The following is a 70,778-nucleotide window of genomic DNA, read 5'->3' as shown; positions in this document are numbered from 1 at the left end:
TGACGGAGGTATGTCTTGTGTTCTTGAGTATGAGAAAGTTATAAAATAATGCTAAGAACTTTTTTGCCATTTATACATATAATAAAAGCACAGTTAAAAGCAAAAGCAGTTTGGTACCCCTCTTTTCATCATCATCATCATCATCATCATCCATTGCAGCCAAAGACTTTGATCCAGTGCAGAGCACTCCAATTACACGGGACAGATAAGTATTCTAATCTACGTTACCTTGTTTGTTTGTTTGTTGACACTGTTTAACTTGTTAAACCACTTTCTCTTGACCTAGTAACCTCATAAAATCGTCTTATGTAGTAGGCTAATGCTATTTGCAGCGCTTTTATTATGAAGGTCAAAATGGCGCATTACACTTGTGTTGAAGCCCTGACACGTAAAAAAAAGTTTTTAATGCTGCTCTTTGCACTTCACGTACGATAATCAGACTGAATAAGCATGTCAAAGTGGTCAAGTTTGGCTGTGTGTGATTATTCACAGCCTCAAAACCACTTGTCTCCATCATCACCCAAAATCTGCCATAATCCTTCAGCTGCATTCACTAAGCCTGTCTGTTTCAGCACTCGCCGGGTCTCCAGTGGCCTGTTGCTTCTATCATTAAACGGCAGAACCAATTGTAGTTTTAACTCCTCTCCCTGGGCTATCCGGTGACAGGCTTTGGATCGGCCCGCTGTGTATGACCGATTGATGCGTTTCCAGACAAGCCCAAGGGTTCTCCAGAGAACCTGGCAGAGAGGGGGGGCCTCATCTCTTCCATTACCCACCTTGTTCCCACTCCAGATGGGTCTCTTCCGTAGCATTCCCTCCTCCCAGACCACAGGGTGAGGATTTCCATATGTCTGGGAAAGGGAGAACATCTGCAGATAAGGGAAGAGCTTTTTATATGAAGGAAATATAAAGGCCCACTTTCCAAAAGGTAGAGTATGTGTTTAACAGAGACTCACTGGAGAGAAATGGGAGAAAAATGCTTAATAGCACAATAAATAGGTGTTTATTCATTTATTTATTTATTTGACCTGTATATGGATAAAAGGCTAATAAAAAGAGTCTTTTTGCATGTGTGAATGAAACAGCATACTGTTTTACAATATAATATACTACAAGATCTAACCTATACTACCTAAAGATCTAAAAATCCTAAAGAAATGCTTACATTTTATCATCATTTTGATCTGCATACTATTGTCACCTCAACACTTCAGGCCAAAAAACTAGGCCGTTATCACACAACAACCCAATATAGACTGTTCACATTCATGCATCTCAAATTCAGTGTTGATTAGATTACACTAATTGACTCCTATTCCAAAATCACCACACAAATAGATGCATGCTGTCGTGATTCATGTGCTTCAATAACCCGTGATATTTGTGATATGTGTTTGGATACCTATGACCATGCATGCTCGATTGTTTACATCCACAGAAATGCACTTACAGATCTTACCATAAAACAGCGTTACTCCTCTGGCTTCCACATGTCAGTCTTCCAGCAGAATCAATAAGAAAAATAATTTACTCTGATGAGTGTGAGTCAATATAGCATTGATCTCCATTTTGCGGGAAGGAATTATTGCCTGCTTAGAATTTGAGCCTCTCTTTGTTCACTCCGGGGTGACTTACATGGTTTGATGAATGTAAGACAATAGTGTTTTCGAAGGTTTAAAAGGATTGTGACGCAGTAGAGATTTAGACAGTTGTGGTGATCTGTTTTTGTCTGAGAAGCTTTTTTTATCTGTCTCTTTTCCTATCCATCCCCCATCCTTCTAACTTCCCTTTAAGTTTGTTATCAATCTGACACAGATATTACAGTATGCATGGGTATTATTAGTTGCATTTTGAAATAACTGAATTTTGACTATAGGTTTGAAATTGATTACTGGGTTTTGACTAGTTTGTACATGCCTATGATGCCCAAAAAGGTAGGTGACTCACTATTGACTATAGGTTTGAATGTATATGATGCCAAAAATGCAAAAGAGGAGTCTCTTTAGGATTTGACTAGGTTTTTAACATGCCTTTTATTCCCAAAAATGCAGTCTAGGTAGGTGATTCACTATTTGAATGTGTATATAATGCCCAAAATGCTGTCTAGATAAGACTGTCTACAGGTTTTGACTAGGTTTGAATGTGTTTTTGATGCCCCAAAAATGCTGTATAAGTTAGGTAGTCAAAAGAGTTTTGATTGTGCCTATAATAGCCAAAAATGCTGTCTAGGTTTTGGTCTACCAGGGCCAGATTTATGCTTGTACGTTCAGGGGGGACCAATTACAATGAGGAGAAATAATATATATTTTAAAAATGTTTATTATTATTGATATTATTTCACTTTAAAGCTAAGACACTGTAAGACAATATAATTATATAAATCAAAACAATTTAAAATATCGTTGCTGTCAGCCGGAAAACTTGTGTCTCCATATATTTTTTTCTTTTCAAAAATCATTAGGTCTACTATGGTCACCTTTTATGTCTGTCTGTGGGTTTTGTATTTATTTATTTGTATTTACATATTTAACCAATGAAAAGTATTAAAACAGCTTGCGACTAAAACTCTTAACTCCATTGGATCCTCAAACTGTCAGTCAACCCTCTTAACTCCACCCAAGGGTAGGTTTTAGGTGGGTTTCAGTATGTAGGTTCCAGATTAAAAGGGTTTTTTCAGGCGTAAGGGTAGGTTTTGGAGGGGGTTTTAGTGTGGTCTGTCATAAAAAGAGAAATAAGAAGTAAATGAAAAAGAATTAGGTGTGAGTGTTAAGTCTTCTCGGTGCTTCTTGCTATTTCAAGCGTGGAAGGAACTGTGATTTCCCCCCCCCCAAACCACTTCAGCAGAAATCCCTTCCTGCAGTAAACTTCATTGGTTAAGGTTACAGTGACAGGTTTAGGGATCAGGGTTTGGTGTAGGCAGTCATTCAGTACTGTGATTGACATGATCAAATCTTAAGAATCGGCTGCAGGGCGAACATGGGCGTGGCTTCTGACGTCACACTTGGATGTGGGCCGGGTTGGATGTCCACCGCAGGCTGCAGAGAGACACTTCTCACTGCGAGTGGCACTTCATTTACACCTAAAAAAAACCCTTTTAATCTGGAACTGAAACCCACCTAAAACCTACCCTTACGCCTAAAAAAAAAACCTTCCTACCCTTACGCCTAAAAAAAACCTTTTAATCTGGAACCTACATACTGAAACCCACCTAAAACCTACCCTTACACCCGAAACACACACAAAACCTACCCTTACGCCTAAAAAAACCACTTTAATCTGAAACCTACATACTGAAACCAACCTAAAACCTACCCTTACACCTGAAACACACTCAAAACCTACCCTTATGCCTAAAAAAATCCCTTCCTACCCTTACGCCTAAAAAAACCCTTTTAATCTGGAACCTACATACTGAAACCCACCTAAAACCTACCCTTACACCTGAAACACACTCAAAACCTACCCTTACGCCTAAAAAAAACCCTTCCTACCCTTACGCCTAAAAACCCCCTTTTAATCTGGAACCTACATACTGAAACCCACCTAAAACCTACCCTTACACCTGAAACACACTCAAAACCTACCCTTACGCCTAAAAAAAACCCTTCCTACCCTTACGCCTAAAAAAACCCTTTTAATCTGAAACCTACATACTGAAACCGACCTAAAACCTACCCTTACACCTGAAACACACTCAAAACCTACCCTTACGCCTAAAAAAACCCCTTCCTACCCTTACGCCTAAAAACCCCCTTTTAATCTGGAACCTACATACTGAAACCCACCTAAAACCTACCCTTACACCTGAAACACACTCAAAACCTACCCTTACGCCTAAAAAAAACCCTTCCTACCCTTACGCCTAAAAACCCCCTTTTAATCTGGAACCTACATACTGAAACCCACCTAAAACCTACCCTTACACCCGAAACACACTCAAAACCTACCCTTAAGCCTAAAAAAACCCTTTTAATCTGAAACCTACATACTGAAACCGATCTAAAACCTACCCGAAACACACTCAAACCCTACCCTTACGCCTAAAAACCAATCCAATACATCACCTTGTGACTCTCCATCCCTGTTCCGCCCCGGAAACCCAATTTGTTGGATGTAGGTTTCCGGGGCTGAACGGGGATGTATTTGAAGTATTGGACACGGGTGTGGCTTATGACCTCACACTTGGATGTGGGCGGGGTTTGATGTCCACCTCAGGATGCAGTGAGCCCTATACTTGCACGCAGTTTGGACCGTAGTAACGGAAGTAACATATTTTCTTTACCCAAGAAACAGGCTAATGTTTTATCTAACTAGGTCTTGATTAGCTTCAGATGTGCAGTAGGTAGCCCACTAGATTTTCACTAGTTTTGATCATGCCTATAATAGCCGAAAATGCTGTCTAGGCATCTCACTTGGTTTCAAATAGGTTTGCATTCCTATGCTGCCCCAAAATGCCATCTAGGTCTTTGGTTTTGACTGGTTTGAACATGTCTATAATGCCCAAAAATGCAGTGTGGATAGGTGACTCGCGAGTATTAACGATGTTTCAGTGTTCTCTTCATAGGCATCTCACTACAAAGGTGACTATGATGCCCAAAAATTATGTCTAGAAAGGGATCTAGGTCTTGATTAGGTTCAAATGTGTCTGGTGTTCAAAAATGCTGTCTACAAAAGGTATATGGCTAGTTTTGATCAATCCTATAATATCCAAAAATGCTGTCTAGTTAAGCAGCTCACTATGATTGAACATGCATATAATGCTCAAAAATGCTGTCTGGTATTTCATGAGTTCACACTTACATATATTCAGATATAGTATAAAATGTGTGTATTTGGCGTGCTGTCAAGGAGAGGGCTCAGAGTTGAATTTGGCCCAAATCCAGAGCACTAAGCATAATTTCTTGCTGTTTAGCTCACTAGCTCACTCACTAGACGCAGCAGCAGATCATACCAGGACATAACCAACAACACTGAATTAAACAACAAATACTCTTCCCCTAAGACATAGGATGTATTTACTTTACAAGCAATGTAGTGAAGTTAAAACAGTGCACTTAGATAATCTGAGCCACTGTTACCACGCTGAGCAGTCAAGTGTGTTCTCCATTGAACAAAGCTCAATCTTTGTTTCTAACTGGGTGCTTCAATGAGCTGTGACGGAAAATGATGACTAGAGAATGAGTGTGAGTGACAAAAGGCCCGTGGAGACAGACAAAATTCGCATGACCAAAGTCATTATGTTTAAACAAGATAGTGACAAACAAGGGAATTATCGCACAGAACGAGGAAACATAGCATGAATTAAAGTACATAGTTAGCAGTTGTTCAAGAACCAGCATGAATACTGAACTAAAACCCCATTATTAATAATTGATTACCCGGATGCCTTTGTGTTGTGTGAGATGGACATATCTCCCAGTCTTGAGTAATAACTCGACTGCTGGTCATATCTTCATTTGTCTCACTTTGCTACAGCTCCTGTGGGCTCGTCTTTGTGTTTGCTTCAAAAGAAGACGTTCTGCCTCCCTATCTCAACTCTAGACAAGAACCTCTGGAGGCTTGGAAACAGAATAGCTATTTTTAAAGCATTTCTTCTGACATTTTCTACATCATCTACGGCTGTGCACATTAAAGAATCCCTGCCTGTCACGAGACATGTAAATTAAGATTTTGAGATTGTGTTCATATGTGTTTTTACCTTGGTTTATTTTATTACTCCACTATATTAATATTCCAAACTCTTCCTTTGCCTAATTTGACTAACCAGTGTAGACTATGCATAATTTGAAAGATTAATGAGAGGTTGTATCAGCATGAGATTAAACAGACAAATCAAAGAAACTAAACTAAAATAAAAAAAGACCTAAAACAACCCCAGAAACATCCACTATGGTCAATTAGTGTATGAATGTGTTCATAGTGTATAATGGTCTGATTTAACCTCAGTAATGTGAACCCCTTGCATGACTGGCAGGCGAAATTGTTGCTAATTCTCTTAATTTTGCAATGAGCGACTTTGCATTGGAGCCCTCTCTTTATCACTTTTAATGCAAACGCTTTATCATTTCAAAGTAATTACCACTCACAGCAAATGCTTTCACGTTGCCAGCCAGTGCAATGTGTAATCATTCCTGACCCACTCGGTGATCTGCTCCTATTAAGTATCTGAACTGCATAATGTGAGGCCCTGGCCGCTAAATAATTAATGAGAATAAATTGCACCAAATGCAACCTCCATTTATCTGAGCGGAGCGCTATAATAACTTAGATTTTAACCGCCTGGCTCTAATGTCACGGCTGGGCAGTAAGAGTAAGTCCAAAGCAAACACAAACACTCGTATACCACATATATTATAGTTTCTCTTTTCACTGAATGAACAGATAATGCGATTTATTGCTGGATGTAGCCAAATTAGTCAATTTTACATATGCATTGCCCTGGGAGTATTTATGCAGTTTCCATAGTTGTTACTGTAACCATATTTTTAGAATGTTGAAAAAACTTGATAGATGTGCATCAAACATCAATATAATCAATGTGTAATGCTTCATTTCTTTTTTTTCTTTTTTTATTCTACATAATCACACAATTATACATTCAATTTCCAGGAAATTGTGTGATTTGTTTATGAAAATTTCAGGAATTCTAAAAAAAAAGTATATGTATATGTTAAAGTATGTGACACAGGTAAGCCTACTGGTGAACCCCATTTTACTAATTTGTATTACTTACAAAATATCTTTAAATTATGTAAATGTAAGAATAACATGTATTATTTTATGTATGTATTGCAATAATAAAATATTTTTTGCATTACACATTTAAATTATTTAAATGATCAAATCATGCCACTAAGTTCTGTGAGTAAGTTTTTTTTTTTCTTGTTAATTTTACAAGAAAAAAATTGCTATTTGTGTCAGAGGCACACCATTTCCTAAGAATGAGCCAAAAACCTTTTTATTCCTCCTTATTCATGTGGTCTTTCTCTGCATCATTAACATTGCTCTCTGTTGGAGAAAACAGTGCAATGGTTGAATCAGGACTGTACGGGCAGTAATCGACCATTATTCACACTGCATCGCAGGCCATAGGAACAGGCAGAGCAGCCTGGCTGCCTACACTATATAAGTTTCCATATGAGTCATTTCCAAACTAAACTTCTCCGAACCTCAGCCAAGAAGGTCCCATGAGTTAGGAAAGGAGGTGGAGGCAAAGAGGACGAGGCAAGGCAACATAAACTCATTCACTCCTTCCTCATGAGATGGGGGTTGTTTGTGCAGCGGTCGGCTCCTATGAGGGTGGCCTGGGCATGTCATCTTCAAACATTTCCAACAAGCCATGAAGATGTTATCTTTTTTAAGCCTTGTTATAAGATGAAGAAGAAGATAAGAAAAGCTGCTTCATAATACATGTTTTCACAGACTTTACATGCAGCACCACAGAAGACAATCAGCAAGTAATGCTTGTACTAATTGCTTAGTTTAAAAGTTTTAAAATACCAGGAAACGATGTGTCTGACTGGCACAATAGGTTAAGGTCACAAACGTTTTCATGGTAGGGCGCCTTCTGGCCCATATCTATCTGCGTCTCATATTGACGCTAAAGGGTGCCGTGTGTTGGATGTAGACGAAATGTCAAAAGCGTCAGTATATGACGCCTTGGGATGAGATCGGGCTGGATTGGTCTACCTCTTATAGCGGGTATCGGAAACGTAATGGCCGTTACCATATCTGAATTTCAGCTGTGAACATTTACATTTACGTTTACATTTATTCATTTAGCAGACGCTTATCTAAAATGACTTACAAATGAGAACAAAAGAAGCAGTTAAACTAACAATAGGACAACGATATGCAAGTGCTATGACCCTTCCCAGTTTAATCTAACGCAATTGAACAGTAACAATGGTGTCGTTGTTCACGGGCAAAGACGACCATAGGCTGGCATTATGCAAATTTGTAACAAATCTATATTATGTTTGTGCAGGAAGTAAAACTGGAATTACTGACGACTCGTTTGAGTCGGTTCAGAATCGATCCTTTTATCCTGCGCTTTGATGAAACTTTGCAGACCTTTTACATTCACAAACAGCTATTACACATACACGAAAGGTAGCTATGAATGAATAGCTAATGAAACACCACCATTCTCAAATTTTGTGCAATACACTTTTTTGCCACAGATGCATTCATCTGATGTTTTACAATGTATAGATTGTAGTATATGATAGGTTAAATTCCATTTAATATTTATATGGTAGCATATTGATTAGCCTGAATCATGACTACAAAAACAATCATTTTGATTTCATAGAAATCTTTAAGCACCATGTTGGAAATTTTCAGATGGCCTTCACCTGTTTCTTCTTTCTCCTCCATAATTTGTATCTATTTTCTTTGATGATACAGTCTTAACTTTTCCCTGACCGAGACTCTCTGCAAGCTATCAGGAATATGATAATGCAATGTGATGTGATTTTGCCCAGCTCTGACCTTTGATGGGAATGGATCTTATCATCTCCAGGCGCCACCTCTCTTGGGAGCCTTTAGGATTTCACAGGCATACCAATCATCTGCTGTCCAAGGGAGGGAAGCTTTAGGAGACATTTATGCTTACAATATTGGTGAAGAGTTATAGCACTACTTTTGTATTTCGGCTCTGAGTCACATATCTTTTATATCACAGCTTTATGTTTGGTGCTTTTTTTCCCCCCTCACTGGTTGGAGAGTCACTGTTTATAGTTTAAAACCCACTTTTATCCTCTTCAAATAGCAAAGTAAACACTTTGAAAATGACAGGTAAATGTGTCCTGTACCTGACTGCCTATTGATTACCATATAGAATAACTGTCTGTCAGATTATAAAAACCCAAATAACCAGCATGCAGATCTCATAGAATTTGCTATTAGAATTTGCATGTATTTCTTTCTCTCAATTTCTCCCTCTCGTTGTCCTTGTTATGCTCTGAATTGATATCTGCTCATTTCGAGCTACAGCGTTATGGTTCTCTAAGCTGAGAGGGGCCTTTACGGGGTCAGTTTGGAATGATACGGTCGTTTTGAGCTCTGTTGAGGTCTGCAGGGCCCCTGAATAGTTTGCGTGAGGATTTGCAGGAACTGTTGGCATGGAAGATGGCTGTCTAAAATACCAGTACCTTCAATGTGTTATGTGTCATGCCAACCTGCCAGCTGGCTTGCCTTCTGTAGTAGTACAGTAAGTCTACAGAGTAAAAGGTTCACTACCATAACGTCCAGATGGTTGAAAAAGGATCGCATATGAATATTAGCTTTCTGCAACAGTGTAATTGCATTTGATGTCAGAGAAAGCTTATATTTTCACTTACAGGTTTACACAGTCGCTGATCACAGTCGTACAATTCTATACAACAGCACTCTTCCGTGTGATTTTTCATGCACATTATTATTTTTTAAAAATGCATGTGCCATCATAACCTTTAATCAAAATAACTTTCCCTCCCTCTTGCATGGAATGACATCTCTTCTATTCTCTGATGACTTGGCGTGAGGGCAGGACAACCTGTGACTCACATAAAATCACAGCAATAGCAAACCACAACAATTCCCGATGGACAAAACCAAGTCCAAGCCTACTTTTTTTTCTGAGAAGCTGTTTCACTCGGATGGAGGACAGTTCTCGGAAGATAACACTATTGCAGCTTCCATTTCATGCCCACTTTAATAGAGAAAAAAAAATATATATTTTTTTCCAATTGTCAAAAAATGCCTTTACTGGACTTTGAAAGTCAATTAGTGTTACATTGACTGGTGATACTTCAGGTTAGAATAGTGTTTGCACTGTGGAGTTGCTTGAATAAAAAAATAATAATTCCACTTCACTTATTGTTTTTTTTTCTTCCACCATCTATTTCAATATCTTGGAGAATGTCATTATTCCATAAAAGAGCCGATGGAAGGCAGAGAAATGACCCACCTCAGGCAGAGTCTTTTCTTTCTCACTCTCTGCTGATCATGATGCATAAGTCCTCAGTGTAGGGGTGGAAAAAAATCATCCGCATTCCCCTCCCCAAAACAGCATTAAGTGAATGAGATGTCTGTTGGCTTTCAGATAGAAATTGGCAGGGCTTCTGGCATATATTTCATCAGTGGTCCAGCCTCGCCTCCATCCCAGGGAATTAATGGCAAGGATTTTCATGAATGTGAAAGCAGCAAAGCTTGGCAACCCCGCACAATCACTGAAGATGCGTGAGCACACTTTCTGAGTATGTATATGCTACTGCTTTGCTGGGTGTGTAATTCTTGTGAGTGTGTGTGTGTGTGTTTGTGCTTAAAGATGAGAGAAAGTGAAGGCAATGGTGCGAGGTATCCCCATTATAAACGAAATTTGGTCATATTCCGACATGTTAACCCGATTATCATCTAGCAATCCAATAAACCAGCTATAGCATTTGTCATATTAATCAGAATTTTTGTCATGTAAACATTTTAGATTATTAATTAGTTATTTATAGCTGCACATTTTCAAATGGAAGAAGTAAGAAATGTTAGGCTATCATTTTCAGATAACTATACTATAAAAAATAAATTAACAAATAAATATACAAATGGGTGAATGCACAGTCTTGATTTTGCAATGTGTTGTGCTTGTGTGTGCTGTTGTCAAGGAGAATTGGTGACTTGATTAAATTATTGTGCTGGATTATTACAAATACAAACTGAAATAAATGGCGAGCATCAGTATACTTAAGAGAAACGAATATGCAAAATACTGACTTTGTTACAATATGGGCTTTATTTGGAAAATAATGTGCATGCAAATATGTTCACTGTCAGAATTAATGTTAAGGAATCAAGCTGAACTATATGTGGTAAAGATTTGTTTTTTGTAAAAACTGTCTAAGAAATGGGCCTAACACTTGCTTCTGTGACAGGTCAAAGCTCCAAGCCTCCAAGTTTCTGCCCGCGAGTGTTAGCCAATCAGAAAACTCGAAAGCGGATGTAAGCCAATGGCGTGAGTCCTTTGAAAGAGCTAGATGTGAACAGTAGCCTACAGTCACTGTAGACGAGAGGAGTGAATGTGAATTGGGAAATCTGTTTGAAAACGGTTTGATGGCACAGAAATCGTGTACAGCAGCTGTAACGTTAAATTAGACCAGTAGCCTACGTTAACCGTCTTTTGAAGGAGTAGGCTGACTCAATACAAAGTAAATGCAATTCTCCAACTTTCGACTGTAAGTGACTGATAATGACATTAAATATTTGGATTTGATTGTATCTTTAAAGGTTTGACTCTACATTTAAACCGTTAAGGACACTCCCGTTGCTTTCGTCGGTAAAACTCGTTAAAACAAGGTAATACATGGCATTATTGCAGTTTTTTGGATAAAACGGATTGTATTGTTTTATCAGTTGCTTGTTTTTACTGTATTTTGGTAATATATTTACTGTAATTACAAAATTTTATATTTTGACATTTCTAAATTGTATGTTTTTTCGTATTATATCATTCTTTTAACTTTTATCCCAGAAAGAGTTTCAGAAGACATTTACAGGCCACCTGGGTGGTTTTTCAATGGTATTTCTCTGCCATCTAGTGGTCACAATTCTTACATCTGATTTCATTTTTTTCTCTGTGTGGTTTTGTGGGTCAGGTTTTGCCCTACTTTAGGGACCAAATGTCCCAACATGAAAAAGAAGACCTTAATTAACCTCTTTGTGGCCAACGGTTCCCACAGGGAAATCATCTATTATGTAGCCTAGCCTACTAAATAATGTTGTAATGAAAATAATAGAAATTCAAAAAGGATTGTGTGATGAGTATAAAACCTCCCGAAAATCCTGACCATGATTGAATAACAAAATGTGTATGTTATCTTGTGAAAAGTGAGACAATATAGCCACAATCACACTTCAGTAACTCATTCATTGAAGAATATCGTGAGGTGATGTGATTGCTTGTGACACTAGTGTTGGTGTGCCAAATTGTGACACGTATAGCTCAGTTTCATTCATTTTCATCCTCATCATCATAGTTGACAGTCCTCTGTGTAGCTACTACATTTGAGATGCGCAGACTGCTTTTCTCTGTCACTCTTCGCCCGCTCTCAGCCATGAAAGCCAAAGTGTGTCTATCCTCACTGGAGCTCACATTTACATATTTATTTTCTAAACAGACTCCATCATGCTAAGGAGATTATATATACTTTGAGGCTTAGCTGGAAAGATGTTGCACTCAGGAGATCATTAGGAGCATGGCAGATGTCTTACCACATGTTAATTAATTCCCCTTATTAAAGCGGCCAGAAACTGTCAGTGATTAGTGATTAGTTTTTGCTACTGTAGAATATAGCTGCCATTGACTTTACAGTATGTATGTCAGTGTCAGTCATATGCACATAAATGCAGGACAGTGTTCTGAAAATAGCTCTAATTGTGGCAAGTCTGTAGGTGGCGGCACAAACAAATGCTTTCTTTTTTCCCTAGAATGCAAAGAGAATTTTACTTCTAATTCCAGACTCATATTTACAATACACCTTCTAATTATTTTTATTTATTTTTTTTACTTTGAAGCCTTTAAATCTATCCATATAATTAAAAAAAATGAAGATTTATTCTTATGGTGTTTCAAACTCATGATTTTCTTTCTTCCATGAGCACAAAAGGAGACATTTTATGGAATGTCCGGGTTTCTCTTTTTTTTCTTTTTTTTTTTACATACAATGAAAGTATCTCCAAAAAAAGGTAATATACTGTAAAAGTAGTCATTAAAGACCCATGAGCTATATATAAAATTTCTTTTTTATTCGCTTATAATCTTTCACAGTAGCACAGTAGCTCTCAAATCTTATTTGCACATATTAACACTTTTGACCTCAAGGCCCGCCACACACATTAAAATGCGATAAGTTTGTGTTAAATTGTCATTAATTCTAAGCATCATTTGATTTCACAGATATCCGAAGATCTCCTTTTGTGTTCAATGAAAAAAGGAAATCATACCGGTTGGACTGACATCAGGGTGAGTACATATTTCCACATAAAATACCATTCAAAAAATTTGGGGTCGGTAAGAATTTTTTTATGCTCACCACGGCTGCATTAGTCTGATCAAAATTACAGTATTTACAGTAATACTGAAATATTATGACAATTTTAAGATGAACTGTTTTCTATTTTAATGTTTTAAGATGTAATTTATTCTTGTGATGGCAAAGCTGAATTTTCTGCAGCCATTATTCAGAAATCATTCTAATATCAAGAATTTTTTTCTTATTATTATCAATGTTGAATACAGTCGTGGTTCATATATTATCGTCTTAATATATGTGAAACCGTGATGCATGTTTTTCAGGATTCTTTGATCAGAATTCTTTGAGTTTTTGTGGACTATGTTAGGACTATGTTTGCTACATCAAACTGCGGTGCTTCACCAGGATATTTCATTAAAAGAGAATGGTATTTATAGGCTATCTGTCTGAATAATTTATCTGAAAGTTAAAAAGGCTCAGGCCGAGAGCTAGCTAGGACCGCGCAAAGCCTGTGAACAGCAGGCCTGCAGACGAAGTTATTAGAGCAGAAGCTGTCTTCAAAGGGGAAGCAGAAACCAACGTATTTTATAGTAGGAAAATTCCAGAGAGGCTTGTCTCGTTCATTTCATCCTCTTGATTACTTTTAGTGAATGCTTATTTAAGATTTTTTAGTGCTTTAAGTTTGTCCCATGCAGATTTCTAAGATGATATTGGTTATTTTTGTTAAAGGTGGTTGTTCAGGTTTGTGCGCTTGATCTGATTTCACCATGCATTTGTAGATTTTATAATGTAAGTGGTGTTACCCTGATAAAAAAAAAACAGGGTGTTTCTTGGTGGTTTCTTACGGTCCCATCTCAAGACTATAAGATATAGATCCCAGTAACACTTTATTTTGATGGTCCACTTTAGACATTCTAACTATAAGTAACTTTGCAACTACAGTACTGTAAAATGAAGATTTCCCCCCCCCCAAAAAATGGTTTTAAGTCAGTTATTTATATCTTTTGCTGTAGTGTGTCAGTAGGAAATATCAGTTTACATTTCCAAACAATGTTTTTGCCATTAATTGTAATAATCCAGCGAGATTTCTGTATGCACAAGGAGTCTGACAACAGCCGGGATGATCTGATCTCACCATCATCGAGTCCGTCTGTGATTACATAAAGAAACAGAAAAAACTGAGACAAACTAAATCCAGAAGAACTGTGGGAACGTCTCCAAGATGCTTGAAGAAACCTAGGGGGGTAGAGTATTAGTAGACACTTTATATTGATGGTCTAGCTAGTATAAGTAATTTAAGTAACTACATGTCAACTTATTCTACTAACCTGAACCCTAACCTAACAGTCCACCACAGTCTGCGAATACTCTAATGAGAGTTGACATGTAGTTGCAAATTTACTTATAGTTAGTAGATTCTCTAAAGTGGACCATCGAAATTAAAGCGTTACCTACTGTAGATCCCTTATTACAAAATAGAAGTCACGCATCTAAATTGTGTTATTTAATTGTCAGCAAACTTTCTCTAGAAGCTGTGAAACGCGGTCATGGTTTTGCCATGATATTTTGTTAAACATATTATATTCCCATCAAACCAGATGGTAATCAAGCTTGTGAAATAGGTCTCCATTGCATTTGACTGTGATAAGCACCACGCAATTGAAATATCATGAAATGTCACATAAATATTCAGCCTGCTCCTCTGCTGGGCTACGCCAGGGCTGGACAACAACAGATGTGCTCTTACAACTTAATTCGGATCCAACCACATCACCATAATTATGTAAATATGTAAATTGGGCATCTGTTGCCTGGAGTCATCTCTTGCTCTGACAGCTTCTCACATTTCCTTTCTCTATCTCTGTGGTATCTCTCTTGGGTCTGCGATCTGCCCGTTAAACTCAACATATGGCTCTTAGATGAAAGAACACAGAGATGAGTTTCAGAAATGATCATGATTCATAAATGAAGATGTATAGCTTGAAGTGATTGTGAATCATCTGGTTCGTGATTTGGTTCATTTAGAGGTGAAGTGTAAGGGTTTTTTGGGGATGAGAACTATTATAGAACTATTATAGTGCTGCTTTTAAAGCTGGGATAATTATCTAGCTGAATTTCTTACTGTAGTGTTTAAAAAACAGTTTGTGTTGTAAGGGGAGGCAGGAAGGTTGATATCAGGTGAGCTTTCGAGGGGAATATCCTCCTGTGGCACTTTGTGATAAATCTTTAAATCCCTTTTAAGCTAGTCAGAGTCCCATCTCTCTCTTTGTAAAGCTTCTCATCTCTCTCTTATGGGAGAGCCATCAGCCTCCAGGCAAACTGTCTGTCTGATCTCCTCCTCTGCTGGTCTAGTAATGAAAATGAAGTCAGTAAAAGCCACACTGCATCTTCTATAGTTGAAATGATCATTAATGTTCTTTCCATTGATTCTAATTTTGGTGACTCATGTAACATGTTACTGATTCAAAAAGGAAAAATGGTGCATGTGTGTATATTATATTATATTATATTATTCAAATTACAGTTTTCCACAATTGCTTAGACACTAAAGCCCATTCTCTGATTCTCAAAGTCCTAAAACCATTTGTCGAATAAATCACTCTTTCTGCAAAACCGTAATCAAGTTAATTTGCAAATCTCATGCACTCTTTTTGCGAAAGTCCAAAAACACATTCTCCCTCACTAAAACACATTTTGCATTGGGATGCATTTGTGTTGCAAATCCGTAAACGCAAGTGTTAAACACAACTGCAACACAGTTGTCATCGTTTTCACACACCGGCACAAAATTGTTCACACTTGTTTCTAATGATGTGATCAAACCAACTGTACAAACTATAAACCTACAAACACAGGTTGGCACCGGTGCACTGAATGTTGACATGAACAATGGATGGAAAAAATCTGAGAGGGAGAGGAGGAAGAGGATGAGGATGAGGTAGAGTAAGAGCAAGGTGTGAGTGTTGTCAAGACCCGGCACACCCGAGTTTTTTTTTCTCCTTTGCCTGGCAAGAGACAACATTGTCTGTGATGTGGACAAAGTAGACTGGACCCAACACAAAGACGTGATGCTGAGGCAGAATGAATCTCTCATTGACTTTGATTTTGCAGTTGCACAACTCTTGTGTGTACTGTAAAATGCTATTCATTAAGAGTTTTCTTTGGCCTTTTGTGCTCTTGCATTTTGGCTTCTGCATTTTCACAGTATGCAAGTGCTGAATATACAGACATTCAATACTATACAATATTCAATGCTATACTTGCAGTATACATACAGTGTACAATATATTCACCTTACTACAGTAAGTTGCGATTACTATACTCTATGCAAATAATGCAAAATTTGTTTAGTGTACACATTTTTTTTTTTCTGTAACTACATGTTCTGGATGCAGTGTTCTCCATTTGTGTATGTAGTGTCTAAATAATGATCTGTAGTGTTTATATAATGACTGTTGTGTGTATGATCTGAAAGCATTGTTTGATTATGAGTACAGGTGAAATGGTTTTGAGCCGATTCTTTGATTTTGTCAGAAGAGTCAGTTTGTTTTTTAATGCAATTTGAAGATTTAGTTTTGTGTTTAATGTTGTGAGAAAAAGGTTTCAAGAAATGTGTCTTAGTGCTATTTATTTAATAATAATTACAGTTTTTCACAGCTGCTGTCTAGCTAGGTTACATTGTTCTCTTGTACATCAAGAATTTGTTGTAATTGTGAAAGTTGTGATTTGTGATATTCTTGTATCATCAGTTAGAATGGGTTAGAATATCATAAATGTATCATATTATATTTAAAAAAAATGTTTGACATGTTTATGAGTGTATAGCTGTTATGAAGGGACTGGATGTCATAACTGAAAACCTTCCTAAAAATTAAGAAATTGTTATATATATAAAATAAATATTTTGTTAGAAATAAAATGTTGATCTGTGAAAAGGGCAAGTGTAAATCTGAGCAGCTAATGCAAGTTGGCCAGCTGATAAAATCTGTGAAAAAGACAACATGCTGTATGATCATGCCTTGATCTACAACATTTGTAACAGAATATATTCTCACCCCTCTCATTAGTAGTTGGTGCTTGAGCTGCTGTGATGTGCACGCTCATTCAAGTGAAAAGCTTTCATTAACGCCTCGTGAGGAGGAATTCTCCACTCAATTAGTGTGAGCACCAGTAGCTTCAGCTAGACGTCATGCAGACGTGCGCGGTTAATGACTGTGTCCCGCTGCCCACGTGCAGGTGTGGGCAACAGCGATAGAGCAGGGTAAGGATCAAAGATTCCTCCATGGTGGAGAAGGATAGGCTGCCTTTGAAATGTGCAAAAGGGTTCCTATGGAGCTTGTGTCCTCAAAAAGAGCAAGTTTGAAGCTATTTATTTCTCTAAATTGTTGGGGAAACCAGGGCTTGTGCTCCAGCACATTTCTCAGCAAATATTTGGGAGTCAATTTCTGTATATGTTGTTATTGAATATGAAAACAGATTCAGTTCACTTAAGAAACAGGTGGACATGTCACACTGAATGGGGTGAGATATAATGAAGTGAACATGTTTATTATTGACAGTTATTTGAGAAGAATACTTGGTAACGCTTTACTTAAAGGGGTCATGACATGAGAAATACAATTTTCTTTGATCGTTTGACATATAAGAGGTCTTTGAACCATTAAAACATCCTGCAAGTTTTAGAGCTGAAAACATCCTCCTCATTATAAACAATGTATTTAATCATGAAATAGAACCCATAATAATCACTGAAGAATCTACACTAAAAATACAGTATACAGATGTGCGTTCACTTTAGTCCACGCACTTGAGTCTGCCGACAAGGGGACAAATGGAAGGGTTTGTTCGGTTTAAACAGCTAATTTGCTCATTTCTGTAGAGACTTCAAAAGGATGCCAGTGTCAGGAACAAGTTGATGTTTTTTTTTAATGGCGTCCTGGATCACGCTGGTGGATTTTATGTGTGTTCAGAGAAATTGACTGCAGATTGTTTTGTAAATAAGGCACAGTATAATGTTCGTTTGTTGAAAGATAAAGCAGTAAACTGCATAGGATCTGACAGCAGCTATATTGCAAAGCGCAAATAAATGATTTCATAAGCTTTTTCTTTTGTCTGTAAATTATGGTTTTATATGGATACTGTTTTCATAATACTTACTCACGTGCAATAGCGAGTGGGCATTGATACGGTTTCCTATGCAATAACATTAGTCAATCATGACAGTGGCCGTTTATTGACAATCCTTAAAGGAGCCACCCCTTAAAAACAGACCATTTCAGACAGAGGGTCAGTTGAATGAGGGTTGAAAATAATTGTTTTTCCACATGTAAATTTGTTTTAGTTTCTTTTTTGTGCAAAAAAACTTATTAACAAAGTTATTAACAACACTTTATTAACCTCAAGGAACATTCAAATAATAAAAAATATCCATGTCATGATCACTTTAAAACCTGTATATATATAATGCAGTATAAAAGTATTTTTAATGCATTAATTATACCTTGTAATACTTCTAATGCATTGTATGTTCTCATGAATAATTGTAACCACATTTATAATACATTTGAATACTTATCTATTCATTATTACACCTTTAGAAAGTATAAAGCATTAAAACGCTAATTTCAGATGTAACAAGGAATCTGCAAGTAATATTATAATGTATTTAACTTTGGTTACAATTATTTATGAAAAAATATAATTTATAATAATTTATAATGTATATTATGATATCTTTATAATGCATTTTACATAAAGGCTTTAATTGTTTTTTGACATTTCGTTCCTCCAAGAAACTTTGTTTGCTTGCAGAAGCATTGAAATATAGTTTTCCTATATTACTTCAATCACCAGTTTGGGTGCTTACTCGTGAATTTTTACAAATAGATGCTAAGCTTCTCAGGGGGAAGGCAAAACGTGTCTTATTGCAACCCAGTTAAATTGTGGTCACGTATTTACCCAAGAGCTTTTACAACCATAAAGTAGGTGATTAAAACCAATATAAACCCACTGAACCACTGAAAACAACATTTTACTCTAAAGCCTATGAGATAAAGCCCTTGTGCCATGGACATTTTAAATAACAATTAATTAAAATCAGTTAAAATGCCACTTGCTTATACTGTAGATGTAGAGCCAGTGTTTGTAACTATACTGTGCTATTGTGAGTTTTATAATAGGCTATTTTAAATGACAAAAAAGTAGAGTGAACTGTGAACTACTAGGCCGGTAAACATCATTAGCATTTGCTGTTAAAAATAAAACATAATAGCATCGGTTTTTCAACACAGAGGACTCGTATGGTTTCAAGTTGTATCATATATCTTCAACAAGGCAGCTTGAGCAGCACATCACAAAACATAACATCATATAATATTCATATCCCCAACTGCACAGCTATTCAAGTGCTTCCGAGGGCTTCTGATTGTCATCAAACCGTGTTATCACACAACAACAACACGACTGCTCTGTCTGTACTGTTCACACACCTCTAACCCACAAACACTATGATTCAGATCAAGATGTGCTCATTTGAATTTTAATGACGTGAGACATTGGACATCTGTTTGAGAGATGCACGGTAAACAGAAGTATTTGGTGCCACTCACAAAATATTAGCATGCCGAGAAATCATACAGCCGTCTTAAATTTAGGTTGAGTGTAAATCCATGTGGTGAATTCTTGAAAATTTAAGGCTTGTAGAACTGAGAATAGTGCTGACTATTCACTTGAGCAAAGAGCACTGATAAAATATTTATATGTGTGCTTTTGGTTCCGAAGGCAATGGGAAATGTAACTGTGAAAGCTTAACTCTGTCTGAAAAAAGAAAAGAAAATGATAAATGACTCAAAAAACATTGGTTCTTGCATCTCTTGTAACTCAGCAAGTTTGAATATGTGCAAGTGAAAGACTGAGATTTGAAAGCTAAAGTGAATGGAAACATTTTACAATCGAATAATTTTGTTTGGGGTCAATAAGATTTTTTTTTTTTTTTAATAATGCTATTCTTTAGCAAGGATGAATTAAATCAAAAGTGCAAGTAAAGACTTATGATAACACACAAAAAAAATCTAATAAATGCTGAACTTTCTGTTCATTAAAGAATCCTGGGAAAAATATCATTTAAATTCAAATATTAAAGTGCAATGGTTTTCAGTTGTGATAATAATAATAGTAAATGTTTCTTGAGCACCAAATCAGCATATCAGAATGATTTCTGAAGGATCATGTGACACTGAAGACTGGAGGAATGGCTGCTTCATCATCCTGTTTTATGGCTTCAGACTTCAAATATAGTGCACAAGATGTATTGACTATGTTTATGGTACTTTTTCACCCATTTTGCAGCTTGCAGCACCTGGTCAACGTATTTGGAAAAGAGCAGAACATTCCCATATGAGTTCCACAGGAGAAAGAAAGTCATACAGGTTTAGAACCACATGAAGGGGAGTAAATGATGACAGTGAAGTATTGAATAAAATCAAAGGAAAAGGGGGAAATTGCTTTTTTCTGGTTTTCTGGGTCATTGCCTGTGTACTCGATTGATTGATATGATTACTCAACCTTACAATGGCAAAATTGTGCTACTGCACAGCTTGTCCTCCTCATTCATTCAAAGAACACCCTGCATGTGTTTAACTGATAGGCCAGAGCCTTACATTAAACACTGGATACCAGCTCCTCTCTCCCAAGTGATGTTGGCTATTTAAACATTAAAATGCAGAGAGCAAATCTAACCGAAGTGCTCTTGTGTGAGGAGCCATTCACACAGGACACATTCTTGCATTTAAAAAAAATCCTGACACAGGGCAGAGGAATGAAGCAGGGAATCAGGGATCCCAAGGCACATTTTAAGTTAAACTTTTTGACAAGGGACTTTAAAACTCTGCATTCATGTTTCAATAAACTGCCATAAAAAAGGCCATCTAATGCAACAAATAATGCATTTGTGAGAATAGCCTCTAACAGTAATTGATTTGTAGTCATCTGAAGACATGTTTCAAATGCCAAAGTTTGTAGCCTTTCACATTGTAATAAAAATACTTAAAATAGTATATAATTCCTTATATCAACGATTGTTTTTAATGTTTTTGAAAGTCTCTTATGTTCATCAAGGATCCATATTTGATAAAAAAAATTAAGCAAAACAGTAATATTGTTAAATATGATCACAATTTAAAACTTTTCTTTTTTAATTTATTTAAAAATATAATTTATTTCTGTAATGGCAAAGCTGACTTTCCAGCAGTCTTCTCTTCAGTGTCACATGATCAGAAATCATGCTAATATGCTGATTTGGTGCTCAAAAAACATGTTTCATTATCATTGTATCACAGGTATTTAGGTATAACAAAGGTACTGTTAAACCTGTACATTTCAAATGTATGGTACAGTTTTGCAATGCATGCATGTATGTGTACATACATACATGCATACATACACACACATGTATATATATATATATATATATATATATATATATATATATATATATATATATATATATATATATATAAACTCAATTTATTTGACTGCTGGTTGTTTCTTTACGTCTTTGCAATATATTTTCCATGTGACATTTTTCTTCTGGATTTACCTAGCCAAAAAGAAGAAAGCACTATAAAAGAAGTAGTTTTGGTAGATGTGCATTCTGTCGCCTCAGGCTGTCAGCTGGGCCTCTATTTTTAACACAACGCCTTTGCAATTTAGTTGAACAGTGTGCACAAATGTACTCCGTGTTTCTATGGGCTTTGGGAGCGTGGTCCACGAGTTTGACTTCAGGCCTCACATGTGTTCACGAGTGTGTTTTTTGCGCTATATTTAAAGAACATGTCCATTAGGACCACTCTAACTACCTCTTTCATATCTTCTATTCTCTGCTGTCCTGACTTTACACAACAGGAAATCCTGCTGCACTTCATAAATCCTCCAGAAAGAATACAAAGGCATTTAATAATAGCTACACGTTTTTCCTTCCATTTTCTCTCCCGTTTTTTCTCTCTCTTGTCACTGAAAGGCGAGTTGAGGTGACAAGACTCTCTGTCCGTCTCGCTTCCACTTTATTTAACAGCATTAATAACCGAGCGTCCTTGGGAGGTTAATTAGAGGGAACTTCTTCTGGCATCCATATTTCAACAGATGCATGTGTAATTATCTTTTTAATTAGTACCCCATTACAAATCATCAGCCTTCACCTTGTGTTTAAAGACTTCTTTGTGGTTTGTGTAATGTCTTAATTAAGTGTCACATATAAGAAGTGGATGAGATAAATGTGTTTACTTCATTCTACATGGCATTGTTTAAGATCAACTGTTGTTTTGGTCATATTTTAAGGGGTTTGTTTACATAATTAGGTGGTCAGAAAGACTATCAATTCAATAACTAAAATGTATAATGCCATGTTATGATGCCACATTGTAAGTAAATCCACCATATAGCACAAGGCAGGGAAATGTTAAAGAGCCATTTATGCAGCCATTTTTACTGTAAAAGACGGATTGGAGATATTTCTCCAGATGCCCACAAAGGCCAGTAGACTCAAGGGGAAAAGTCTACATTGACAAATGAGATGAAACCCAATAGGGTGACATTGACTAAGAACCAGGAAGTGAGGTTATCAGCTACAGAACAGGAAAGCTATCAGAGGTAATAAAGAAGCCATGCCTCTGGCAGGTGAAATATCACTAAGGGACAAGGATGAAAAACTATTCTTTCCAGGAGGCTGATGTGTGTGTGTGCATGTGCGTCTCTGCGAGTATGTGTATAGGTGTTTGAGATCGAGCGTGGGGCTCCGTTCTTTCCTTTACCAGAGGTGTTTAGCCTTCCAGGAGAATAGATTGTGTTATGCTTCATTGCTTGGCTCAAGCAAACATCCATCATTACTGCCCCGCACAAGCACCCACGGGTTTCCCTGTTAATATATAGGTCACACACTGTGGGCTGTGACAATTCAGGCCAAATATTTCCCACATCTGTCATATGTTCATAAATGATCACCCATGTAGCAATAGACATTGATTCAGAATTGAGTCAATCAATGTCTGGCATTGAAACAACCTTGATTTTTGATTAAATTGAAATGACAATCTTGAAATGGAACTGAAATCAACTCTTCAGTTATGGGCAAGAACTCCCTGCGCATCCATGCAGCCTAGCATGGATAAGAGCAGGGAGAGCAGCAATAACCCCCCTTAGGGTAAACAGAACAGAACCAACATGAATGTATTGCAGATATCATTAATTCAAGATTTTAAAGTACAACATAATCCGAGAATTTATTCTGATTCAAGGGGAATCAGAATGCCAAATCCTGACTAACAAGAGGAGGAGCTGGGGATGGAGGAGGGTAATTAGCTCCTGAGAAACGCGATAGCTGCTGATAATACTGAAGGAGTTTATATATGTATACAGTGATAGACGTTGTATTCCTATAGTTAGACGTGGATCAGCTGAATGTCAGCTGATGCGAGCTTGACTAACGTGACCTGCCAGAACTGACGCTACGTTTAATAATTAAACTTTGGCAAAAAAGTGTGTTATTTGGTACCAAGTGTGTTATTTGTGTTGGAATCAGAAATGTATGAAAAAATGTATGAGCTGGACATGTTTGAAGTCGATAGAGTCAGCAAAGTCAATTTTGAGAAAAATCGAATTAAAGTTTTCTGAAGGTTTCAAAACAAAATCACCTAGCAACCATACCTTAAAATCCCTGGTAATAACACCAAATTTGGCACACACCAAGTCAAAACCAAATATTTTCTATATATCTTTAAGAAAAATATATATTTAACCACAAATGTTTGATTAACATTAATGAAACGGACAGCCTATATTAAGAGCTACTGTACCACACAGATCTAAAATAATGTTACACATCAGGTGTTTTTCCCCAACAGGTAACCAAACATTCACATAAGACAACAGAAAATGTTTGCGTGAATACTCACCTAGACAGATATTTTGAAATACTGTAATTCTGTATATGTGTGTAATGATATCAGGGTCGCTGTTTGAGGCGTCTTTGTGCACACGCATCAGATCTGTCAGTCAGCACGAGTAAGATCATTTTTCATGGACAAAGGAAAGGTACTCCTCTCAGAAAACGTACAAATAAAGATACTTTTAGATGTTTAATTGATATTTGGAGCATAGGGATCACTAGACAAGAGCTTAATGAACAAATTTTTGCGAAAACCCCCAAATCATCATACATTTTTCACTTGGTTTGCCTATATAAAATTCACTTACCCTCATGTCATTTCAAATCTGTATGACTGAAGATATTTTGAAGAATGTTGGTAACCAAGCCGTTTTTATGGCTATTGACTCCCATTGCATAAAAACACTAGTTTTCAAAGTATCTTTTTATGTTCCACAGAAGAAAGAAATTTATACTATTTTTGGGGTGAACTATCCCTTTAACAGCAAAGATGTCAGATGTAAAGGTTTCAAATGCTAAGCGAATACTCTTAAAACAGATGCATGCTGTGACGGTTCTATGAGTTCTTCTAAACTGTCTCCATTTCTGGCTTGGCAGCCTGGGATGTGTCATGAAAAGACAATGATTTATTCCCATAAATCTCAGCTCCCATTGCACCGAGTTAACTTCTCTCTCTTTCTCTCTTCCTCATGCTTTCTCTCACTCTTTCTCTCCCTCAGTATGGCGTTATTCTGCATCAGCTGTCAGGGGTGGGAGAGGGGGAGATGGATAGAGAGAGAGAGAGAGAAAGAGAGAGAGCTCCATCTTGCCTGGCTCAAAAGGAGTAGAAAAGTAAGTGCAGTTTTACCTTCCAACTCCAGATATAATGCAAGTTTATCAGAATTCCTGCTTTAGCAGCATTTTCTAAATTAGAGAAAAGAGCAGTAGCCTCCCCCAAAGACTGAGGTAATTTAATAATGTAACATGGAATACATTATTCTTTCGCATTACTGCATCCATGTTAAGTCATTATTGTCATAAGTAATGGCATTGTGAAATATGGCATAGGCCTATGTGAAATAATTTCTTTATTTAGCCTCAAAATTAGACTTCGCATGGTCTATTTTTAGGTTCACTATCTGTGAGAATGATTTTAAAAAGTAGGTGACCAGATGCCACCGGGATTCAAATGAATGTAGATGCCCTGGAGCGTAATGTATATGTTTAACCTAGTAAACAGCATAAAAGCACAGATGGCCTTCCTCCAACTTGAGGCTTTTATTACAGTTCTGCTGTAATATTATGATTATGATCATTTATCATGCTCTAGGGATCACATTTCTACTCAACACAAAAAGATCTGGAGATGTTAGACTTACATTTAGCTATTCTGATCTATATATGATGATTATTTTCATGTTTCATGATGTCTTTTTAAGAAAGTTTTTTTTAAAGTTTTGACACTTTCAATGAAAAAGTTGGTTAAAAGATTAAATATTAAAAAAGCAAAAATTTCTGGAATAGTTCCTGGAAGAGCTTTACTGAATTTCAATAATTTTGGCAGCTTCAGAATCGATGCAATCAGGTACTGTATGTCACGTGTATAATCACAAAAAAAGTGATTTCTTAGACTATATCTGAAGATGCTCATATTCTCTTCAAAAACATTTTCCCATAATAGGAAATGAATCAGTGCGTGTATGTGCATATCTGGATGTTTGGGGGACAGTAATGTCATAATGCCTCCAGCGAACCTCTTTAATGAGGGATGCTCCTTATTACTGTGTATGCTGCAGAAAATTTTGGACTAAACCGCTCAATTCATATGGATTAGTTTTACAATCTCTTTATGGGTTTGGCTTTATCTCTTACGGGTTTGGAACGACATGAGGGTGTTAACACAAGACTGCCTACATTAGGGTGACTAGATGTTGTGATAAAACCATCACAGTATCAAGCCATGCCACTGATGACATATTTATTAAATGCTGTTTGTACTCTAACTGTTGACTTGCTATTAGCAGTATGTACTCTGTGCACAGTTTGAAAATTCAGCATTGCATAATACATTTGCAAAATGTGCAGTAGACAATATTGGGGCAATCTACCATCTTTTTCTTGACTCTGTCTATTTGTTTGGTCCAAATGATTGTTATTTTAACTGTAAAGACTGTTAAAATGCTACGATAAAAACTGTTAATTGGTTAATAGTAAGTTCCCTTACTATATACAGGGAAAACTGTAATCGGTCTAACTTTCCATTCATGTAATATTACAGTAAAATACTGTTACTGTACTGTACTGTAAACATTTATTTATTTATAAAACAGTAACATAGGCCCTATACTGTGTAGTGTGTTGTAATATTCCATTATGTCTCAGTATCTGCACTCTAAGCACATTTGAAATGCATCAGGGGATTCTTCCAGAATCTACCTTAAGGTTACATTGTACCTAAACATTATACATTCATCCTGAATTGAACAGGAGATGGTCAGTGTGAAGGTGTAGGCACAACAGCAAATGTAATCATTAGTGACTCTGGCTCAGGCTGTCACATGATCACCACCATGTGACCGCCGCGGGTCCTGCTGGCCTTCCTTGTCAGCCCAATTTACTGTCATGCCAGCACACTCTTGGCCCATGACAGAAGTGTAAGTATAAATATATGTTTCAGCGCCAAGGTGCTGTTTACAGGAGGAGGTCAAAAGACAGAAAACTTTCATAGCAGACTGTCAGAGTCTAAAGGCAATATGTTTTGATCCTATTACAGTGTGAGCAGATACATTTTCCAAAAGGTTTGGAAAATATTGATAAAATAGGCTATAAAAAATCCCATAGATATAGAACCATATAGAGACCAGAATATCATAGAGACTTTGGGAAGGCCTCTTTTGGGCCATGAAGCAATCAAAAAAGATTTGAAAGCTACAGCGGCTGTGAAGATTTTTGATTACTTATTGTTTCAAAAAGTTTTCATACAGCTTTAGAAGACGTAGAATACAGCACATAAACCATGTAAGACAACTTATGATTCTTTTATATGTCTTCCACAGAAAAAGAAGAAATTCATAGAGGTCTAGACCAATATGAGGGTGAGTAAATGATGACCGAATATTCATTTTGGGGAACTAACCTAGTAATTTTTTTATTTTATTTTTTACCTACAAACTTTGTTACCAGCCCTAATCTTTAACCGCTATCTTTAACACACCTCCCTATTGACAAAAGGATAAAGGTTAGATCAAATTTTATTGATATTTGAGTGGTCTTGCCACGAAAACTCAGCATGAGTTTGTCGCTTCATTTATTATTTAAGACATGTTGGTCATTGTGAATACATTCGGAAACCAGTTGAATTTTTGGTTGCTCTTTAAATTCAGCGAGTCTCTGATTTGCAGATTGCATTGCAATTGGTTTTTGGGGACAGATGCTTCAGTGCAGTCAAGGTCTTTCTGTTTATCAAAATTGACCTTGTGGGGGTGTTGAAGACATTAGCATCGTATTGACTCTCTCGACAGCAAAAGGATAAACGTGAAATATCTCAAGGGCAAATTTATTTAATTTTTTTCTGTTCCAGATTCTTGCATGTTTGTTTAAAGGACTTTTTAAATTTTGAAAGACTGCTACAAGCCAGCCTGAGATTATTTCACCGATGATAAAGCATGTTGCTTCACGTTCATAATCATGTTCTTATAACATCAAGAGCAGCACATTTGACCTCCAGATTAAAGTCTCAATCATTTTATTTAGAATACAGAGCATAAAGGATGCATTTTAATTATTAAGATCTAATTATCTAAATCAAGGATTCTGTCGAAGTGCATTTGACTAACCTCAGCCTCTCATTTTCATCTTTTGACAGTGATTAATGATTCGTCGCCTGTTTCAGTTCAAGAGAAAAGTGTGGCATTAGTGATTGGGTGCATGACGTACCTTTCTGTCCACTAAAAATCTGATGTTGCAGCTGTTTGGGAGACCTTCATGATGTACATATTGTTCCTCTGTTATGGCAGCGGGAGCCAAGGCTGTCAAAATCTCAGCCAGGAGGACATGAGCTGCTAGAACCGAACATTATTTCCATGGTAAGCCCTTCATATTTATAGTCTGTTCAGGACCATGGCATGTTCTTGAATGTAAGTTATTGTCTAAATCGCATTATTTCCCAACCTGGAAATATTTGTTTATTTTCAGTCTCATAAAAGACATAACATTCAACCAAAACACAATTGTATGTTTTGGGAGGTAAATTAAATTACAATTAAATATACACTCTGGAACGCACGGTTGCATAAATGCATACGAAAAGATTATTATATGCCATTATTAAGTAATGAGAAGCTAATTTCTCCCATCCCGATTGGGTCTTCAACCCTTCTTTTAATTTATTTCTCTCTAGAACAAAACTTGCTGCCCAACTTACACAAAAGAGTTTGTTGAAATATACTTTATTTATACTGAATATAACACACAATATTTTCAAGGTGTAAGGATGAGATAGAAGGTTCCACTTTCTTTTAGCAGAAGTGTAAAATCAAGCCTATATAGAGTGGTACAGGGATGAGATATTTTTGAAACCTGAAAACAAGTTGGCAATTTAGCACTTCTTGTTCCATTGTCCTGAAGTCAATGGGTTTTTGGTTAAATACTTGAAATAAGGTCAGTGGTGAACAAAAGTTTCATGTTTCACAATATAAAATACATCAATAATACCCTCTTGTGAATTTATTTAATTTATTTTTTATTTTTTACTTGTAAAAGGCAGTTACTGACAAGTGGCTAAATGGGACTACAGAAGTTGTTGGGGACATTAAACATCATCATGCCGAATAGGAAAAGTATTCACTAGTCCACTTTCACAGCCTCATTGTGTTTATAATGGCACTCTTGCAAACTATTATACCTTGAACTTTCAGGTAAAATGTATTTAAATAAAGACTGAAAGAGTTGTCACAAGCTTGATGGTGACACTGAAGTCATGTGACTGTGGTGTAGTTCGTTTATAGCCTATGTTTTAGGTTTTGACTTCTGCCGATTGTATCTACACTTCAAAATTAAATCATAAAAGTTGTTCATTTGTGAAGATTATCACAATGAACAAAACGTGTAAGAAGCATAAGAATTTGTTTGTCACAGACCTTATTTTCTGCAATAATACAAAAGCCAATGGAAAAATGCTGTTGGGTTTTTGTCAAGGGAACCAGGGTGATGCCAACGTCCGGGTTGGCCTACACTTTAAGTTATTAATGATGATATTACTGGGGATACGTGTGTAAATAATTGATATTAATAGTAATATATTAATTATTATTAATATAAATATATTAGTATTTACTCTTGCAATAAAGAATATTCAACCCTGCTGACCTGCAATTATTTTTGTGAATAAAATTGTATGAAAACACTTCAACTAAGGCATCAGTAAACCATCATAGAAAGTTTACGCATTCAAGTGATTCTGAGAACGTAAAGTTGAGTTACTGAGTTCAAATGAAAAAAGAAATCAAATCGGCTCTGAACATCTATGTACAAAATTCATATACATTTTATCCTTATATTGCTTGTGCACTGAAATGGTATGTATATTTGACCTGATTGCAAATTATTTAAGGGATTGTTCACCCTAAAATGAAAATTAAGTAATTATTTACTCACCCTGGTGTTTTTTAAATGTCCCACTCACGCTTGTCCATATAATGGCAGTAAGTAGCGACCAGCATCAAGTTTTTTTTTAAAGACGCAAAAGCATATCAGAATGATCCCATGCAACACGTGTCGTATATTTCAACTGTTCTGGGGGTATACAATATGAAAGTTAATGCATTATTTAATGAAAATTCTGACCTTGGCCATTGGTATTCAGTGCAGGGCAGCACAACGTGCACATTCTTGTGACTCTGTTAGCGCTGCAGTTCACTCTGTCTCGCCCCATTTGTGAGAAATCAACATTAACAAACACGCGACATGAAATAAAATCCATGTACCCTCTTCTCTGAGGTGAATATATACGTTGTGTTTGTTATCACAACATTATTTTGTTATTAAAAAAACATTTTTCACTTGGCTAGTAAAAGGTTGAGTAATATCTATTTAGTTGAAGTTTCCTTTGCAATACATTTCACTCACTCAGCCAATATAACATTGAATAAAACCACACTTTTAAAGTATATGCTTTACTTGGAAACATCTAAGTAATTAACACAATAGTTATTCTAGATATAAATAATTACAAGTAATGTGAACGCAGAAACCACAATACTTGGTAGACAATACACAATGACGGTAACATTGGATGGATCGTTTTTGTTTGAATGTGTCATTTTGAGTGGAAAATAAACTCCAAATGTCACAAAATGGCAAGTTACTAATCCTAAAGACAAAAGCAATGATGAAACAGTGTAAATACACCTCATTAATTATTCAAGGCCCAGTGCATGATGGGAACACAAGTATCAGAAAAGTTTATCAGTAAATCAGTAAGTAATTTTACTTAATTGTATAACGTTGATATTTACACTTTCATTTCTACACGCTTGAATTGAGTACTAATATAGAATTTACTTAGTTTTTTAAATTCTTGCCTGAACTAACTTTTTCATGTGAATTACATTGTTTTTTTTTCTGTAGTATTTACTTCACCACAAAATCATTTTTGGGCATGGATCAAATATTAGTTTAAATATCCATAGCATTTTACAATGATTTTAATCAGAGCAATACTAATTGCACTAATGTGTTCTGCCAAAGCACAGTCCCAGGCTCACAGCTGTGGCAAAACCCAGTTCATTGGTTATGGCCTGATTGAAACTTCAGCCCAAATTAATCAAATAGATTGAAGTTGCAGTCCAAACAAAGCAAAAACAATCAATGACACTCTGAAATAAATGGGCGATGAAACATTCTAAAATGAGCAGAGTCTCAGAGGCAAGCTAAAATTTAATTAAAGTCAGACATTCATTTAGGTTATTGGAACTTTAACTAAATTACAAGAATAATAAATTACTGAACCTCAGAACCATTTTTAGAATGAAGAAACTGCAGAAAATATGATGCCGGCCCACGATCCAAACGTAGAACTTGAGATGGGGAGAAATAATTAGCCTTGGTTGCCAGGCAGCCGGAGAGCATGTGGATGCATGTGCTATTTGAAATAAGCTGAAAATGAAATATTTTTTGTTGTTGTTGTTGGCTAATGCCCTAAATACCATTCAGTTCAGAGTTTGGGCATTTCAGCCATGAACTCGTTTGCATGCACCATGACCATGCACACCTCCAACGCTTTAAAAATTCATCAACACTTCAAAATGTGTAAGCTTACATTTTCTGATTTATTTATTTATTTTATTTTTTTCTTATTGTCAAAAAAATAAAAAATTAACAAATATGATAAGCTGTGCAATTTTAATTAAATTGTGCTCTGGAAATGAGAGAAAACTAATAATTATATTTCAGTATGTCTGCTATTTCGTTTTTTTGTATTTGTAATATTTGTAATATTCATCATGAATGGTTTGAATATTCATTTCCTGCATTTAGAGGCTAAGCTTACAATGCCTATTGGTTATGCCAATGGCACTGCTTACCCCTATGCATTTGACACACTTTACCCCAAAGCTACCATTTTGGGTAAAATGCTTTATTCAATAATTCATAGCTAAATATGAATAATTCTGTAGGCCAAATCATTTACATAGTTTTATACATTCACAATTCACCAACATATAATGCATGTTATACATTATACATACAGTTAAACCTGAATTAATTTGCTTTTGACATAACATTGTTTATTTGCCATGTAGAACATTTTGTCTGACATGCAAAGCGTAAAAAAATAGTTACAAGGACATGAGAGGGCAAAAGCTGCCATACAAATGAAAACACTAAGGAGTGGGTGGAATAATTGGTGTTGGGTGTAAACACATGCCTGCTGGTCTTCATTGTATCAGACATTTCTGTATTCATGAGGTTTCACATGCTATGAGACACTCGGCAATCCGTTATGACACCAAAAGACACTTCTACACTTTCTCTGCATCATCCTAACTGCCAAACACCCACACAAAACCCTCCTGATAGCACGGGGAACACAGCAAGAAATAATTGATGTGCTCTGTGTGCTTGTTTTTTTCACCCTCAGTTTGACACCTACCGAGGGTGCCAGTACCAGAACGTGATGGCACTATCCAGCTGCATCCAGACAAAGATGTTTCCTTCAGCGAGTAAAGGTTATTTCACTAGAATTTTCTATTTTAATTTCTGAAAAATAAATCTGTTTTTCTGTCAGTCTGTTTTTGAATTACAGTAAGTCAACTGAATATATTAAGGAAACTGGAAAAAAAAAATCTAATATATGCAAGCTTAAATGGAGAGTGAAATGTTTATTCTGTAGCTCTGCTTCAATACCTAGTGTGTTTGTCTGAATCGTTCCCATCCCCTATATTATCTCAGTTTGTCTTAGTCTTGTTTGAGTCACTATTTCAGTTCTCCCTTAACAGTCTGTCAGTTGCTCTGCCAGTTTCTATATTCAGAATTCTAATCATTGTCTTCATAGTTTGTGACATATATAGTGCCACTCACCATGTAGAAATAAGTAATTGTGTGAACAAGTGACCGATTTCAGCCGCAGCTTCAGCGTCTATTTATAATGTTGGGGGCGGGACGCTTTCTTAGAGAGCACAAGTGAGAGACTGCTTATATCTTCTAAATGCGGATTTTATCAGTGTTTTGGAGCAATCTAGCTTATAGATGACAGTAAGGCTGACATATTAATACTAAAAGCCCAAAAAGTTTGTATTTCATGGGGACTTTAAACGCAATCTGATACATGACACACACATAACACACATTTTTGATGCAATTTTAAAAAGGTTTAAAGGGATATTTCACCGCTGGAAAGATGAATGTGTATTTATATTGGGTCATTTATGTAGTAGAAATGTGAAATTATTTTAGAAGTTGGTGCCTTCTAGACTGAGAAAAGCCAGAAAATGTATTTTTGGCTCATGTGGATGAAAGACAACAACTCCCAGAATGCACTTGCCTTCGCTGCCCTACGAGGCCACTCCCAAGCCACGCCTACCAGTTACAGAGGGCAGTATCAGAAGAAATGATACAACTAGGCTACTAGTTGACTCGAAACTGAAAAGACGCCATTTTATCGTCTCCGTGACGAGTTAGTTGATCAATTTAAATACTAGCGTTTTTTTCCATCGAAATGGTGCTAAATTGCTTTGTACAGGGATGTACAGCCAAAACCAGGAAAGGACAAGCAGTAAGTTTCCATTATTTGCCGGTTAAACATTTGGAGTGGTGCAAACAGTGGCTGCGGGCTATCAACCACCCGAAGTTTGGAGAGGACACCGATATGGAGGGAGGCTGGTTGGAGTGAGATCCCACCCCCTATGGGCGGGTTGAAAATATGCGGAACTAGCTCCTACTACTGGCTGTAGTCTCTAGCTTCTGGCCAAAAAAGCCTACGATTACGCTAAATGATGATTTTTGCGTCATCAGAGTTTTTTTTTCCAGACACACAATACAGAAATCTGTCTCAGGGGGACATGAGGGAGGGAAGCACAGTCATTTAAAAATACTACCGGGTTTCTACTGATAGAAAGCTTAATGCTAATCGGTGAAGTATCCCTTTAATTCAATACAAAGAGCTAATGATGCAATACTCACATACATTTGAAAAAATGCATCAAACACAAATATTACACAATGTGTGTTATTATTAGTTATCAGTGATAATTTTTATTAGTTTTATAAATTGTTGAACTAATTAATAGTATATTTTTGTGTATTTTCTTTTAATATTATTTTCTATTCTGCGAGTATGTTTGTATATGGGCTTGCAGTGCATTCTGGGATTGCAATGCTGTCTTAAGACGGCTGCACACTTTGCGATTTTGGCCACGATTTGACCGTATGAGACGATTTTTGCAAATCCTAAAAGAATCCTCTGATCCTAGGCTAAAATCTGAAGTCTTTGATCGTTAGTTTGACATGTTCACAGACAGCCGATTAATGACCATTGAGATCAAATTTGACCTCAGACGAAATTCTGGCAGTGTCAGAAGATTTGACCCACAGTCCTGCAGTTTGACTTCTCCGACGACGACCGTCAAATTGTCTTCGTTTTTCAAGACAAGCCATGACCAAAATAAACGTTAGAGATTTCTTTGTAGTCCCCATTTCAATCCCGCGTGTAATGCAGCTCACATCACCGAACGCGTCATTGATTGATGATGTAAAACTCGTGCATGCGTGCGTTTTTAACGCGTCTTGACTGTCGTACAGTCTGACATTAATGACAACTGAGATCTTACAGTGTGACATGGCTTACAGCGAGGATCATGTTCGTACAGTCTGACAAGCAACAATCGTAAAGGACTATTATAAATCGCACAGAGTGCACCTGTCTATAGCTATGTTTCCGTCCACCAATTTATATGTGAATTTTGGGGTTAAAGATGTGCATAAATTCTAAAAATGTGCATAAAAAAACGTATGTGATCAATGAAGGTGCATCATTTTTTTATTTAATAAGAAGACATGCGCATAAATTATGATGGAAACACATGGATGTGGACAGAGGATGTGATTGGATAACTGGACTAACCAGTGGACTATTTGCATTGCACTGCATCTCAAATGTTGGTTTGATCATTCTGAAATGTCTGAGCCAAAGTCTATCATCAAAATTGTTGGGTTTAATTACCTCCCAGAACCGTCTCAAAGACTGCCTTCCCAAGCAGCAAATCAGTCTGAAATATAGTGCTTGAGTCAAACGAACATGTCCTTATTTCTCATTAGAGACCTTGGCCAATCTGTTTTAAGTTAGGTTTCTGTTTTGCATTAAACATTTATGCTCCCCACTAATTCTTTGTAAGTCCTTCATAGGCTACAAAAGAGCTGCTATGTAATCATCTCTACTGCAAGTTTGCTTAAATCCTGTCTCTAAACCATCTGCTCCATTTACTCAAGCATAATAAAGGATTATGGCACTGGATTATGGGGGTCTTGTTAACAAACCATGATACTACAGAGAAGGCTTAGATAAATACGTATCGCTGAATTTTACGATACAAGACTGCAGTTCTACTGGATTTCTGCTCATATGGTCCTCTTTAGCCATTCACATCACTCTTGGTCTGAAGTCAAAAAATGTCAGCACTAATAACTCTGAGATGATGCAGGAGAAGAAGCGGTGTGGGGGAAGGAGGCCAAACACCTGGCACACTGAGAGAAATAGAAAGAGAGAGAGGCACTAATGGGATATTAATAAGCCCTTTATGAGGCTGAAACTACATTACTGTGCTGGCAACAATGTCCACTATTACGAAAGCAGTACAATGCTTGAGCTGTGTTTAAATTGACTTTTGTTTATAAATGCTTATAAAAATGTTCTTTAAATTATGTGCTTATGGTGGTCATGGTGGAAAAGATCGTATTTATGAGTCGAACTCACATAAAGTAAATACGAGTGGGAAGCTCGGGATTTTCTTTAAGCCCAGAGTTTAGGAGTTGAGGGCGTGTCAGTGAGAAACATGGCGGAATGCCACAATATAGGCCTACTTATAGGTATTTAACAGTGACCTTTTCAGGCTTTTTTATTGACAATAAAATAAGCTAAGTGCACAAAATATAATAGCATTGTAATATAACAATAAAATATGTAACGGTAAAATTACATATAAAACCAAAAAAATAAAAATTCTGTCATTAATGACTCATCCTCATGTCGTTCCAAACGCGTAAGACTTTTTCATCTTTGGAACACAAATGAAGATCTTTTTGATGAAATCTGAGAGCTTTCTGTCTCTCCATTGACAGCTACACAACTACCACTTTGACGCTTTAAAAAGATCATAGAGATCGTAAAAGTAATCCATATGAACTGAGTGATTTAGTCAAAACTTTCTGATAAATCCAGGTAAATATCACTTGTGAACAGAATATTTTGGTGCATAATTTCCAATCAAGCTGTAATTTGTATGCAGAAAGTATGAAATATTTACAGTTTTTCTCGATTGCTTAAACACATTTCTTGAAACTATGCCTCATATTCTCAAAACAGTAAACACAAATCCATAACGTCTCACCCAATTCCCCAAACATCCTATTTTCAGGTCAAAATGAAGCTCTACACTCAAAACCATTCACTCTTGCTGAAAAACCAAACTTTGCCCTCACACTGGACACACAAGCCCTCAAAATCACACACACTACAACATAGTCTAACACACTGGTGCAATAAATTCAAAACAACATTTCCAAAACTGGTAAGTTATGTTACTTGTGGTTCCCCCCTCACAAACCTTTTCACATGATGAACACAAAAGACACAACCAATGGATACACTGGCACATTTTTATTCATTCATGTACTACACAGTACAACACACACACACACACAAAAAAAATTTATATATTTTATTTACTCTCTCCTCTAATTTTTTTTTACAGTATTTACTTACTTACAGTAAGATGTGTGTGACCATCATATGACAGTAAAAGAGCACACACAAACCATATTCTAATATGGAATTGTATTGGAATGGTAAAGAGTGTTAGTAGGTGACAGGAGGGCCTCGATCCACTCAAGGAGACAATATGATGAACACGTCTAAGAATGTTCCACGTATGGTTGAAATACCATCATTTGCCTAGAAAGATAACATTGTGGGAGTCAAGACTATAAAGGATGAAGGATGGCCAACCTTCACTGTTACACTCTGCAGCCACTCTGTGTGACTGTACGACTGCTGGCCTTTTCTTGCAAGAAAATAAACCTCATCAAAGACTACTGGAAATGTTTGTCTCTTATTCAGTGATAGAATTGTGTTTGCCACCACACACCTCCCTGAAGGTTCTCGAGGCGACGGTAAAGCGACTCAAATTTGGCCTTACTCGTAGCCCAGCCTCCCTCATAGTCATACCATTGCCTAAGACATGGGCAACTAGAGTGGCTTGAATTTCATCTGAGACTGCTTGTCTTCTTGCCCTTCCTCCTCCTCCTCCTCCTCCTCCTTCTCCTTATCCCTCCTCCTCCTCCTCCTCCTTATCCCTCCTCGATCTCTTCCTTCATGTCTTTCTGGATCCATTGTTCCAAAACTCAATAAACTGATTTGGGCCCTTTTATCTATCTATTGAAGGATCTGATTGATGTGTGTTAAATTTTGACTCTTAGTGTTTCCACCTGGATAATTGTGTGCTAACTGAGCTGAAGCTGTGCTGACTTGAGTGAACAATATTGAGTGCTAGTGCTTTATACATGACAACATGGTGTAGGCAATGAGAAATGAAGGGATTTGTGTGTAGAGTTTTGCAGTGACAGTTCAACAAATTTGACTCATGTGTCAAAACAGGGAATAGTGTTTATAGTTTAGTGAAATGGGTGTGCTTTTTGATAAATGGCATTATGGTTTTGAAATTTTAGTTCAAAAGCCTGGTTATAGTGTTTAAGCAATCGAGAAAAACTGTAAGTGTGAAATGAAAAATGTGACATTTAACATACATAAAATACTAGCTAAACCATTAGCCCTAACAAGAGGCTGTTTAATAAAAAAATAAAAAATAAAAAAAGTAATTTCCATCACTGTCATTTCAATCACATAATTATGTGAAGAGTCCATAGTCGAAGAAACAGCCATAAATGTATGCATCATATAACACAATATTGAAACTAATTTATTTTAAAGTCGCAATGTAACGGACATAAGGATCTGTAAGTTACTGATAGTTCAAGTGTCCAAACAAGTGAAATAATATACCATGTAGTATTTTAAAAATGGGGAAAAACAATATTTGTGTAAATATGTGGCGACAAATCATAGCACATGGGGCAAATTTTAAGAGGATCACTATCCAAAAATACTATTTTATGAAATTTGAAACTGCTAAAACAGCGGGGAAGATGGATGGGCATTAATTTGCATTATACACACAAATGCGGAAATGTCTGCATTTAAGCATTTAAATGAGCTTAAAAAGCGTGCCGTTACAGCAGATTTAGTGTTATTTGTGAACCTATTCAGCAGGTTCAGAGTAAATGCAGACATGAGGGTGAGTAATTAATGACAGAATTTTCATTGTTAGTTGAACTAAAATGTGAACATACATGAACTATACCTGTGGTTACTTGGACAGGACACGTGTTATCTTGAGTGGAAATGACTTCATATCCATGACATAAAACTCAACTTAATAATAGTAGCAATAATCCTACTTATTTTGATATTTTGTGTTCTGATACAGTGACATTCACACATTTTCACGTTTGTCTGAAGTGTACAAATACTTTTTTGTCACTTGAATACCTAAAAGCAAAGCAAGGTGGGACATTCTTACAGTATAAAAAGAAAGAATTTAGTATTTGTGTCTGTCATTAGCAGCACCCTTTCAGTTTCATATCCTAATTCTTAGATTGAAAAGCTATTGATTTATCTTTTTGGGTGCTTTATAAATTCTTGTGATCACAATTCGGACAGGCAGCTCTTTCACATTTCTTGCCGTGCGTAAAGGATGTTTTCAACCTATTCTCCACCTTGAACTACCGTTCTTCATGCTCAAGGACGTTTGCATGTGACGTTGCCATCCCTGGCCTGGTGAACCAACACCATTCATAGCTTCCCTTTGTCATTTTTTTTTTCCCATTGCCATTTCAGAATATTATTAAAGCAAATATTGAAGAAGAAAAAAAAAAACTTAAAAAGACCCCGGGAGTGGGGAGAAAAAAAAACACCTTTTGTGTGGCGGGAAATTAAATTTGGGTCTAAACAGGTTTAGTAGCCTTGGGAATTATTGTAGGTTTTGCAGGTCAAATTATTTTTTTAACATAATATTATTCCGAAACGCACCGAAATCACATGCACAAGGACTACTGATTTTCTAATTCAAAATTGTAATTTTTTTTTTATGTGCATGCATTTAAATTCAACAGACCGTGTCACGACAGTGGAAAAGATGTCTATCAGATTTAAGGGAATGTTATAATTTGGATGTGAGGGTTGTACTGTGTGTCAGGCAGGTGGGCAGTGGGGGTTCGACTGTATTACCTTGGTTTTTCTTTGTTCCTCTCTTTCATACTCCATCTCTTTTGCGTATAAAGACGTGACTCACTGATAACTCTGAATGAAGGACAGTGCTTATAAACCATCCGTCCCTCATCAGAACAACTGAGAAGCTGCCTCTTCACATTTTGGAGTATACATACATGCATATACTCACATTTTACGTGACAAACTGACAACCATTTGTATCTGTTGGACATTAGCACCTGAAGAAAAACAAAACCTTGAAGTCCTTCTTTTTTTTTTTTTTTTTTTGCGTTTGTAGTGCTTGGATCCCCCTCCCAGGGGAGAGAAACCTGTGACACCAGCGTTTGAAGACCATGACATCCAACATTTCTTTCTTTCTCTGCCTGTTGCTGGTGTCTCTGGGTTCGACTGCAGTCATCACCGGGGTGAGTGACCCTTACAACTTGCAGGGCCAGTCTGGTCAAGTGGATTGAACACTGTAGAACACTATAGAACACGAACACTAAATTATTTATTTTGTTTATTCAATCCTAATAGTAACATTGTTTGGAAATCACTGTTTGAGTGTCAAATTTGATTGAATTATTCATTTTCATTTGAGGTATTTCTTTAACAATTATTTACTGCATCTATACATTTTAAGTGCCGTTGATTTGTAAGTTTTGAGGTAGACCATTTTTTTTTCATTCCACTATGTAGAACAAATTACAGTATATTTAATTTCTGCAGTGTAGAACAATCATTGGATAGATGGAGATTTCTGTTTATTATTCATGTATGTTTGTGTGTCTATAGATAGATAGATAGATAGAAAAAAAGAAAGAAAGAAAGAAAGAAAGAAGAGTTCTGTTTATAAGTTTGCATACCCCAGAATATGGAAGAAAATGCTGATAATTTTAACAAAATAAGAGGGATCATAAAAATTGCATGTTTTTTTTATTTTATTTAGCACTGTCCTGAATAAGCAGTTTCACATAACAGTAAACATCTAAAGGTATACATTATGTATGTTTATATTATTTATTTATTATTTTATATTTATTTATTTATTTATTTGTTTGCTTTTGATTTGTATCTGGTTCAGGGACAATACAGACTGTTGAATTTTTTATTTTATTTTATTCATAATGCTCTTTTTATTTTGTTATGTTAACTTATTAAAAGAAGTCAAGTAATTCGTTGTCATCAAGCCTCAATCTTACAAAAGTTTTACCATGTTAATTGAAAAAAGAGGATTTGCTGGTCATTATGTATCAATAGAAAAGCAAAAAATGCATGGCAGTTGATTTCATAAAAGGTACAAAACAATTTTTGTTAGCATCTTGACTGCCTAGACTAGAGAACCTTTCTTAACATAAATTTGACCAAAATCAGTTTGCTTAAGGCTGTTAACTCCAATAGCTGATGTTAGACTGTCATTTAGACAAATCAAAGCTTTGCATTTCACTTTTAACATGGCATGTTTCCAGCTTTTAGTGCACACACAATTCAATAATGTGATGTAATAATAAAACAATACATTTAATACCGCACTGCTGTCACATTCACCGCCTTCTTCCTCGTCTGTGTCTGCACTACACTTCCCAGTATCCTCCGTCATCATCACCATCACCTGTTCATCATCATCATCATCGTTGTCATCACCGCCTTCACCTGTGTTTCATTCATCATCACCGTCACCAGTTGTCTTTGTCACTTTGTCACGCCTCAGCTTCATCTCCCTCCTTAACTTCTCTAGGAAGTTTTTTCAGCTCGCCCTCATCAGTTCCCTGGAGGATGAAACCCTCAGCGCCCTGTTCCGGATCGGGGCCACTTTCCATCGTCCCCTCAACCTCCCAGACACCTCCGGACTTTGTTGGAAAGAGACTGTAATCCAGTGTCTGGAGAGCGTTGCGCCCCGGTCCGGAACGCCACCCAACCCAGCTCATCACACCAGTTCAGCCGAGCCTGCACTTCACGCCAGTCCAGCCGAGCCTGCACTTAACGCCAGTCCAGCCAAGCCCAAAGCAGTATGCGTCATGCCCGCCGTGCCTATGACTGTGAGCGTCATGCCCGCCGCGCCTGAGACAGTAAGCGTCATGTCCGCCGAGCTAGAGACTGATTGCGTCATGCCCGCAGAACTACTGTTTTCTTTTATCCCGCCGGGCTTGAATCTTCCTTCGCCGTTGGTCCTGCCCAGCTCAAAGGCCTCTTCGCCGCTGGTCCTGCCCAGCTCAAAGCCCTCTTCGCCGCTGATCCAGCCCAGCTCAAAGCCCTCTTCGCCGCTGATCCAGCCCAGCTCAAAGCCCTCTTTGCCACTGGTCATGCCCAGCTCAAAGCCCTCTTCGCCGCTGGTCCTGCCCAGCTCAAATCCTTCGCTGCTGGTCTCGTCCAGCCCAGAGCTTCCTTAGCCGCTGGTCCCATCCAGCCCAGAGCTTCCTTCGCCGCTGGTCCTGCCCAGCTCAAAGCCCTCTTCGCCGCTGATCCGGCCCAGCTCAAAGCCCTCTTTGCCACTGGTCCTGCCCAGCTCAAAGCCCTCTTCGCCGCTGGTCCTGCCCAGCTCAAATCCTTCGCCGCTGGTCTCGTCCAGCCCAGAGCTTCCTTAGCCGGTGGTCCCATCCAGCCCAGAGCTTCCTTCACCGCTGGTCCTGTCCAGTCCAGAGCTTCCTTCGCCGCTGGTCCCGTCCAGCCCAGAGCCTTCTTCGCTGCTGGTCCCGTCCAGCCCAGAGCTTCCTTCGCCACTGGTCCCGTCCAGCCCAGAGCTTCCTTCGCCGCTGGTCCCGTCCAGCACAGAGACTTTTCCGCCGCTGGTTCTGCCCAGCCCTGAGCCTGTCTCCATCCCAGAACCTCAGCCCTCACCAGAGTTGGCCGCCGACATGCTTGAACCTGAGCCCTCAGCAAAGATGGCCACCGCCACGTCGCCTGAGCCCTCAGCAGAGATGGCCGCCGCCACGTCGCCTGAGCCCTCAGCAGAGATGGCCGCCGCCACGCCTGAACCTGAGCCCTCAGCAGAGATGGCCACCGCCACGGTATCCGTGTATGAGCCGGTGTCTGTTCCTGAACAGGTGTATGTTCCTGAGCTGGTGTCTGTTCCTGCCCATAATCCCGTAGCCGCCCCCAAGGAAATTTTGAGGGGGGACAATACGTCTCCGTCCTGGTCGCCTGCTCCGCCGTGGTTGACCACTCTGCCTGCTCCGCCATTGCCGCCCGAACTGCCTTCTCCGCCATGGCCACCCGAAGGGTCATCTCCGCCATGGCCACTCGAAGGGTCTTCTCCGCCATAGCCACCCGAAGGGTCTTCTCCGCCATGGCCACCCGAAGGGTCATCTCCGCCATGGCCACCCGAAGGGTCTTCTCCGCCATGGCCACCCAAAGGGTCTTCTCCGCCATGGCCACCCGAAGGGTCATCTCCGCCATGGCCCCCTGCGCAGCCTGCACCGCCATGGCCCCCTGCTCAGCCTGCACCGCCATGGCCTCCTGCTCAGCCTGCACCGCCGTGGTCCCCTCCTCAGCCGGCACCACCGTGGTTTCCTCCTCAGACTGCTCCGCCACGGTCGGCGATACCATCCTGGAGTCTCCTGTCTGTCCTGTCCCTTTTCTCCCTCCGGTCACTGACTCCAGGATGCCCACCCCCCCTCCCAGGTTTTGCCATCTATGGCGCGGGTCGCGCCTAGCGGGAGGGGGGAGTTATGTCACATTCACCGCCTTCTTCCTTTTCTGTGTCTGCACTACACTTCCCAGTATCCTCCGTCATCATCACCATCACCTGTTCATCATCATCATCATCGTTGTCATCACCGCCTTCACCTGTGTTTCACTCATCATCACCGTCACCTGTTGTCTCTGTCATTATCTCTGTGTATTTAAGCTCCCCGTTTCTCTGTTCACTTGCCGGTTATTGTTTGTGCACTAGCACACTGTTCCGTATGTTTGGATATTTACTTGTTGGAATAAAACCTTTGCTATTTTTGTATCTTCGCCTACCTTCGCCTTCCTTCGCCTTCTTCTTCAACCCGCTGACGTTACAACTGCACATATTCATTAGGGATGCACGATATATCTGCCACCATATCGATTCATTTTTAATGTCATTGTTATCGGTTTGATAAGAAAATTTGGCCAATATACTAAAGCCGATAAATAATGGATTTTTTTCCTTCAGCTGAGACAACTGTTCGCCATAATGGTTTTGAATTGCTTAAAATATGATTGGAATCACTTTATGTGATTATATAAAAATTACATAAAAATTTGGATTTAGATTTAGCGGCCAATGTATCGGTTTTTGGCTTTCAAATATAAAGAATTATCCAAAATTTTCATATCAGTGCATCCCTAATATTCATGCATGCATAAAATCGATCGTTCCTTGCCACTGTAAAGTTTAAACTCACAGAGCATTTCTAGGGTCAGCAGAGATGCCGTGCTGTTTGACATGAATGTGTTGGGATGCTCAAATGCATTGCCTTCACACCTGTCAGGACAGTAAAAGTCTACAGCGCTCTCAAAATATGCGAGAGTGCTGTCAGAACACCCCAGGCCTAATGGAGATGGAGGCATGGCATTTTCAAACACAATGAGACCATCATCCTACACGGCCTGTCAGGGCAAATCAGTAGCCTGGATCCATGAGAGAAAATCCTATGCCACCCATGGGCTTATGCTCACTATATAGCTTTACAAATACATTGTATGGTGGATGAGGTGGACAGACTGAACATTTCATCACTGATATGCTTGCTTACTAGAGTGAAAAGTGGACATGTTGATGTATTTATAATGAGAAAGATCCCTAAGACCTGTGTGTGTGTGTGTGTGTGTGTGTAGGCATGTGAGAAGGACTCTCAGTGTGGAGGTGCCATGTGTTGTGCAGTCAGCCTATGGATCCGGAGCCTGCGAATGTGCATCCCAATGGGTCAGAAGGGAGAAGACTGTCATCCAATGAGCCACAAGGTTCATTTCCTCCTCACATTCATTATGTTTTTTTTATGTTCCTGTTTTTTACAATCTTTAATTTCTATTTAGGTGCCATTTTTTGGGAAGAGACTCCATCATACATGCCCATGTCTGCCCAACTTAGCCTGCATCACTACAGACGATGGCAAGTCCAAATGTCTCCCGCCATTTCCTTTCCAGGATCAATACCTGTGATGAAGATGCTTGATCACTGTATAGCATGCTAATGTTTGTATAAAGTGTATAGTTGTAAAAGTGTTTTAGATCTATTTATTGAATGTATTTAATCTTCATGGAAAATGAATAGAAAGTAAGAAAATAGAAATTATAGAAAATAAATTAGCAAATGAGGTCATAAAATGCAAACAGTATTGGCAAAATGTCAAAATATGACCTAAATAATATATTTCCACTGCACAAAAGGTTCTTTATAGTGGAAAAGGGTTCTTTAGATTACTAAAATGTTCTTCACAGTAAGAAAATGAAATGGTTCTTCTAAGAACTGTTTGCTGAAAGGTTCTTTGGGGAACCAAAAATTGTTCTACTATGTCATCGCTGCAAAAATCCACTTTTGGAACCTTTTTTTTTTTTCAAGGTCCCATTGCATGAAAATTTCACTTTATGAGGTTTTTTAACCTTAATATGAGTTCCCCTAGCCTGTCTATGGTCCCCCAGTGGCTAGACGTTTTGATGGGTGTAAGCCAAGCCCTGGGTATTTTTGAGAAAAATATTTTTCTAGCGAATCTAGAAATCTTCCCCTTATGTCGTCATAAGGGGAAAGGTCACCTCCCCTTTCTCTTCTTTGCCCGCAAAAATAATTTGTCCCGCCCATGAGAAAATGAGCTGCGCGAGCGTGATATTGGTTTTTCCTCGAGAGACATCATGGCTTGCAAACGAGTGAAACATGGCAGTTGCTCAGTGTTTGGATGTACAAATGAACACAAAAGTATTTTTTCAGTTCCTTCATCCGAGCCTCTGAAGATCCAGTGGGTTATGTGAATTTCTGATGTGTAATTGTGCAAGTTCAGACAGATAATCTTTCTCTCAAAGTCGTTCAATACTGTTTATGCATCAGTAGATCAAGCCAGTGACTAAACGATCAACTTCACGTCGTTTCTCTTAGTAGGATGAAAATAATCGTACTTAAACTGTGATTAATATATATATACAGAAAGCGATCAAAGAACAATCCCTTTCCAATCGCCCAAGCTGTCAATCACACAGGGCGAGTTTATCTGGACACTTGCCAAAACTTGTTATGAAATAATGACGCTGTTACACTGCACAACGAAGCTCTTACTGTACTTACCTCATGTTTGCATTGGTGAAATCATTAATGAGAGTGCAGACTGTCATCTGCTCAATGCTCATTACTGAAACCTTTTATGTGATGGGAATAGATCTAAATACTTAAAAAACTTCTCACGATTCGTTAATCCTGATAGCTGTAATAGTAAAAACGTATAATAGCTGTAATAGTAAAGGTTTTCGAGAGAGTTCCACATGTAATGCTAAATTTTTAATATGCGAGCATTTCAGCCAATCACAGCAGTGGGCGTTTACACTGAAGTCTCACAGCAGACACGCCCCTTTAAACAGAGCGTTCAAATCAGTGGCTAAAATCAGGCTAGGAAATATGCCTTTTATTTCTAAATTATAACAACTTTTGATCTAAAAAACATACTAACATTATAAGGGCACCCCAGGAAACATTCTAAAATAATAAAATAATCCATGCAATGGGACCTTTAAAGTGCCCCTAAGCTTTTTCGAATATCACCTTTCATGCGGTGTGTAATATAGCTGTTTGTGAATGTAAAAGGTCAGAAAATCAAATTGCACAATAAATAAAGTTATTGTCTCCTAAAAGAAAGAACTGATTCTGAACTACCGAAATGAGTCGTCAGTAATTCCAGTCTCGCTTCCTGTTACATACCTCCGTAATAATGCCAGCCTATGGTCTTCATTGGCTTCCCACGAACAACGTCTACTTTGACCAGCCCTCAAACACTGTAGTTGTAGCTGAGGCCTGGAAGAGTTTGGTTTGTGTCGTCAGCATGTCGAGAAGACGCTGTGAATCCACTTTGCATGCACTTCATTCTAAGCACTTCATGCAATTCTCGCGCTGGAATTGATACAGAAAAAAAAAAAAAACGCCATCGTTACTGTTCGTATCACTGTGTGTATACAAGCACTGAGGAAACCACCGGAGCTGAAATTCAAATATGGTAATAGGTGTTTCGTTTCGTAGACCAATCACAACAGACTGGGCTGTCTGACCAATCAGAGCAGAGTGGGCTTTTGGAAAGGAGGGGTTTAGAGAAACTGAATCTTCGAACGAACCGTTTTCAGACTCTTTGAGAAATTAGATGATGTGCAACGTATATTATGAGAACATTCAAGTATTTTTTTACTTTGGATGCATGTAAACCTATTGTAGGAGACCTCCAAAACAAAATTAGAAACCTTTAAAATAGCATAATAGGGGCACTAGAGTGTAGTATCAGATTATAATTGTACTTTGATAAATACCATGGTACTAAATGATTACTGTATTTATTTGCCATAGTATTTACATGACACTCCAAGGTACTTCAAATAATAGTGGTATTAGTATGGAACATGTGCAAAATATGCATGTTTGAAAGAAAATGTGCTACTATCATGGCACTGTTTTGTAATCTTTTTTTTTGGTGCATTTATCTTGCTATTTCATAGTAAATGTAATGCAAATCAAATAACAATGAATATCTATTTAATTCCTGCTATCACAAATAACTCTATTTCAAATAACTATTCAACTGGTTTAAGTATCCAAATACTCTGTGGCATTTTGAGTAGATTAGTGTTTGGGCTTATAGAGGATGTGTCAAAGCTCGGGCAGTACTATTCTTAAAATGCTTACTGTAGTATTCCTCACTTCAGTGTGTCATTGTGAAGGAACTGTCCTGGGAATGGGGCCACTGTCACTTTATTTACTCTCCATTGCAGCACTGAAGAACACTTGAGTGCCGGAGCTGGAACGCTGTGTAAAGCTATTGTGTCTTTGTTAAATAACAGACACACTTAAAGAACAAATATTAAAAAAAAAACTGTTCTGTAAGTTTTAAATAGGCTTTCCCTTTTGAAGAACCCTTTAAGTCCACTAAGGTCCATTTGCTTGAACAAAATAAAGTGTGCGTCGCATCCATAAATTGGAGAGAAGATACACTGCGCTGTTGCATGGATAAAATATTCATGGCCTGCTTTTCAAGTAAATATGTCTTTCCATCAGACTATAACCGCTGTTTTAATGCACTAGATGGAAGGAGTCCAAAAAGAAGGCAATATGTGTGGTGCATCTTACACAAGAGGGGAATGCAAGGCAAATAGAAATGCTTTTTTATTCAAGCAAATGCCTTGGTCTATATGTTTTCCCTTGGGGCTGCAGCCACCATTCTGATCAGCATGGCAAGACAGAAACTGCTCTAAAAACAGTTTGTTCATATATAATATGGTTGTGTTAACAGCTCAGCAGATTGTGGCCTATTTCTTTCTCTCCTCTGGGTCTTCCATAGATGGCAAAGGCCGTTTAAATAAAACACTCCAATTAGCTGATGGAGCTTTTCATTATTGCTATGTAGAATGATCACAACATGAGTCAATAATGCAGTTTCTCTTCGTGAAATGAGCAGTTTGTGTTTCTTTCTCAGTGACATTTTCAAAGAAAGGCTCTAAGAGGGAAAATTTAAAGGGATAGTGCACCAAAAAATGACTCACCTTCATGTCATTCCAAACCTGTATGACTTTTATCCTTCTGTGGAACACAAAAGAAGATATTTTGATTGATTGAATATTACAATTGGTGAGATATTTTTATCAAAGAAGAAAGTCATACAGGTTTGGAACAACAGTGATTTCTTTTAAATGATCCTGTTAAATTGATGTTTTTCCCTCACTGCAAAAATAAAAAAAAATGATATGATCAATAAGAAATGACAACAAATGTTTTTACATTGCTTTCTCATCAAAACAATTTTCAACTTTTTTTATAAGTTATACAAGATTCATCATATTTTTAAGTCAGTTTAATGCAATTTAAGTTGAAATGACTTAAACATCCAATTTGATTGTACTTAAAAAAATTACGGCAGCAATTTTTTTTTTTTTTTACAGTGGTTAGAATTACTAAGGCATGTACATAACTACATACTCAGGATTGGGCGGGATGTAATGCAATAATTTAAGAAAAAACAATAGTTGACTGCTAACCTAAATATTAAGGGCAACATGTCACCATGTCTGTGGTGTTTATGGCCTTGTCTCTTTCTGATCCCTTTTTTAAACAGATTTGTTTTCCCTCTTCAGGTATTTCCCGCTTTCATGTATAAAGCAGCTCTCTGGGATGCACTGTTTACATTTATTGAAGACAAATAATCTTATTTCACATTAATTTCATTCATTCTGTCTGTGCAACGCACCAGATGACACAAGGAGGGGAGGTTTGGGAAAAAAGGCCTCTGTATTATATAACTGTCTGTAGGAAGGGTGGGGGGATGGAAACGCAGCCAAAAAAATTCTCCCTGGATGAGTGTGTCTGAAACATCACATTACGGCTTGGGTTTTTTTCCTCACAACATCTAATGAGATGGAGGCTTAGCACAATATGTACAAAAAGCACATGTTTTGCAGTATGTCAGTTTAGTCTGACATGCCAACAAAATCCCCTCTTAATGCCTTGTTGGCCTTTTGCTTGCATTTGTCCTCAAATTTGAATCATGTATTGCTTTAGCACACCGACACAGTACATTTATAATCATTTATTTTAATTAAAATACAAACCATGGTCTCCTCAACACTGACCCATCAGCCAAATTTGCATGTGTCCACTGAAAACTATTTTCCGGTATTTAAAGTGACTGTGAGAGGGACTTGATTTATTCACATTTAGTCCATGTGATTGTAAAAAACCACTGGCCCTTTTGTTCACACAAAAAGTCATAGCAAATATATTACATATCAGTTATAAAGAGTTCCAGAATATAAATAAATCATCTTTTTACATTATTTACATCGATATGTGGATTGCATAAATGTGGATATGGATCTTCTGATATGCAACGTTGGTCTTTTTCACCTCTTACTGAAAGAAAAGATCACATGCTACAGTGGCCCCCCCAAAAAAAGTATCAGGATATGTATTATGCCATCGCATTAGATAACAAAATATCAAGTGGCATTCATTTAATAAAAAGAAAAGCACATTAATGCAACAAAATAGGGGAGACTGGAGAGTGTTTTAACGCAGAGTGAGTTTAACCAATCAGAAATGAGCTCACTATACATGATGATTCTGGAAGCTGTAAGACCTATTCAAAAATATGAATGATTTATGATGAGGCAAAAGTAATTTATGTTTATATTTTATGTATTTGTATATATTCATATTTGGAATTTGATTATATTTTATATTTCATTGTTTTTCTGTATGACAATTATGTTTTTGAAAATATATGATATAATGAAATATAGTATAAATATTCCCCCTTTGTTTCCCCCCTTTGGATTTGGCAGTTAGTGATGGGGGTGGCAAAATCATGATTTTAAACAAATATATCTGATTACCACAAGAAATTAATGCACAAAAGTTAAAACTTACTACATTATTTATATTAATGTTACACACCCATTCCCAGTAGAAGGGTGGCTTGTTAAAGCAGTTACCTACTTGTATAGTCAAGTAAAGTTTGTACTTGACATGAATACTGTTTAGGGAGAAGTATTAGAATAATAAACTGCTTTAATTTGAAGAAGACAAATATGGGAATATTATAATCAAAATATGACGTTTAAACACTCCTCGGTCTCACTACTTTTTGGGGCCACTGAATGTTGACGAGCAGGCAGAGCCGGTGAAAACAAGTGAGTAGAACACTTCAAATCACACAGTAGGGCTCCATGGGTGTTTGTGTAGTCAGGCAACACGGCAAACAGGCTCTGAATCTCATCCTCAACTCCTTATTGAATATGAAACATATGATGGGATTCGCCCCTGCTTGGGCGAACGTCAACCACACGGCCGCGGTCAGGAACACCTGAGGAAGCGCGTTTCCCTTCACAAACACCCGGATGTAGCACGAGACAATGTAGGGCGCCCAGAACAGCAGAAACGCCAGCGTTATCATGTAATACATCTTTCCTATCCGTTTCTCCATCTTGAACTCGTCCAGCACGAGCAGCCTCCGGTTGGCGTTGTGTGACGCTTGTCTGATGCCCACCAACGTCGGCGGCGTCGGACCGCGTCCAAACCCCGCGATCCAGTTGGCAGCGGCCTGGCCCGTCGCGCCAGGTCCGTGAAAGGTCCAGTTCTGGCTGATAGCCGGAACCAGCTGCGCGGGTTTCATTTTACGGTGGTCGTAAACAAAACACAGCATTTTGACATACACGACGTGCGTCGTGGCCACAATCACAGCCAGCATGAGCATGAAGCCCAGCGTGTCGTTGGCTTTCACGTATCTGTGCTCGAATACGCACTGCTCTTCCTCGCGAATAAATTTGTAGGTCCCGACATCGAAGACAGGTGGAAATGCCATGGCGACTGAAAGCGTCCACACCATACATATCACCGCGACGCATGTCCATAGCGTCATGCGTTTGGAGTAGAACCTGTGGTGCGCGATGGCCATGTAGCGCGTAACGCTGACGCAGAACAGAAGAAACGCGATGTGGAAGCAGAACAAGACGGCCATGAACGCAATGATCTTGCAGCTGAGGATGCTGTAGCTCCATAGGGAGCCGCTGTTGATGGAGATCATCACGAACGGGAAGCACACAGCCGAGCGGATGATGTCTGCGACGCACAGGTCGAGGAGGAAGTAATATGGAGCCTTGTGGAGCGAGCTGTCTTTCAGCACCAGCACGGAGAGCACGGTGTTCCCGAGCAGGCTGATGCAGGTGATGAGCCCCAAAGACGCCAGTTTGACCGCAGACGCAGTGATGGCATAATTCTGGAGCGAGGGGATGCTTCCCCCTGGATCACTTGTGTTCGCCATCTGTGCAAGCACAACCCAGCCTGGGCTTTGTAATCCGACATTAAGCAGTCCTGGTCCCCCAGTTTGATATACAAAATATCAGCCGTTAACAATCAGTTGAGTCTTTTATATGCCCATACCTCTAGCCGTTTGGAGATCCGAGACATCGTTTTGTTCATGTCAGCGACGCACGATTCTTCATTCTTCAAACCAGATGCTGGGTAATCCATTATTTGTTGAAGAAAAGACACCCTAATAAACACGTATCCGTCTCACTCTCCATTGATCCGAAGATCTGAAAATCGCGCTCGTGTAGGCCGAAAACAACCCAAGACGCTTCATCGAAATATTATTTTTGAATAAACAACAGCCTATATACGTACGCATTCAGTCTATTGTGGAGATCGCGGCGGAGCATGTAGTCGTCTTGTCTAGTGCGTTCTTGTTTTGGGGGTGATGAAGGGGGGAGTATAACGGGAACCTCCGATGACAGCAACGGTGGGTCCGTCTGGAGAGCGGTGCGATTCTGACACAGTCTACACTGGAAGCAGCCGATGACGCCTCGCGACGCGTCGCGCCGCAACGGCTCGAGGCTGTCTACACTGAAGCTGCACGTCATCTTGGGACGTTCGCTAACGCGGGCCAATCAGCTGTTAGCTCGATGACTTCGACAACAGTTAAATAGATGAATACATCTTTATATAAAGCCTAGGCTACTTTCTATGTAACATAAAAGTCTTTGTTATATGCATATCTGTTGCAGTAGGCTAGGCCTACTAAAAATAAAATAATTTTTTTTTTTTTTGCAACATGCTAAAAAAATTGTTTGCTACAGATTCATGTGCATAAAAAAGTTAGGAAAAATAGTTGATTCAAACCAGTACAGCAGAGACCACATCAGCTGGATCTCATGAAACGGCCAGTTATTTAAATATATAGTGATTCAAATTCATCGCCATCTGAGAAGGGCTGTGGTTTAAAACCACAATCTTAAACCAAGTGGTTCTGCTAACAAACTAGAACTTTCCTCAGAAGAACTTTATAGCTACTTAAGCCATTTTTGCAATTACTTTTAAGAAACGGGTCCCAAGGTAAAATTTAGTGGATGTACGCCTAGTAGAGTAGGCCTATTTACATCAGTCTTAACACATAGTTCGTGGTGGCAGTTCATGCTGTGTCGTTTAAGGTGGACGGATCGCTGTCCGTGGTGCTGAAGTGTTATTATGACTGATACCTGTCAATCAGCGCGCTGCTGACTTGATAAAGTCACTAAACCTGAGAACAGTAATAGAAAGAAACCATTTGAAGTCACAAGCGATGGAATATATCAAACAAATGTCCAGGGCAATGTGTGTGCCTGAATCGATAGTACTTTAATTTCCAGGAGAGAAGCAGCACCAGTCAGTTTTGTGATGAATAGCGTCATCTAGTGTTTAGATATTGTCATGCAACTAAGCACAATTTCAACTATTTCGATAGATACATAAAATATATCTAATAGCAATCCTGTTAAAACAAAATATTAAACCAAGTGACATTCATTGTAAAGAAAGTGACCCCAAAACATTTTTTACACTTAAATCACACTTTAAAAGCCATTGCATTAGATAAAAAAAATACATTTATCGTAAAGAAAGACAGGACAAGCACAACATTACACAATAAATACATGTATAAAACAATATACATATTGTTTAAAATGAATATGGAAATTGTTTTGACACTTTCTGTTGTCAGACATGTAAAATGTCCAGTTCATGCATTCAAGTTGAACCACACACTTATGTTCTGTCCATTTTCAAAAGCAAGTTAATATTAAATTTTATGCTTAATGACATTTTCTAGTCTTAATACTTTAACATTATGAAATGATTAAAGTGTCCTCCATCATACTGTTAAAGGTACATTGCCAATGATCAGAGTCTCAGAGACTGCAGGCCTAAAACACATGAATAAATACAGCATTTTAACAGTTCTCTCAAATATTTGATTTGTTTCATTGTACCTCTCTGCAGAGGTGGACAGTAACAAAGTACATTTACTTGAGTACTGTACTTTAAGTACACTTTTTGAGTATCTGTACTTTACTTGAGTATTATTTTTTCTGGAAACATTTTACTTTAACTTCACTACATCTGAAAGACAAATATCGTACTTTTTACTCCACTACATTTCTGTCAAGGTCCTTGAGTAGAAAGTAGTAACGTCAGTCAGTGGTTGCATTTTGGTTGGAAATGAAAGTCGGATTGATGTCAACATCCAACGTTGGACAGACGTTGGATTTTGGTTGGGAATGAAAGTCGGGGGGTTGACGTCAGAACCCGACTGATGTTGGTTTCTGACATCAACCCGATTTTCATTTTCAACCACAATACAAAGTCTGTCCGACGTTGGAGATTGACATCAACCTGATTTTCATTTTCAACGTTGGGTTTGGTCTTCTAAATGCGAATTTTGTCATTGGTTTGGAGCACACTAGCTTATAGATAATATTAAGGCTAACATATTCATACTAAAAGCCCAAAAAACTTTTCATATATAGACTTTAAATAGGGCAATATTTGAGGGAACAGCCATTTGGGTGTCCGAAACCATTGTGGACGTTAATGAGTGCACTTATTCAAACTCACATTCAATCCCACTGGAACTGTGTTCTAGAAATAAAATTGATATTGATATGAGGTTATAGGGGTGATTTCAGACACAACCAATATCTGAATAACATGAATATTATTCCTAGTCTTCTCAACTAGATGTCACCCTTTTTTCTTTCTTTTTTTTTTTATCTTGTAGGATGTTACAACGGGGTCCCTTTTCCGCATTGTGTTTTTCCTTAGTTCAAACTGATCTCAAACAGAAACAGCTTCTTAACTGGTTAACAATCTCTGAAAAGTTGAGATCAACAGATAGTTTCAATAATATCTGCCTAGTTAGACTAGATCAGAGGAATAAAGAAATTAAAGGTGCAGTAAGTGATTTCTGAGAAACACTGTTGATATCTAATATCAACTCAATCAAACACACCCTTCCCTTCATTGCTCCGCCCCCAAAACACACAAACACGCAACACATGAGTGGATGTCTCTTTATCATAGCTGAAACAAAGCAAAATAATGCTTAAAGTGAAGATGATGAACGGACGACAAGAAAGACAAAAAAAGAACATACAGTATACAAGCGTGTATACAAGCAAGAGTTTGTTGTTAGTCGCCAGCAGCACATTTGGGGCCTGTACCTTGAAGCCGGTTTATGTGGCTAGCCAGTTATGTTTCAGTTTAGTTTACACCAAACCCTGGGGTTTAGGCACCATGAAAGCTCTCCACGGCTATCCTGCTGCGGGGCAGGTTATGTTCCAGGTAAGAGATCTCAAACTGAAACTGGACCAATCCGCTATGAGCAAAGTGACACATCTCTGACGCAGTAAAGTCACTCCCCCTGTTTCCACTCCAGATTAAAGGTCACTACATAGCAAATGATTTTAAAGACAAATTCTTCTGGCTTTTAGCAATGCTTATTTATAAAAAATAATTTTGTATGATTTAGATATTATTTAATTATTATACCCTTAATCCATTATACATGTACAATTTTAGTTTATCAATTATTATTAAGCACGTAGTTTAAATGAATATATAAAGTTAAAATAGCCTAAATAAGCTTTAGAATCAATAGATAAAGCTATAAAAATGACTACATGTGAGCTTAAATGTATATACCAACTTTATAAACTATTACTTACACTAGTAAAGAGTAAAGATATTTTCTTGTAGTTGTCCTCTTTCATAGCTCTTATCTTCTTGCTGAGTAAATTTGTTTAAATTCTTTATATTTTTCAATCTCGTAATATTCTGCAGAAGAGTGAAGTGAATCTCATTTTCACTGTTCCTCAGCATGTGATTGGCTGTTCCCTAATGATGTCACACCTATAAACTCCTCAGCTTCAAAGCCTGACCTGATAGAAAAAGTTGATGATCAGCATCATGGTAGCCTACCAACAAAGCTTGACTGGATTGGTTTGGTTTTGTCAACTCGGAACTAATCCTAACCCTGAGTTTGTTCACCATCATGGTACAGGGCCCAGTGACAAACAATGACACTCAAACAGTCCAGTTAACAGTGTTGGGCAAGCTCCTTGGAAACTATAGTGAGCTAAGCTAGCAGTTACTCTACATTAAATGTAGCTTCACTACACTGAAGCTACCACCCTGGGAAATGTAGCAAGCAGCAATATGGCAAAAGTAGTTTACTACATCTAAGCTATTTTTTTTAAATTAATTTTTATATTGATTTTATATTCCAAGTCAATGCTATCTCAGTGATCAATAAAACTGTCAGTCAAACATATAGGCAGGCATAATTTGTCAGTTCAATTGTTTATTCAACAACTGTTCCAAACCAATTTGGCAAAAAAAAAAAAAAAAAAAAACCATAACTATAAAACCATATAACTATATAAAACTATAACAAAACCAAGTGTTGAGAGTGTGTGCATCTTTCCATTAAGTACATTTCTCACATGTCAGCCCAAGGATTGAGATTGGTACGTGATGTTCATTTTTTTGGACTTCCATTTTAATGGTTAAATAAAATTTTAGTAATCAAATAGCATATCTAATTAATTGAAATCATGAAACTTATACAATTTAACAATAATTTATAATTGTTTTAATTTTTAGGGCACTATGAAATGTTTTTTTTTTTTTTTATTTTTTTTTTTTTTTACAAATTCTGTTTTCTTTTTTGTTTTGTTTTCTTGATTGCATTTTAATGGTTTAATTAAATTGTAATAACCAATGATTTAAAATGTAATGATTTAAGCAAAACTTTCTTCAAAGGTTAAACCAGCCTTTTCTTTTGACGGGTTACCGTACGACCTTTAAGTCTGTCTCTGTGTTTTTATGATATGACCATCGTTTTTCTTAAATCAAGCTAAAATGCTGCTGAAGTGACTCTGTGTAGATGAAGTTCATGCATTCATGTCCTCATATATAGACTGAAAACATCGCGAGCGTAATGCGTGCCTCAGTGTGTGTGTGTGTGTGTGTGTGTGTGTGTGGTAAATAAATTACACGCAGAACATGCATGATTCCTATTTAAATAGTCTTTATGCGGTTTAATATTCACAGACACTAGTCTATATCGCGATTTTATTTAAGTTTAGTGACCTACTTTTCATCCAAGATCTGACAAATTCCGTGAAATTCCGCGTTATAGTAGGTAAATTCCGTTTTTGGGAGATTCTTAGACTATGGGCATTTTTATGTTCTTTGGTCATATATATATAGGCCTATATATATATTTTTTTAAAAACATATAATTTTTTTCTTTGTCAAACTAACAAAAAAAACACCTTAAAAACTTTTTAAGTTTTGCATTGCATTGCGGGAATGAAATCCTATGTTTCCCAATGCCAACCGCCATAAAACACGAAGAAGAAGAAGAAGATTTGAGCTTGAGCTTTAGAGATGCTTGGGAAAATGTAGCTTGTGTGGACGCTACCGCACTACTTTATCAAAAAAAGAGCTTCGCTACTGAAAAGCTATTTGATTCAGGAAACAGCGACGCTACCACCGCTACTGAAATGTAGTTAAACTAGCCTGGGTGCCAGCCCGAACCCCGCCCACAACATTTTTTGGTCGGGAAGTTCGGTCTGGACTCGGACCGTTGAGGAGCTATTATGCCCGAACAAAAATTGTTCGGACCAATCAAATTGTCAGGGTGGGCTTTATACGATGATGGACAGATGAGCAACGGTAACGTAATCATCCACGTCACCAAAGAGCGCTTGATTTGAATTAGTTTACAACAAAGACGACTGCTGCTGGACAATTGAGATTTCACGAGTTCACATTTACAAATAAGTCAGATAGAATAAATGCGTATATAAGATTTCACACAAATAAGTCGATAGAATAAATGCGTATATGACGTGCTGTCCGAGGAGAGGGCTGTGGGCTCGGTAGCCATACTCCCCCGTATTCCTGGTTGTGAGAGAACAAGACAAGAGTGAGGATTCGGGGTGGTGGAGGGATGCTGAAAAACTGTCAAGGAGTGTTAGGTAAGTTGACAGAGTGAATATGCTTCCTCATGCTGATAGATAGGGCAACGTTAGACATGGTATTGTTTGATGACAAGTTGATATTGGATTGATTATTTGTACGTGCTCCTCCCGAACTTTGTTTATGAAACATCATGTGTAGATTCCGCCATCGCGTCTGTTATAGAAGATATCCACAGCGCATTCATTTTAAAAGAGGAACAGAGAGCCGCGACATTTTGTTGGTTGAAAATATGAATGAAGAACATGCCTCATTTACTCCGTTTCTCTGATTGGTTGTAGGTCTATCCAATTGAGTGCAGAGGTTTTTTTTTTCCTGGTTCGGTTGAGACACACCCCATAATCAAATCTCTATGGAGCAGTATCAGACTCACATTCTGACTAGAATCTGAGTATGACGACGTCAGGCTATAGTTAAACTAGTAGTGTCAGTACTTTTAGCGACGCTACTGCCCAACACATGCCTGTTACTATATAGCTAACATTACAACAACAGCATATCTTGGTTCTGTGAAACATAGCAAAACCAATGTTACTCATGAATGGAGCAGAAACAGCAAACATTTTGTGTCTCTCCAGCGCTGGAAAGCTTGGAAACCTAAAGCTCTTGCCTGATCATAACCCTTCTTTTTCCAGTGATATTCCTCTGAACTTTTCTTTTTTTGTAATATCTCTCAGCCATCTGTCTTTCTACAGTCTTTCTTTAAATCTCCCTCTTGCTCACTCTCTCTTTTCCCTCATCATGTGTGGACACGCCCCCTACTGCTGATTGGCTACAGTGTTGTGGCGCTCGGTCTGATCCACTTTCAACAGCGTTTCTCAGAAATCACTTACTGCACCTTAACCCTTTAAATGGTAAAGAAGTTAATTTTGGAATTATTATATTTTATCAGACAGCACTGAAGTCTTTGAGACTCCAAAGATAAAGGTGAAAAGTGAAGCCAGTCTCAGCAGAAGATGAAGATTAATGAATAAATGAAAGGATTCAGTCACATATGATAGGCTACGTGTATGTGAACACATGTACAAAAACAACAACAACAAAGACAGACTTAAACTTTGTCATTATGTGGTTATATGTTTTTCTTCACAGTTGTCGTCACAGGTTTTATTTATTTGATTTTGGCTCCACCTTGTGGTCTTTGTCGGAATGAACGTGACAGCTTTGGGCAGTTCTAAATAAATAATTAAATAAATAACTGATTACAGTATAAAAACATTTCCCCTTATAAGGCTATATATACATTTTGACCTAAAATGTTGTTTGTTGTTGGTACAATACAACTGTTAAATGAGAATTGTCATTCATTCCGTTAAATGTCAATATGATTGAGAGTTAAATACTTTCAATTAGATTTTAGGTGCATTTTTTTATTATATTCATGGTTTTCATTGCCATTAACTTAGCATGCTAACAGGAATGCTCTTTTTATGCTCTGCATTCTTATTAAGTATAGATAATTATAATAATAAAAAAGTCATCTTATTGTTCAAAGGTCAGTAGTGAAAATATGTGAAATTGTCCTACCTGTGTCATGTCAGAAGGAGATAAAGGGCTCTTTGTTTTTTTCTACAATAGGCAAATATAAGCTATTGTTCCTTTGTGTCTCGAGGACGGATAACGCTTGTGAGCCTTAAGAAGAACAGAGTCCTCTCGTTTCATTTGCTTAATTACCTAATTAACACAACTCTAATTACTCCCTTTTTGAGCATGAGTGCATATTGAGAAGATGTTACATAACGTATAGTAATCCTCAATTAATTTGTTTTAGAGTGCCACTTTATCACAACAAGACCTAATCCACAAGGGCATCAGTCACGCCAAATCTACATGATGTCAATACGATCCGAACAAAATAGGCTTACTTTTATTTTCATTTAGGGAAACATTGGGTAATAATAAATGTTTCTTGAGCAGCAAATCAGCATATTAGAATGATTTCTGAAGGATCATGTGACACTGAAGACTGGAGTAATGATGCTGAAAATTCAGCTTTGCCATCACAGGAATAAATTACATTTTTTAAGTATATTAAAGTAAAAACATGTTCTTTTAATGTAATAATAGTTCATAATATGACTGGTTTTACTGTATTTTGGTGAGCATAAGATACTTCTTTCAAAAGCATATTTTATTTAATGTTTCTAAACTTTTGACAGGTACTGTATCTTTATCTTTTAATGTTTTTTTTTTTTTTTGTATGTCAGAAGATTTCTATCTCTTTCTTGAAAGTATTCTTTATTACTAACAGTGGACACAAAGTAGAAAAATAAGTCAAAATGGAGTATTTCTCCATGAAGGGTGTGTCTGTGATGGATGTATCCGTCTCATGCCTGCAGGCGTGCAGTTTTTCTGGATAAGAATATAGGCCAGTGACGCCCCTTGACATTAGATTTCATACCATTAGTAATATGTCCTGGGACAAAGCATTGTAATACATCTCCTTGTGCTCTGCAAATGTCAAAACAGTGTTTATGAGGTACATTTGATTTTTGGAGAATTCTTCAGATGACAAGAAATGTTATTCCAACAATCAGTTTAATAAAATCGCTTTTTAAAATATATCTGAGAAATAAAGGCAGCTCTGGAATGTACATCAAAATTAAAAATGAGATAAATAACGCTACAATAAATAGCAATGTTATGAAATTAAATAATGACAAAAGCACACAATGAAATTACTAAAAATGTAATTAAAATTAACAGGAAAACTCAAAATATAAAACTAAAAGCTAATTCAAAATATTAATAAAACTATAATAAAAATAACATTGCCATATTCTAATTGGCTTGTAAAGTGATTGAAGTAAAAAAAAAAAAAAAAAAGTCCCAGATTACTTATAATTCACTGGATAAATTATTTTATGATAAAAATTTAATTTTTGACTGAAATAATTTGAACTCACTTTCCACTGTTAATTAACTGTTATTACTTTCACTATAACTATTAATATTCTTTTTATCTCTAGCAGCCAATGTTTCCCTATGCATTTATTTTACGACAAAACTATAAATTTAGCTCCAAGTGTCTGCAGGAGACACAATATTCCAGAGGGTGGCGCTCTTTATCCGTGAAACACCTCAACTTGGGCCCATAAAGCAACATTAAGCTTCTTTCAAAAATTACTGTGCATTTCAGTCCTTGATCAAGGACAGTCAGATCTCTCCCTTATTCCAAGATCTTAGATGAATGCTGCTCACACTGAATGCTAACCGGCCTACCGAACTGACCAATGATTATAGCCTACTTTTTCTAAAAAATAAATAAATAAATGAACGTGTTATCTAAGTTTATATAAGGTTTACTTCACACCTACAATAACTCTGTTCACTTTTGGGATTCCTCTTGAAATTTATTAGCTGATATGAAGTACTTTTGGGTATGTATCTATATATAAAAGTATTTAATATCAGCTATATATAGGCTACATAATTTATACATGTTTGAGTTGCAGTTTATACATGTAGGCTATTATACCCTTACACATGTATTTACATTTGAATATAAAAATATTTTGTGCTACCTTTATTTATTAGTTCCAGGAAACTTAAGTGAATATTGTAATACAGTATAGGCTAATATTATGAGAATTGTGAATTTAGTTACGCCTAAATCTGGTTATAACCACTGTGTAGTTAATAGAGACTAGTATGCTGATATTTAGACTATTAAATGCCCACACTCTCTTTACTTCCCTTCTTATGGGTTGTCCTTCTCCTGAACTTTCACCCCCCACCTTGTCTTGCTTCACTGGACAATTTCGAGGAAAAGAAGACAGAAATTCTGCATTTACATCAGTTGCAACTACCAAAACTAGCAAGCAAAATGAATTAGAATTATGTCAACCGTGAAAAAAAGGTTATCCTGTCTTCTATGTAACTCACGTAGCATATCTCGGACTTTTTTTGACACACTTTTGTTTTGCAGCGCAAAGATCTGCAATGAATGTTGTTTACAGCAGGTGGATGTGGATATGACGTCACGGGCGTAGAACATCAAAAAATAACAACATCCAAATCCGCGATTCTCTCTCTTTTCTGTGTGTGAGCAAAGGCGCAATAAACTGTAATAACATACGAAGCAGCTCCGTGTAGAAAGGCGGCGTGAAACGGGCTCGAAACTGCGGCGTTGCTCCCAGTCCAGTGTTTGCAGCTGAAGTTAGTACCGCTGGCGGAGTGATATATTTGTTGGTTATTTACAGTGCGTTTAATAGCACGCGCTCATGGTATACAAGATCGCGTGAAGAGTTGAATTTGTTATCGTGCACAAATTTCCGTGTCTATCTCGTCCCTGTCAAACCCCGGTAAGTTCATTCACCTCCTGCATTCTGCAACATTTTAGGGCACAATATGGACAGTTTGTCTTTGTTATCTAATTGTTGCCTTATTGTTTTTAAGCAATATTGGCGTAATGAGCAGATTAACACACAACATTATTGTTCGCGTGTATAATAACTAACTGTCCGGGCGATGTATTTTATTTGTAGTCTTCAAGTACTTTTCAGAAGTTAGCTCTTTAGCTAGCAAGTTACGCTGTTCGTTTTTTTTTTTTTGTAAACAACATATCGTTACATATGTGTGACAGCTCTGGTGTGACGTGATGCGTAAAAACAAAGTTATTGAAATCGCGACTCGTTGCTATCGATGGCGTAAAAGTTTGCGAGCCGAGATTTCTTTCGGTGTTCAGTGTTGTATAGGGGGCTTTTCCCCACGTGCTCCCTCAACCACAAACTTCTACTGGTGCATCTCTTCGTTTGGAGTTAAATATAACATTAACAGCGCAAAATAATATCGCGACAGTTTCCCCCGTGCATTAAAAAAAAAAAGCTCAGTGCAGTAACGTTACTTATCATCCGGTTGAGTTATGGAGTTCAGAGCAGAAGCGTTCAGAATTAAGTGTTCAGCAAGAGCAGGCTGTGTTTCAAAACCTAGTGAGTTGCCTAGTTAGACAGCATTTTGAGCATCATATGGGTTATGAACGTCCGAACGCGCCTGTGAGTTCCATAAACGCTGTCTTGTCTCAGGGTTTGAATTGGAGACACAGCCGAAGTGCAGCTCGAGTAAAATTGGTTTTCAACATCACTGTGTTGTAACAAGTGTTCGAGATAAATGTGCCTTAGCTCGTACTTTCTGAATGTGAACCACACAACCGGTGGATAAATAGCCTACATTTAGGCTACTTAATAAAAGACAAAAGTTTGAAAAAGTGCAGGAAATAAACTTTTAAATTGTATGTAGCTTCAGCACAATAAAAGTAGCTCTTTTCGTTTAGTAAAATGTCAGTTTAAATTTTTTATTATAATTAGCCTGACATATTCTTCACACAATACTATATTTGCTCCCACTATCGTTTTTTATTTTATTTATTTTTTTACTAAATATATATTTTAAATATGATGTTCTGTTGTTTAAACATTCACAAATTAAATAAACGGAACATTTGTACATACTCATACTTACAATTATTTTACATATTTTACAATGTTATATTTTATATTATTTATCTGTTTGCACACATATTCAGTGGAGCCAGATGTAAATCAGTAAGTGCAGATTTTTATTTTGAAAGTGGAAAGGAATAAGAAATGTTGCTTTTTGCATTTGTTTGTGTATGTGTATTATTGTTATTATTATTAAAGGGCATAAACTGAAATTACTAATCATTAATTGTATTATTTACCATTACCATTTTTTCCCCTCATTGATTCTCATAAATGTAACTTTTAAACGTCTTTTCAAATCACACTTTTAAATGGGAAAGCAGCAGCTTTAGCACCCAGCGTTGGTAAGGCTCAGTTCTTTGGATTAGTCATTGTCTGAGGGAAGGAGAAGACGAAAAAAAAAAAAAAAGAATGCTTTTTTTTTGGTAGGAGAAGTAAAGTAAACAGCCTCCAACAAGCGAACCTTGACAACCCAGATTAAGGAAAACACTGGAGATCAAACAGTGCTGCTGCTGGGCCGTTGTCATGAGCTGCCTGAGAGGGAGAGACAAAGAGAAGGGCAGAGAGAGAGAGAGAGAGAGAGAGAGAGAGAGAAACTGTTTGAACAGGCACTGGAGTTTGTGCTCACTTATGCAGAAATGGACCTCTGCAAACGCAGACTGACCCAGGATTAAAAGCACTGGCTGAACTTTTCTATACAACTTTTCGGCCTTGATGCTCAACAGCAGGAGAGCCTGAGTTATTTCATCCGTTTCATGATGGGAGCGCACTACTGTACTCACCAAGTACCTGTAGTAAAAAAAAATACAAATCTTATGCCTCCATGCTGTATTTTCTTTCCCCATATATACTTTTTCAGATTCCAAAAATAGATTTGTGCGTAATGTTACTCCGTCATGGTATTACAGGAAAAGCGTGCAAATTTTTCATTCCAAAGCTAGTATTTTCAGATTTACTCGCAATCGTTCAGAAGATCTTGATGAGTCAGATGTGTGTGGTGGTTACGGCACAGAAAGGTTTTTAACATCTTCACTAAGGTAAAGTGTATTTAAATGAAGTGAAATCTGAGAATCGTAGAGGTTAAACACAGCTCGCCGAATAATGCTTGAAGTTGTGATGTCTGAATCATAACGTGGGAAAGAGGTTGCTGCGTCCCGTGTCTTGCTGTGTGTTCGGGCAGCTGTTGTGTCTCTTTAGCGTGTGGCTTTCATGCTGGGTTGCCTGGCTAGAGAAGCCAGGCCGTTGGCCAGTCGCTGGACGGCTTAGGCTGAGGATGCAGCCAGGGTCTTGTTTCTATGGCAACTCTGAACGCTGTCAGTGTGCGGTGATAATTTTTTTTTATAAGTTAATTATAGCTTGTTGTTGTTGTCACCTCAAAGTCACACTGAGGAATCCAGGTACTTTATCATTTGTGTACTTGCAGGCAGTTGAAAATTATACAAGTGGACTGGAAGTTGCCACTTTTTTTTTCCTTTTTAAATATCTCACCTAGAGAATATAAATAAGTTTTCGGGTGAAAATGTGATGAATCTTTCTTTCTTTCTTTCTTTCTTTCTTTCTTTCTTTCTTTCTTTCTTTCTTTCTTTCTTTCTTTCTTTCTTTCTTTCTTTCTTTCTTTCTTTCTTTCTTTCTTTCTTTCTTTCACTATATACGTCAAAATGTTGAACACATTTATTTATTTACTTGTTTACACGTTAGAATAATAGTAAAATCATTAAAACTATATAAATATCACTATTGTAAGTGACTTTTTTTATTTTATTTTATTTTTTATTGTATAAGAATCATCAAAATTGCCACCCGTGTCTAGATTTCAACTGAGGCATTTGACAGATGCTTTACCTTCAATATTCATACCAACTAATGCAATTATTTTCATATTTAGCATCATTCACATTTATCTGCCAAAGTATTATTTTTTTCCAAAAATTTAAGCATGAGCCTTTAGATCAAATGTTTTTAAGATGATGTGAAACTTAAATTCATTCACTTCTGTCCAAATGTATGACTTGTAGTGTATTTATATTCAAAACAATGTACTAAAATTGAATGAAAAGAGATTGAATCAATGCAAAAATGTTTTAGTGATCAATGTACAGTAAAGAGAAAGTCACTGATTTGTTGACTTCTAGCTATAGTCATCTTGTATGTCCTTTTATTGGATTGTAAATCCAAATGGATCGGATTAGAGGCTGGATTAAATGTTGAAATGGTGTGATACTCACAAGTCCCTTTATGCCAGCTGTGAAGTTGACAGCTGAGCTGGGATCAGCTCGTTGGATCAGTTTCTCACTGATCTAGCCCCGAAGAGCTGAAGAGCAGCAGCCAATGCCTGAATTTCTGAATCCTTAAGCAGTATAGATGCTGCTCTTTCCAGGAATTCGAATCATTGCATTTGTTGACATTTATGTCATGCATAATGTGCAAGAATTCTTTCCAGCATTCTTTCTGTGCAAAAATTGGCATTGATATTGATAGTTCATAAAGAAACAGCTGGAAAAGCTACGGCATGCAAGAACTGCATACAGTGGTTTTCATTTCTTTTTTCTTTTTTTTTCTTTTAAATCTGCTGTAATATACAAGAGTTCTGCTCGATTGGTTTACCCAGTAGTTCAGAATCTGATTTTTACCGATAAAAATGAATTAATTAGATACATTTTATTCATTTTAGGTTTAATATATTTGTATTATTTTTATATCTACTTAAAACAAAAAAATTGTTATATCTCCAAAATCTTATATCTCGATATGAGTCATTTTATTTTACAATAATGATTTATGACAATATAGTTATTTTTGCTTAAAAATTATGATATCGAAAGTTGATATTTCATAAATCTCATCACCAATCACAAAAAACTAATACTAGCCTAAATAACATAAGTAAAAATGTAAATAAAAAAAATGAAAACTCAAGCTCATTGAAAATTAAATAAACAGTGATAAAATAGGATCAAAGAAACTACTATAGAACAAAGATACAAATGAAGTAGTCCTACCTGAAAAACTGCTAGCACTGTGTAAATTAAATACACATTTATATACAGGACTCCCTGGAAGAAGAGATTTTATATCTCAATGGGACTATCCTGGTAAAATAAAGGATAAATAATAAATAAATGTATTCTTATTAAAGTTACAAAAGTGATTCTGTCAAGAGCAATGAATTTGTTTGATTAACATTAATGGCATAGACGGCAGCAGATATATTAGGCTGCTGTCACTTTAAGACCGAATGCACTGATCTAATATACTGATACACATTAGGGTGACCACCTGGTTATTGATTTTGTGCAATTTGTGGGAAATGTGTGTGAGATAAATTTACTACTATTATACTATGTAATTGATTTTTATTAGTTGGAAAGACTATTTGGAATCATATTGAATGATAACGTTTTAAATCGTCAATAAGCTTTGTTAATTGTGACCGGTTCTGTGACTGGGACTCAGTTTGCCCAGGTTGAATTGATACTACTAAATACAGTAGTCAACATTTGAAGTGAATCGAAAAAGTTCATCAAAGTTGTCCTAAGACAAGAACGGGCATTGTTCAAAATTCATGTATAACTTTGATGAAAGTTTTTGATCCACTTCAAACGTTGACTAGCCTACTGTAGTCTGTACAGGGCTGCACGATTATGACAAAAATCATAATTGTCGATTATTCCCTTGAATTGTAATCAATTACGATTACCACAATTTACATTGAATGATGTTTTGAATAGCTTGGCCATGGGACCCACATTTCCCCATTTAGGAATTATATAGGCCTATAATATAATACATTTGTTTACACAAAAATGGTTGACACACACAAAGGCTACTGTCCCCCTTTACTTAATATAGGCTACAAATAAATAAGAATATGACTAATAATAGGCTACTGATAAATAAACAGCAGGCCTACGAGTTTAAGCTATTTAAATAGCAGTCCCAAACTAGTTTTTGTTAATACAATCTTGGTGTGAGCCACCACAGTCATTTAAAGATATACAAAATAACCAATAAGTGGCATTATGGGGTTATGGAAACAACAGTTACCATGGTGATACACAATACTTACAAGAACTGTTAAAGTGAGTGCAAGCTACGAGCGCAGTATAACAACTAACAGGACTTGAAATTTCGTTTTTCTGAGGTGAGAGACTTTTTATTTCGTTATGAAAATAACGATAGAATAATGACACTGTAGCCTGACAACATCTCATCTGACCGCAGATACTGAATCTGGACAACGCGTTTTTATTCTAATTTAAAACGTAGCAGCTAACGACGTTGCATGCTTGTAGTTTATTTTGCGCTGTCTATAAAATTAAGCGATATACAGCGCGCTCCGCCGCATTTGCGCGCGCAGTTGAAGAGTGCGCGCTACTGCAGTTTAGCGGCTGACAGGACAGGAAAGTCCGTTTTTCTGAGAGACTTTTTATTTCAGCATACACTTACGTCTCTGGTCGTTCCCATTGTTCTCTGAAGTAGTCGTGGTTCGCCTCTCATAAGGTAGGCTAACATGCTCAAAACACACCACGCAGAATAATGTAAGCAGCTTTTTATTTTTTTTTAATCGCGCGGCTTTGAACGATTACGTAATCGTGGCATCCATAATCGTAATCGCGATTAGAAATTCGATTAATTGTGCAGCCCTACTACTGTATAATGAACTGAATAACAGGCTAGTATAGGAAAAAATCACATTTTATACTAAAATAAATTTCCTTAAAGTTGACATGAAATCAAAATTGACCCTATTTACTTTGTTAGCGCATATTACTAGTGTTGTGGTGAACAATTAATATGTGCAAGTTAATACACAGAACAAAATTGTTTGCCGTGGCAATCTTTAATCAAAATCTGAAAAGTTACTTCCGGTCTGGAATGGCGTTCCTTTTCTGATGACGTCAGTTGGACGGCTTGGGTTGAAAACGCTTTAACCACTCCCCTTAAATCGTTAGACTGCTATGAGCGAGAGATGGAGAGGAAGAGCGCTAAAGTAAAACCATGCCCTCTGTTCAATATTCCGTTTCACTTGTAAATGCGTCACAACGCTGGAGAAAAGTCGTTTGCAACTTCCGGTTCACGGGGCCTTTAAGTAGCGACTTGTTTATTTTCCTTTATTAGACTATGCAAACGATAAATGTCTTTACCAGATTCAGTTCATCTTGAACTTTTGTTTTTGTTGGATCTGGCAGGTTTAATCTGGATGTTATCCAGTACGAGTCTAGAAGCAGTCCTGGCTGTTGTAGCTATATTTATGAGATTTGATGTCGTCTACACTGGTTCCTTTTCTTCGCCTATGCAGTCGTCATCAGCAGAAATATACACAGATGTCTCATTAGTGGCTTTTTCTATGGCCCGCTATACGTAAGCCATCCGCCATATTGAAACAGATATTGGAACTCTTGCTACAGTACAACTGTAAAATGCGGGACAGGTGGTCACCTTAAGACACAAGCGTTTTCTTTCTCAACTGTTTGTTTTCACTTAAGACCTAAATGACGGTGTTTACAAGGTTACTCACAAAGACGGGCATTTTGGCACATACGTGTGTTTATTTGAACATTCAAGCCTAATAAGGCACCAAAAAGAATTCAGTTTATGTGCCAGCATTTCAGGTGTGTGCGCTCATAAACGGTCTTGTCCGTTATACCAAGTGAGTCCCTTTTTCGCTGCTTATTGCGCTTGAACGGTTTAAAATCAATGGTTTTTAAACCGTAAGGCTTAAAAACAGATTCAAATAATACACTTTCATGACGGTGCAGCACGGTAACATCACGTGAGCTTAACCGCGATAGTCGATAGTCCAAAATCTCTACCGGTTGACACATTTCTTTTTTCAAGATAATTTTCAACCCATTTTATCTGATATTATCAACTCAATTTTGATAAAACTTTATAAGCTTGAAAACATCATCTTGGCGACATATATAATTAGCAGATTTCACAACAGCAATGTTTTTTTTTTTTACATTGCAGAAATTAAGATGTGTTTGTTTACAATGCATAAAAAACATGCACATGATCAAAAGATGTAAGACATGCACAAGTACAACAACTCTGAGCCATATGCTTTAACATGAGCTCAGCTGGCTATGGAGACCTTCACACCATTTTTCATACCGAGTCGGTTCAGAATTTACACATCATAACCTCTCTTGCACTTCTGAAATCAGAGCAGTGTTGCTGCACTAAATAACAGAAATGTATATGATAAATCTAAACTTCACTGATTGCCTTATCATGACACGTTAGACATTCAAAACTTTTTCACATTGTTGGCTCGTGACTTTGGTATGATCTCAGATCCATACTTCACGGCCCGTAGCTCAGATTTGCTCCCAAGCAAATATGATGAATAGATATTATTATAGACTGTATGTTAGAAAATCAATATTTAGATTTATATGTATTCTTTTATATTTTATGAATATATAATGTTTTATTTTAATAATAATGATAATAATATATATTTTATTATTTATTTATTTTAATCACTTGCCAAGCCATCAGAGTAACAAGTTCTGCAAATTATTTACAATGCTTGAAGAATACTTTCAAAACAGAGGAGAAACATATTTGGAAAAGGATAGAGTAGATGCCGATATTGTTGACTGGTAATTAATGTGTGTTTTGTCTCAGCCTTTGAGACGTTTTGTCTCTGCTTACGTGTTTGTTAAAGGGACATCGTTTGAGTGCCCTCCAAGGGAATCGAGTTTTTCCTCCCTCTCAATAGCAGCATGCTCTCAATTAGAGTATGTTTAATCAGGAAACCGGCTCGAGTACTAATTACCTTATCATAGCATGCATGTTAATTAGTTTTGCGAGAAGGTTTCTTTTTTTCCAATTGAATGTTCAAATGAATTCAAAGGAGAAAAAAAAAAAAAAGAAACGATGGAACTTTTCTTTGATCTTCTGTTTACAACTATATGTATGTGTGTTTATACCAAAATGTGGCCTATTTGCTGGTTTGAACTTCGAAGCAATTCTGGTGGTCTTAATTGACGTGTTGCTTGTTTATCTGATATGTAAGGTCTCATCTGATGGATCATTATGAAAGCACGGCAATTATCTTAAACGCTCAACTCGGTAGCAAACCTGCCTCGTTCACATGAAAGCGCTCACGTACGGCCTTTTTTGCTTGCCGTTTTGAGAAACCGACTGAAAGTGAATCATTTTGAGTCATTGTAATCTCACTTCAAGAAGCTGTTTGAAAGATGCTCTTGGATGCAGCCCAATCTGTGCTTGACGCGCTCTCAAGCCTAGAAAACACACTGACTCGCTGTTAAATCCACGAGTTGCCATACAGGTGGTTTTGCTCCTTGTGCGCCAGATTCCCCAGGCAAATTGAAATGTTTACTGAAGTGCTATGACAACATTTATTTCAGGTCCAGAAAGTTCCTGACAAAAATCTGTACTTTGTCAAACAGGTGGTGATATCCAAGCTCTAAAGAAAAAAAATCTAACTCTGTAACAATGAAGCACCATTTGTTGGTTCTTTGTTTTTCTAGTGCAGAGCGAAGTGTTGAGAAAGAGGCCTGAGAAATGTACTTGGGGATTACTGGATATTTCTCTAAAAGCATTTTGATGTTATGAATGAGCATAATGTAGCCTACGATCTTCTGAAGCGTGGATTGATCAATTGGCCAATGCCGAGTGAACTTCAAAGCTCGAAAATGAGAGATCAATCTTTTGATTTAATATCATAGAGCGGCGAGATGGGAATTTTGAGTGCATTTCTGTGTACTTGATATACAATTGTTTACAGTGATTAAATGGATACTTTCAGGAGGGTTTATCACTTGCAGTTTATTGGTACAAAACACTTTTTTTTGTTTTGCTATGATTTAGTGTAATGGTTAGAGCAAATTACACTTTGATTAATGAAAAATGGATCCATATTCAAAACCAAATGTCAACCTAAATTGAATTCAGATTGTGGAACCTTTTTTTTTTTTCTTGATTGATTGGTAAAGTCATGCAATAAAATCATATTCCTCAGTCCTGCAACATTGACTGTTGATTGTTGTGTGGTTTCAGACACCTCAACGAGACTAAAGGGACTTAAGCATACAGTCTACGATCACCTGTCAATTTACCTTCTGAAACAGTAAGAAACTTCATACTTTTTCTTGTTACACAAGCTCTTTTTCATTTAAAATGGATTTGAATGCTACTTAAAGGGCCTTTTTTTTCCACACATTTCTTTTTTCTACTGATATATCAGCCCATATTTATATATTTTGAGATCATCAGCATTGGACGATTTTTTTTTTTTTTTTTTTAGAATTATTACATATACATTATATTTGCATTATATGGGCAATTGATCACCCCAATCAGCCAATAATAACCCATTTTGGTCTATGTGTCA

General features: G+C 37.3%; 3 protein-coding genes across 6 annotated transcripts in view; 2 read left to right on the top strand and 1 right to left on the bottom strand.

Annotated features, from left to right (window-relative positions):
- Positions 1–39,286: 39,286 nt before the first annotated feature.
- prok2 (prokineticin 2) lies at positions 39,287–44,095 on the top strand (the record flags this gene model as incomplete). Its single annotated transcript, XM_084424960.1, has 3 exons — positions 39,287–39,390; positions 43,772–43,897; positions 43,970–44,095. Exons 1-3 carry the CDS (start codon positions 39,319–39,321, stop codon positions 44,093–44,095), a joined length of 324 nt encoding a protein of 107 aa, XP_084281086.1. The 5' UTR covers positions 39,287–39,318.
- A 4,416-nt stretch (positions 44,096–48,511) lies between these two features.
- On the bottom strand, positions 48,512–51,457 carry gpr27 (G protein-coupled receptor 27). Its single transcript, XM_084425264.1, has one exon. The coding sequence runs from the start codon at positions 50,929–50,931 to the stop codon at positions 49,816–49,818; it is 1,116 nt and encodes a 371-aa protein (XP_084281390.1). The 5' UTR covers positions 50,932–51,457; the 3' UTR covers positions 48,512–49,815.
- Positions 51,458–60,920: 9,463 nt separating this feature from the next.
- Positions 60,921–70,778, top strand: part of foxp1b (forkhead box P1b) — a 193,163-nt gene continuing 183,305 nt past the window's right edge. For all 4 annotated transcript variants that reach the window (XM_084426905.1, XM_084426902.1, XM_084426903.1 and 1 more), the window contains exons 1-2: positions 60,921–61,273; positions 70,445–70,514. The gene's annotated coding sequence lies outside the window, so the exon portion shown is untranslated. The remainder of the gene's footprint in view (positions 61,274–70,444; positions 70,515–70,778) is intronic.

This window comes from Rutilus rutilus (genome assembly GCF_951802725.1).
Source record: "Rutilus rutilus genome assembly, chromosome: 12".
Classification (NCBI taxonomy): domain Eukaryota; kingdom Metazoa; phylum Chordata; class Actinopteri; order Cypriniformes; family Leuciscidae; genus Rutilus; species Rutilus rutilus.
The sequence above is the reverse complement of the archived record's forward strand: the minus strand, read 5'-3'. Positions and strand labels throughout refer to the sequence as shown.

Coding starts and splice junctions, on each gene's coding strand:
- gpr27 (XM_084425264.1), bottom strand. CDS start 50,931: ATGGCGAACACAAGTGATCCAGGGGGAAGCATCCCCTCGCTCCAGAAT.